At 39.2% G+C, this 72,089-nt stretch overlaps 1 protein-coding gene across 2 annotated transcripts; it reads left to right on the top strand.

Moving 5' to 3' along the window:
- Window positions 1-26,993: 26,993 nt before the first annotated feature.
- PCSK1 (proprotein convertase subtilisin/kexin type 1) lies at window positions 26,994-69,983 on the top strand. 2 transcript variants are annotated; one of them, XM_036848080.1, is made up of 14 exons: window positions 26,994-27,804; window positions 31,266-31,370; window positions 34,710-34,820; window positions 36,795-36,941; window positions 38,247-38,323; window positions 43,935-44,023; window positions 46,686-46,858; window positions 47,875-48,087; window positions 50,942-51,042; window positions 58,703-58,936; window positions 61,832-61,989; window positions 63,370-63,503; window positions 65,054-65,215; window positions 66,883-69,983. In XM_036848080.1, the coding sequence occupies exons 1-14, from the start codon at window positions 27,625-27,627 to the stop codon at window positions 67,258-67,260; spliced, it is 2,262 nt and encodes a 753-aa protein (XP_036703975.1). In that variant the 5' UTR covers window positions 26,994-27,624; the 3' UTR covers window positions 67,261-69,983. The 2 variants fall into 2 exon arrangements, with proteins under 2 accessions (XP_036703975.1, XP_036703976.1); XM_036848081.1 differs by lacking the exon at window positions 31,266-31,370 and having other exon boundaries at window positions 27,411-27,804; window positions 66,883-69,924.
- Window positions 69,984-72,089: the final 2,106 nt, after the last annotated feature.

The raw sequence follows: 72,089 nt of genomic DNA, 5'->3' as shown, positions 1-72,089 counted from the left end.
AAAAGAACTTCCCACTTGTTAATCTCTATAAAAGAGGTTGGAGGTAGCTTCTCCCTACAACTGAGCAGGGGCAGGCCTAGTTCAGGACCTACTGCAGGTTGGGCTGCCTGAGACCCTGCCTATTCTCTTTTGGTTGCACTTCAGTCCGTTTTCCAGGGTGGCTATCTTGCCATATCATTGTACTATTTTTTAACATGTATTATCACCATATGCCTGTATTATTACTTTTAAAATATCATTATTTCAATTGGCTCACTTTTAGCCTAAATTCATTTAGAAAGGACAATTTATATCACTATCACAAATGGAAAGTTAGCATCAGTTGTCATAAATAGAAGCTACTAATAAAATAAATGCTCTGTTGCTTGCCACAACCTCTGAACCAAATGCCTGCTTTCACTTTATTTGTAAAAGAGATTAGCAGGAGCTTTAAAAGCATACTGGCACCAAGCTAAGCCATTCTTCTTGATGATTATTGGAAGGATAGAAAAGGAATACAATATCCCTTTGAGATCAATATTACTTAATTCAGGGGTCAGTGGACCACCTAAAATCATTTCAATTGCCACTGGTGAAACATTTGGGAAATAGGGGAATTTTTCAAAGAAACAATGTCTATTTAGTGTACCAAGGAAGTGGACTGGACATTTCAGTGTTTTGTGTGTCCCATTAGGCTCAGCACAGAGCTGGGAGCAGGAAAGACACCCCATAATTGCCACCTTGACATCTACAACTACAACTGCACCCTGCCTCTGCCAGACATCCACAAAATTGCTTCTTTTGGTTGCAAAGATTTGGGCACAGTAAGATGGCTGAACTCCTGGACAATAAAATCATAGTGCTGAGTCTGTTGACAGTGAATCAATCACCAACACCTCTTTTGTGTTATAACGACGTGAAAGTAGCACTGTAGAATTTTTAAAGGGAATTAACTTTGGATCTAGTTTGCCAATATATGCTTAGGAACTCGCTAGTTTCAGACCTTGGCCAGGTTATGTAATCTCTCTGGCTTTGGTTTCCTTGTCTGTAATATGGGTCTGATAATACTTTTCTCATAGAGATGTTATCAGGACTAATGAGGTAGCACATATATTATGGTTGTCACATAGTAGGGCTGCAGTAATTTGGAGCTATTTTTTAGGATACCACATAGATAGTCTACAATAGCTCCAAGGCCTCTTCTTACATCATAGTTGAGAAAGAAAAAATTATATTTAGAGAATTAGGCAAAGTCAAAAAAGCATTTCTAAGGATACAAATTGGAGAGAAATCTTGAAGAAATTATGCAGGCATTCCAGATCAAAAATCCTGCTCATTAGAACTAAGGAAGGCCGGTTTGCATTGTTTTTTTATTGTCTTGATTCATCTGGATGATTTCCAGAATTCTCTCTTTTGCAGCATGGATACAGCTGTGGACCAACAGATGCATCACTTTGCCCATTGTGTTTCATGGATGTTTTTGCATACTGAAGAATTATTTTTAGATTTAGGTTTTTAGTTGCTGCCAAAGTCTTCTGATTAGATCAACATAGTGCTTTTGATTGAGTCTAGTTACCTGAAAGGTCAATGAATCATACCCCATATACACTGGAAACAATTACACATTCAGACCTCGCTCAGACTGTCACGGTCAATAGAAAAATCACACTTGGATCTCCCCCAACAGTGCTTTATGGTGAGGCCCCAAATACCTCCTGCAGCTGCATTGACACATTATTGTAATATAGCCAGGATAGCCATTTTCTTTTTTATACTGTTCCACTCTTGATTTCATAAAGGAATTCTATTCCCTTAAATAGAATTAAAATTCAGAGTTTCCTTTACTTACAGTCCTCTCTAGAAGAACTCTGTTAAGGTTCACCACACATAGGTAGTGGCAAAATAAAGTTAATATGGAAAATAATTTCGTACACCAATTATAAACCTTACTGCTTCTCCTTAAATACAATTAATAACTGTGCTTGAGTCAATGCGAAACAGGATCAAAACTGGATTTATGCATATACATGGTGAAAAATAACAGATAATTATTCAACTGGCATTTAAAATTTTTTTAAATTGAAATGTAGTTGATTTACAATGTGATATTAGTTTTAGGTGTACAGCATCGTGATTCAAAATTTTTAAAGATTATATTCCATTTAAAGTTATTATAAAACAATGACTATATTTCCCTATGCTGCACAATATAACCTTGTTGCTCATTTATTTAATATATAGTAGTTTGTATCTCTTAATCCCATACCCTTATCTTGCCCCTCACCCCTTCTCTCTCCTCTCTGGTAACCACTAGTTTGTTCTCTATATCTGTGAGTCTGTTTCTGCTTTCTCATATACATTTGTGTTATTTTTTTAGATTCCACATAAATGTTAACATAGAGTATTTGTCTTTCTCTGTCCAACTTATTTCACTAGGTATAATACTTTCTAGGTCCATCCATGTTGTTGCAAAATGGCAGAATTTCATTCTTTTTTATGGTTGAGTAGTATTCCATTTTCTATACATACCACATATTCATTTTGTTTTATACTTTATTTAAATTTATTTTGTAACATTTTGATATTTTGAGTGTAAAAGTCTTGAACATCTTTTATTTAATTTATTTCCAAGTATATTATTTTGGGTGCTATTATAAATTGAGTTTTTTGTTTCATTTTTTTAATTGTTCATTCCCAGTATATAGAAATATAATTGATTTTTGTATCTTCAACTTCAATAAATTCCCTTATTCATTCTAACCAATTTATACATACCTTAGGGTTTTCTTTTCTTTTTTATTTTGAATTTTATTTTATTTATTTTTTATACAGCAGGTTCTTATTAGTTATCTATTTTATACATATTAGTGTATATATGTCAATCCCAATCTCACAATTTATCCCACTACCACCACCCGCCCCCCGCCACTTTCCCCCTTGGCGTCCGTAAGTTTGTTCTCTACATCTGTGTCTCTATTTCTGCCTTGCAAACTGGTTCATCTGTACCATTTTTCTAGAATCCACATATATGCGTTAATATACGATATTTGTTTTTCTCTGTATGACAGACTCTAGGTCCATCCACGTCACTACAAATGACCCAATTTTGTTCCTTTTTATGGATGAGTAATATTCCATTGTATATATGTACCACATCTTCTTTATCCATTCGTGTCGATGTACATTTAGGTTGCTTCCATGACCTGGCTATTGTAAGTAGTGCTGCAAGGAACAATGGGGGTGTGTGTTCTTTTGATTATGGTTTTGTCTGAGTATATGCCCAGTAGTGGGATTGCTGGGTCATATGGTAATTCTATTTTCAGTTTTTTAAGGAACTTCCATACTGTTCTCCGTAGTGGCTGTATCAATTTACATTCCCACCAACAGTGCAAGAGGGTTCCCTTTTCTCCACACTCTCTCCAGCATTTGTTGTTTGTAGATTTTCTGATGATGCCCATTCTAACTGGTATGAGGTGATACCTCATTGTAGTTTTGATTGGCATTTCTCCAATAATTAGTGATGCTGAGTAGCTTTTCATGTGCCTCTTGGCCACCTGTATGTCTTATTTGGAGAGATGTCTATTTAGGTCTTCTGCCCTTTCTTTCATTGGGTTGTTTGTTTTGTTAATATTGAGCTGCATGAGCTGTTTATATAATTTGGAGATTAATCCTTTGTCAGTTGATTCGTTTGCAAATATTTTCTCCCATTCTTAGGGTTGTCTTTTCATCTTGTTTATGGTCTCCTTTGCTGTGCAAAAGCTTTTAAGTTTCATTAGGTCTCATTTGTTTATTTTTGTTTTTATTTCCATTACTCTAGGAGGTGGGTCAAAAAAAATCTTGCTGTGATTTATGTCAAAGAGTGTTCTTCCTAGGTTTTCCTCTAAGAGTTTTATAGTGTCCGGTCTTACATTTAGGTCTTTAATCCATTTTGAGTTTATTTTTGTGTATGGTGTTAGGGAGTATTCTAATTTCATTCTTTAACATGTAGCTGTCCAGTTTTCCCAGCACCACTTATTGAAGAGGCTGTCTTTTCTCCATTGTATATCCTTGCCTCCTTTGTCATAGATTAGTTGACCATAGGTGTGTGGGTTTATCTCTGGGCTTTCTATCCTGTTCCATTGATCCACATTTCTCTTTTTGTGCCAGTACCATATTGTCTTGATTACTGTAGCTTTATAGTATAGTCTGAAGTCAGGGAGTCTGATTCCTCCAGCTCCGTTTTTTTCACTCAAGATTGCTTTGGCTATTTGGGGTCTTTTGTGTCTCCATACAAATTTTAAGATTTTTTTGTTCTAGTTCTGTAAAAAATGCCTTTGGTAGTTTGACAGGGGTTGCATTGAATCTGTAGATTGCTTTGGGTAGTATAGTCATTTTCACAATATTGATTCTTCCAGTCCAAGAAAATGGTATATCTCTCCGTCTGTTTGTATCATCTTTGATTTCTTTCATTAGTGTCATAGTTTTCTGAGTACAGGTCTTTTACCTCCTTAGGTAGGTTTATTCCTAGGTATTTTATTCTTTTTGTTGCAATGGTTAATGGGATTGTTTCCTTAATTTCCCTTTCTGATCTTTCATTGTTAGTGTATAGAAATGCAAGAGATTTTTGTGCATTAATTTTGTATCCTGCAACTTTACCAAATTCATTGATTAGTTCTAGTAGTTTTCTTGTGGCATCTTTAGGATACCACAACTTCTTTATCCATTCACCTGTTTGTTGATGGACACTTGGGTTGCTTCCATATCTTGACTATTTTAAATCATGCTGCTTTGAACATTGGAGTGCATATATATTTTCAAATTATTGTTTTTGGTTTTTTGTATATATACCCAGAAGTGTAATTATTGAATCATATGGCAGTTCTATTTTTAGTTTTCTGAGGAATCTCCATACTGTTTGCTATAGCAGCTGCACCTATTTACATTCTCACCAACACTGTACAAGAGTTCCCTTTTCTCCACATCCTCACCAACATTTGTTATTTGTAGACTTTTTGAGGTTTGACAGGTGTGAGGTGATATTTCACTGTGGTTTTGATTTGCATTTCTCTAATAATAAGCAATGTGGAGCATCTTTTCATGTGCCTGTTAGCTAGCTGTATGTCTTCTTTGGAAAAATGTCTATTCAGGTCATCTGCTCATTTTTCAGTTGGGTTTTTTGATATTGAGTTGTACGAGCTTTTTATATATTTTGGATATTAATCTCTTATTGGTCATGTCATTTGCAAATATTTTCTCCTGTTCAGTAAGTTGTCTTTCCATGCTGTTTTAATTACTGTAGCTTTGTAGTATAGTCTGAAGTCAGGGAGCATGCTACCTCCAGCCATGTTCTTTTTTCTCAAGATTGCTTTGGCAATTCAGGGTCTTTTGTGATTCTATGTATATTTTAGGATTATTTATTCTTGTTCTGTGAAAAATGTCATGGGTATTTTGATAGGGATTGTATTATATCTGTAGATTGCTTTGGGTAGTATGGATATTTTAACAATATTTATTCTTCCAATCCAAGACCATGGGATATCTTTTCATTTCTTTGTGTCATCTTCAATTTCCTTCACCAGTATTTTATAGTTTTCAGAGCATAGGTCTTTCACCTCCTTGGTTAAGTTTTCAGCTGGCATTTTTAAATAGCTGTTTCTGCTATGTTTTGAGATTCAGAAACAATGACTTTGAGGATTTACATTTCATCATACTTTGGAGGCCCATTTTTCTGTGTTCATTCTTTCTTACCTGAAATAAACAGTTGTTTTTTTTTTTCTCTATAGTTGTTGGGGGTCATGGTTGTTCATTGGCTGAAGTCATTCCTTAGCTACTTGTTATTTCTGTGACAGGATTTTTAAAAATACATCAATTTCCTCACTTTCATTTATTCATTCTTTCAACAGACGTTTATTAAGAACTATGTAGTGGTAAGCACTGAGTTAGATTCTTGAGTTATATGTAGGTAATAGGTGGTACGCAAAGATGTATGACTAGGTCCTTGCCGTTCAGGGGTTTGCAATCTAAGCTTATGTAGAATTCATATAAACAGTTAAATATATGCCACAGAAGTAAATGATAGGTGCACTGGAGTACTGCAGGGAAAGAGTAGAAGAATCAGAAGAGAGGACATAGGTCAGATCTTGGAAGAAAGGCAGAATATCAGTAAATGAAGAAGGAGGGCATCCCAGCAGGAGAGAATTTTCTTAATATGAACTCCTTCAGTTTAGTCTGATTCAGCCATCATTTGCTGAGCAACTGCTAAGGATAAGATACCTGGGACTCTGAGAGATAAAAATATGAATATGAAATAATCCCTGCCCATAAGAATGACCAGTCCAGGAGGTCCAGCATCCAAATAACAGATAGAAGTCCCAGAAAGAGAGAATAAGGAATACTGATGGCAAGAAAATGAGTTTCCATATTGTCCTTCAGATTTCCTGACACACATGAGTTTTCAGATTGAAAGATACACTAAATGTCCAGTACAATGGATGAAAATAGATCTGCACTGAGGTACTTCACTGTGAAATTTCAGAACACTGGGATAATTTTAAAAAGAAATGTTAGAGCTCCAGAAATAAAAAAACAAACAACAGGAATCATAATAACTTTGAACTTCTCAACAAAACATTTGGCAGTAGTATGAAATTAGAGTAATATTTACAATATTCCAAGGAAAACATTTTTCCAACATGAAACTATATGTCCAATTAAATTCTTAGTTAAATGTGAGGGTAAATTGAAGGCATTTTCAGACACGTACTACACTTTTTCAGAACTGTATTTTAAAAAGTACTCTATAAACACAAGGGAAAATACCAAGAAGGCAAAAGAGACAGAATCCAGGAAATTGGCTCCAACTCAAGAGGGTGGTGAAGAGAATCCCTGATGATGATGAAAGTGTACAAGATACACCAGGCATGAGAGAAGAATCCTGTCCAGGACAGGCCAGGCGGCTCTGGGAGAATATCCCCAGGAAGATGAGATGGACAGATTAGTTGATGCATCTGAACATAACAAGAGGAGATTTAGACAAATGGTGAGAATTAGAGATGAATTGGTGATAAACACATAGAACACTAAGCAAAGAACACACCTGGCAAAGTGTATAGAAGGGAAAAGTAATCATAGTAGACAATATGCCTCATGGGTGAAAGACTTTACACAGTCTAATCATGTAAACACTGATATGTGTTTAAACAGGATTGTGATATAACTGTATGAAGAGACAAAAGTTACTGCATATGGCTGGAGTGCAAATGTGGTTAAAGAAAACTAGGTGCTTTTAGGCTAGATAATGCTTAAAATGGAAAAAAAATCAAGAAAGAGGAAAGTAAGATAATATAGAGATATGAAATAAAATGAAGGTAAATACTGAAAGCTAAGAAAGCAGAAAGGGTTGTTTTGGAGGAACTGGAAATGGGACAGACTAAGGAGGGCAGAGGACTCCTCATTTCATAATGAGTCAGCAGAAGTAGTTGCTCTAATTATGTGTATAACTTATACAAATAAAATGCCAAATATTTTTAAAGGTACTATTTTTCTTCACCATTTATCAGGAGTCTAGGTCTAGGGAATGGCTGCATTTTAAAATGGCATATGAATCAATTAAGCAGCAACAGAAATGCTTTTGAGGGTCTCTGCTGGCCTACCTTTTTGATCAGTGATACGATCTTTGTGTCCTGTGTCTTAGACCAGATTCCTTCCTCATGTGAACATGACAACCTGGGGAAGCTCTAGATATTTCGAGTTTCTGGGTGATCTTCCGAAGGGACTAAATGCACTAAGAGCTTTGAGAATTTAAGCACTGTTAGAAACACATCCAAATATTCACAGCTTGTTCTGATCTGAAAAGGCAGCAAGCAGCAGAAGGATCTATAGTTCCTAGGATATATGTAAAGATATCATAGTCAATTGAGGGCAGGGAAACTGTTTCCAAGCACAGTGCTTGGTATTTGGTGAAAGCACAATAAACATATGTTGAATGAATGAATGAATGAAATATAGCAAATTCTTTTGGGACGGTTGACAGGATGGTCTGCATATGCCAGAGTAAAACATTTGGTTACTTGTTATCACTTCTTTAAATCCAGCAAGGCAAGGACTCAGATGAAGTTATAAGTCCAAGGGACATAATTAGAAACATTTTATGCACAAATTTCCTGTTCCATTTGGAATTACACCTAGGCCTTTAAGATTAATAGCCCCAGGCTTCCCTGGTGGCGCAATGGTTAAGAGTCCACCTGCCAATACAGGGGACACGGGTTCGAGCCCTGGTCTCGGAAGATCCCACATGCCGCAGAGCAACAAAGCCGTGCCGCCACAACTACTGAGCCTGCACTCTAGAGCCCGTGAGCCACAACTACTGAGCCCACGTGGCACAACTACTGAAGCCTGCACGCCTAGAGCCCACGCTCTGCAAAAAGAGAAGCCACGACAACGAGAAGCCCGCGCACCACACCGAAGAGTGGCCCCCGCTCACCGCAACTAGAGGAAGCCTACGCGTAGCAACAATGACCCAACGCAGCCAAAAATAAATAAATTAATTAATTAATTAAAAAAAAAAAGATTAATAGCCCCCACATCTGTTAATACACTCTCTGTAACACACCCAGCGCCGCAATGGTAGAGCAATAGTTTTCAAAATGATGTTCTTTATATAGGGGCAGTCCTATCCCATGAAAATACAGACAGAAGCCCTGAGTTGCTTCCTGGTCCCTCCTCTCCACTCAGCCAGGAGGGCCCTGCTTTTATCTTTTTTTACAGATGAGAGTTCCATCCAGCAGGACATCTCTACCGCTTAAATGAAACCACTGATGTAGACATGTGCTGTTCTAGCAGAGCAGACGTTCTACTTCTTGCTGCGTATTTTCTGGAGAGATTGGAACAGATATGTGGTCTCATCACACGATGGAGAGCATGTGAGCCAATTTAATTAGAATCTCAAAGAACAGGGCCCCTCAGCTGACATCTGGGTTTTATATACATGTGCACGTGTATGTGCACACATACACCTGATTAGGCACCCAATGGGTAAAATACATCTTTATTTATCTGTAAATAAATGTAATGTCTATCATAAATCCACATCTCTGTCTAAAAGCAGAAAATTTGATCAAATTTTCCCAAGTGGATAGTAAAATTATTGCTCGGCTATTTCAATTTCAAACTCAGACAATTTTAAGGTTCTGCCTTTCTCTATTTTCTCCCCTGAATGATATTTAAATTCTAAAGAGTGCTTGGCAGGGGTGTGCATGTGTGTGTGTGTGCATGTGTGTGTGGTCAATAGGCATTCTTTATTCTCTGCTGGCATCAGCTGCTATCTAAATTGTCTTGCCTATCCTTTGGAAATAGGCGCTTATGCTCCTTACTTCTGCTACTGCCTGAGGCCCTAACATGGGTTCAAGCTTCTTAGAGTCCAATGGTGTTCTCAGCCACTTCCAAGACCCCTTGGGGCTGCACACTTTCAGCTGTCACCATATTACTGGAAGCCTGAAAGAAACTCAGAGAGGTATCTCATGCTTTCTCATGCCTTAACTTTTTAATTTTATTCCTCTCTTGCCACTGTCCTGTGAAACACATACACAAGGCTCTGCCACCCTGAATTCTCAAATGGGAAACAGGCATTACTGCACTCTGTCCAGGTCTGTTATTTAGCCAACATGCACCAGAAATGATCAGTTGGTTTGATTGTGTATCTCTTCTAATTGGTCAATCTTTGTGCTATGTTAAATACTTAGAATGATGACTATACTCTCAAATCTCCGAAATGATAGAAAGCTCAGTCACCTCTTCTCTCTCTTAGATGTTGTTCTGATGGGGACAGGAGCTGAAGTCTCATGCCCATATTCCACTGTTGCTTTTTCTTCAAGGTAACTTTTTCCCCTAGCCTAGATAACCTTTATCTGGTCTCCAGGATAGGGCACTCTGACTCTTTCTGTATTCTCTTTCCATTCTATTGTTTATAGCACAAACTTTATGCCCAATTTCCTTCGGGGCTTGGCCTCTTGCAGCTCAAAAGAAACTGGAATATCTATACCCTTGACTTTATAGATTACCTTCTTTGTAGTGAGGTTGAAATTTTATTTTTAGACATTCAAAAGCTGAGCACTGACTGCTTATTTTCCTTTTGTATTCTTGGTATAAAACCCCACATCTTCTGTGAAGCAGTGCTTGCTACTGACTGAATAGAAGAGGATGTTGGACCCTGGCTAATATCTCAAAATTTTATCCTGCCACACCCGTAAGAGTGATGGGCCTACCCAGTCCTTTCTTTTTTCAAACATGGAAGAAGGCCAAGAAATTAGAGAGAAGCAACTGGTCATGGTACCCTTCAAAGTCATGTTAATGGTAGAGTACTTTGTGATGTAACCCAGGGTCATGAGTAAATGGTTCTTATACCATAATAAAGAGTCAAGTTAACAACAGAAGGATGGGTTTCTTATGTAGACTCAATGAAGGGTTCTGGTAGGGAGGTAATCCTAGGAGTTCTCTGATGTTCTTTTGGACACAAAATTATTTTGCAATTCCAAATAGAATCCCAGCACCCCTTACTCCCCACCCCAATTTCACACAGAACAATGAGAACTGGGTTCATCTTTTCTCAGAACCCAGCATGTTTCTTTTCATTTTACAGAAATTGAATCATATATTATAAACTTTGCTTATTAACTCTACAAAATAGGCTGTGACCAGACCTACTTATGGAGAGCCACTAAATACACATAAGTGGAAGACTCCCACAGTGCAGGTGTAGAATAAAGTAAATCACAAAAGTGTGTCATAATAAGAATCTCTGGACCTAGAACCTGGACATAGCCAGGTAGCACGATTGCTAAGTATTACCTTACATGGTAGAATAAATTGTTTCTGGGGATTGAAATGGCCTGGAAAGCATAAAAGGAAATAAGCCTGACCACTGTTTGCCCTGGGCCTCTCAGACTTGTCAGATTTCTCACCTGCTCAAGCTGCTGACCACTGCCTTATCCCTGGGGGAAGAAGAGGAACACCAGAGGCTATACTTGGTCAGAGGCATCCTTGTCAATATTGTTCTCATACCCTTTTGACGCTGGATACAGCTTGTGAATAGAATTCATTGGAGCCTATGAGTTCTATTTCTGTCATTTTTGAACCCAGTTACAGTCTTCTCAAATCTGGGCCAAAGATACTGTGACCTTGGGCAAATTGCTTAGTCTATCTAAGCCTCAGTTTCCTCATCTATAAAATGGATAATAAAGATAGTTTCCTTATAACATTTTTTTTGGTGAAATTACATGAAAAAAATTCATTAGGGTCCTTAGCAAAGGGTGAGGACAGAGAAAGTACTTTGTTAGCTACTATTATTAATGTTATTAATCTGTCATTTTCCACATGGAAATTGATATATTTCTATGTCAATAACTATTCATTGGCATAATTTTTTAATGATTAGATAATCTTCCATTTTTTGAGAGTCCTACGGTTTATTAACTAGTCAAATATTGGGGGTCATTTAGATTGTGTTTATTTGTTTGGCTATTATCCTTTCAGGTAAAGTTAGCTGATTAAATGCATGTGTCTACATGCACTCCCTCCCCAAACCCCTCAAAAACTACAGGGAAGGGATTTTTTAAGGCATAAACTCATTGTAATGAGAACAGGAGTGGAAGCAATAGCAATAAAATTATGGAAGCAGAAAAGCAAATACTTTGGTGGACCCAAGAAAATTGAATCTTAAGCCAGCAGCAGGGAAAACTAAGAACTAACCCTTTCTACATCTCAGAATTCCCCTAAGGCTTGGGAATTGATGGCACCAAATGGCTCTGGAAGCTGAGATGTAAAGAGATGCTAAAATAAAACGGATTACTCTAAAGCCTGCTTCTGAAGCAACTATACCCCCAGATCCCCTTATCACTACCAGGAATCCACTCTTTTGCCACCCCAGCCAAAGACTAAAGGTTTCTTCCCTACAGAGAGTAAAACAGGGATTTACCAGGACACAAGCACAACTAAAGGTGGAGTTTTCCTATGGAACTAAGTGAGGCATAGTGGATGCTGAGTTCCCCAGGGTTCTTTTCCCTCTGCAGCCACCCCCTCTCCCACCAGACTGGGGGTTGGTGGTTGGAGTCTTCTCTGTGGCACCTGACCAACCCAAGAGGAAAGACTTAAAAGACTCTGGCATCAGTTTTCTCACCTCGACTATCTGCTAGACCACCCTATAGCAAAGTTCTCACTTGTCAGTCCCCTTTGAAAGGATCACAACTTCCAATCATCCTTTCCTTGCCTCACTCTTAAAAAAGGTCTGGCAATCAAGGATCGCCAGATATCTGAGGAATGCCTTTGCTTTGACAGAGCAGAAACAGAAAAAAACAAAAAACAAAAAAACTTAGTGGGCTGCACAGGGGGAGGAAACTTCAAAAAAGCAAAACACTGGCATGACTATTCTCAAAGATATGAGGACATTTTGCAACGATGAGAGAAAAACAAGGACAAATAAAAAGGAACATTCGTAAAACAAAAAGGATCTCTTGGAAATTAACAATATGATGGCAAAAATGAAAATGAAGAACTCAGTGGAAGAGCTGGAATATAAGAAAAATTTTCCAGAAATAGTAGTAAAAAAAAGACTGTAAATGAGAAAGAAAAGATTTTTCTCTTATCTATTATAGACAATGATTTGGTGGAAATCTTTGAAAGAAAGATTTTAAATTATATAAGCCAGCAGATTTTGCAGCATGAGATAAAATCAGAAAAGAATTCAACTTCTAAAAGGTCTTTAAACTTTAAAATATAGAAAACAGGAAAAGTTTATTCCCAAGTGCCAGAACATCTAGGCAAACAGCGAGTACTAGAACTTTATTAGTGATCTTTCTAAATAAAACAAATTTTAGCACCTACAAAGTGAAAAATCTGTTACACGAGGCATATTGGCAAATCATGATCTCAGTGCACCTATTTTCAACGAGAGCTGAAAAGGCCTAAGCCAAAATTGAAGACCAGTGTAAAAAAATAGCCTCTTTACATAAATCTCTCCAGCTAATCTTCACAAGCTCCAGAAAGGGTGAGGTGGGGTGAATAAACTCTCAACTCCTTCTGGCTACTTCCATGACTACTCTGATTCAGCCATGAGAAATTACTGACCAGCAGACTTAACTTGCTTTTTACCTTCATTCTTCATACTGCTAAGATTCACGTGGAATGTCCTTGAAGTTGCATATGTTATTAGGTGATAAGAGTATTTTGACAAGGTCAAGTACACCCTAGCAAAATGAAATGGAGAATTGAGGCAGTTAAGAAGTCCTAAACCTAATATTTCACTTTCCCTAAAATATGCAGGAATTGAGACTAAAACGTTCTTAAAATTCTCTGCTTTATTTTACTTCTAATCTTAATCCGTACCTATGCCTTACAGAGGGAGGCAGAGAGCTACAGTTGTCAAGTAAATCTGATCTGTGTGTATTAATAACCATCCCGTGATTCTCAGTAGAGTTCCTTCCTAGCATGCTCTGGGACACACTAATTCAATCACAATCTCTGGGTGTGGGTCGATGGCATCAGTATTGTTTAAAAGCCACCTAAATGACCCAAATGTGCAGCAAGAACTGACAACCACTGATAATCACATCTATAATTTGGGCTAAAAACACTTTGAAACTCATGCTTTCGATTAGCTATTTATATTTCTTTAAAAGTTGGTAAGCGCTAAATATCTACTTTCTTTGAAGCTGTACAGATATAGTATCCGAATAGGTGACCCTACTTTGTTCGTTTAAGTGGTTTATAGTTGGCACTTGGCTTTCTTTTCTGGTTTCTCAGCAATAAGGTTCAATAAGGTGGGAACTGGGATGGGGAGAGAGGACCAAGAACATATTTCTTGGAATGCCTGGCTGATTTGAAGCAAAAATATCAATATAAATAAGATTCCTATTGGATTGTCTGGATAATAATCCTATACCTAGTTATGCATCTTAATAGGAAAGACTTTAAAACTACTGTCAGGGCATTAAATTTGGTTCTAACGTTAATAAGCTCCGGAAACAAACATGGGCTATTTTACTCTTTGTGAGAGGGCCAGAGCCCTACAGCGATGTGAGAGCAAAATGATCACTTCAACTAAATAATTGTCTTCCTAATTGGCTCCAGGGAAGTTATATATATATATATTTTTCCCTTTGAGTAATTACTCTGTATTTTTCCCCCAGGTTCAGTGGCATTTTCTCTAAAGAGATAATAATATAGCTAGCTTAACAGTGGAAAATAACCTCAGGCAGTCTATTTGAAAGGCTAAAAAAAAAAGAAGAAAGAAATGAGAAGATAGAGAAGACAAGGGGATGAAGAGGGTGATGATCACAATGACAAAAACAAAAAAGGAACAGAAGGAAGAGGAGCAGGAGAAGGAACAGCAGGGTGGGAGTCAACACTGGTTAAGGGCCTTTCAGAGTTTCTTATGACCTCCAAGGGTATTTGTTAAAGTTTGCAGATTCCTATACCCCACACTCTCCAAGAATCAGAATGGGAGGAGGGATGCTTAGCAATTTGCATTTTAAACAAGCACCCCAGGTGAGCTTTATGTAAAATAAACCGTTTGAAAATTACTGGCCTAAAATATGCCTGGTACTAATGCCAGGGATGCTGTCCAATTTAACTCATTTATTTTTCGAGCTCCCAGTCTTGCCAAAGCAGCAAAGGGTAATAATATTTTAAGATAATATAAACCTAGGGACATAGTGTTTCTAGGATTACTCTCAAACCATGGGCAGTTCTCTTTGATTCAAGGCCAAGAAAATGACCAGAGAGGACAGACTAGCAGTCATGACAGGCAGCCTTTACTGAGCACTTACCATGCTGCGCCAAGCCCTGTTCTAAGCGATTTACATGACTGAGTCACCTTCAGTTCTTATAAAGAGTAGTCAGTATTATTTCCCCTACTGCACAGATGAGGAAGCTGAAGTTTCAGTTTAAGTAAGAGAACTCATATCCTCAACTGCTCAAACTATTAAACATCAAAATATTCCATGCAAAGGAAGATAGAAGTACTGCACGCCTGAGTTCTCATTTTAGCTCTATCAGATTAATTATGCAAACTCTGGTGGCCTCACCTGCCTATGACTTAGGTTACTCGTCTGTAAAATGGGATTGGTGGTATTGGTGTAGTGAGAAGCTAGTAGATGTTAACTCCTTATCAAGAGTATAAGGTACCATATAAATGCCAGTTATCATTATACTCCTGTAATCATGGTGCACGTGGGCCAGATCTAAATCTTCCCCCATGAAGTTAGAAAATAGAAATGAAGTAATTTTGTTACTATTCAATCACACAGGTAGAATCATAGGTTGGTTCTAATAGCAGGAGGACAAGGTGGAGGGGTGAAGTAAAGTTTTTAAAAAGGTGCCCCTTTGACTGTTTTCTCTGTGTGCCTCAAAATCTGACCACTACTCCTGATATTGACTGTAGAATACACTGGCTCAAGCTTTCACACAATACATTTTCATCATACTTAACAGATCAAGTCAACATAGTGCCTCATTTTTTTAAAGTGCCATTTTTAGAGACTGTTTAGAGGAGCAACTTTCTAGTTCCTCCCAATACCCTTAACTCAGCGACTGTTTATTCTCCACCATGAAATCAAATGCCAAGCGCTCAAAGAGGAAGGAGCTGGTACCCAAAGTCAAATGTGTGATGTCAGCTGCATGAGCCCAAAGTAAATTACCTCACTCTTCTGCATCTCAGTGGAGTAGAGTTAATCAAATCTGTCTTGCGTCTCTCAACAGGATTATGGGAAAAATCTACCGAGAATATGCAAGACTATGATAGAAAGAAATAAAAGAGGGAGGGGAGCACACTGGAAACCAGTGAGTAGGAACAGAGGAGAGAGTGATACGCGAATTGGGTGCCAGGGCCCGGCAGGTTTAAGCACTGAAATCACACAACCAGTGTGCTTCCACACCCACGCAACCTCCTCCCCATTGAAAAGACACTTTTATAACAAACTGTGGGGGCTTCCTTGGTGGCGCAGTGGTTGAGAATCTGCCTGCTAATGCCAGGGGACACGGGTTCGAGCCCTGGTCCGGGAAGATCCCACATGCCGCGGAGCAACTAGGCCCGTGAGCCACAGCTACTGAGCCTGCGCGTCTGGAGCCTGTGCTCCACAACAAGAGAGGCCGCGGTGGTGAGCGGCCCACACACCGCGATGAAGAGTGGCCCCCGCTTGCCGCAACTGGAGAAAGCCCTCGCACAGAAACGAAGACCCAACACAGCCAAAAATAAATAAATGAATTAAAAAAAATAATAATAAATATCCAAGTACAATTGGTGTCTTTTTTTTTTTTTAAACTATACTCCATGTGAAGAGTATGGAGGGGGATTTTTTTAAAAATTATTTATTTATTTATTTATGGCTGTGTTGGGTCTTCGTTTCTGTTGCGAGGGTTCTCTCTAGTTGCGGCAAGTGGGGGCCACTCTTCATCGCAATGCGCAGGCCTCTCACCATCGCGGCCCCTCCTGTTGCAGAGCACAGGCTCCAGACACGCAGGCTCAGCAACTGTGGCTCACGGGCCTAGTTGCTCCACGGCATGTGGGATCTTCCCAGACCAGGGCCCGAACCCGTGTCCTCTGCACCAGCAGGCAGACTCTCAACCACTGCGCCACCAGGGAAGCCCCAACAATTGGTGTCTTAAAAAATAAAAATTAAAAAAAAAAAGACTGTGGTATATCCAAAGTGCTGTTTTCTCAATAAAAATAACTATCATTTACTTGCGCTAGGTATATTATATAACTGCATCAGGTAAGTTACTATTATAGCCCTTTTTACAAATGAAGAAACGAAAGCACAGAAGGGTCGAAAACATGTCCAAACATCACCAGCTAATAAGTGGCACAACTGGGATTCAAACCCAGGCAGTCTGCTCCAGAGCCTGTTCTTACCTCTGTGCTTATTGCTTTTCAAAACATGTAGAGTTTGGGGCCAGTCTGTCAAATGGTGTCAGTTTTCCAGTCAACTCTCAACTAACCTTGCAAATAAAATTAAAGGCCCTGCTTCTGCTTTCTCGAGCGATAGAGTACCAGGAAGGAGAAACTGGATCACCAGCCACGACACCCCACAAAACACTTTCTCATGCCCATTTTTCCCAGCTTTCCCAGTGCCAAACCCCACATTTCCCCATGTGTAAGTGTGACCCCACCCTAGAATCCTGATTAACCTGGACTGGAGAGTCAGAAAACCATGAGCAGCCTTGAACTGACCCCTTCACCTTGCTAACATACCTTCCACCTCCATCCCCACCAACACACCCACCCACAAGTCCATCTCTTTCCCAAGTTCATGGGCTGGGAATGAACTCTTGCCACCTATTAGTTTCTTCCTGGGATGTAACAACCCAGACCTAGCCAATTACACATTTTCTTAAGCTATTGGACCTGCTGTCCTTTGCCTCTTTCTTGTTGTGAGTAAAGAGCTATGGCTGCAGTGTGGCCAGTTCTGGACAATACAGGAAAGAGTCTTCAGGAGGCTCCAGGGAAAAGGTTGCAGACACAAATACTCAGAGGAGATAGGCAGATACCATAGCTGAACGAGTAAGTCAGGCATAAGAGAAAGTTGTCTTTAAATACTTGATTCCTTCTGCTGTGCTTTGTTTTCCCACTTTCCATACAGTTAAGGATACCTGAACTTTGTCATAAGAAAACAAAAGCGGGGGTAAACGTAATGGCAGAAATTGACACTTTGTCTCAGTGTCTGAGAATGGTGGGAATTCAGACCCATATTTTCTAGTTTTTAAAAGAAGCCAGAAAACCCTATTGCATTAGACATCTCCTGAGACTGAGCGTCAGAAACCAGTTCAGAATTTTAAAGTAATGTGCTATGGACAGATTCTGCTTTCACAGATTTGCTTTCTCTTTCCAGTCAGAGAGCGGTGGTCAAAGAGGCCCAGGAAAGCAGCTGAGAACTGAGTCACCTGTGCTAGGGTGGCAATTTAAGACCCTCCTCCATCCCCCAGCATCAGCTGTAGGATTGGTCATCCTCAGGCTTTCTTTCTAGCAGGGCCAGTGAGGGATAAACAACAATGGACTGAACCTAACTTTTCCTTTGTTTCTCATCGCCCTCCAGTGAATGCTGGAATTAATCTGCTTATTGTTTAAACAAATGTAATCCAGGAAGGATTGCACTGAAGCTGCTGTAAACAGGTAAGGAAAAGCAGGCCTCAAACAATTGTCTCTAACTGTGGTTATAAGAGTGGGCCAACCCTGATCTCAGACATGACAAGCAAGAAATACAATCAGTAAGGCTGAAAAGCAATCTCCTGGAATGTGGAAAAATAAATAACGAGGATCATAAGTACAAGTGTCCGTGGAAGTGAAATTATTTTTATTTTCTCAAAAAAATAAATTTGGATATTATTAATTTACTTTGGTTCTTTTTATCATGACTTCAACAATTATTTTTGCATTGAAACAGTCTTTCTCAAATAGTAACTTTATCGTGGAGGATAACATGGCCAGTGCCACTTTACTCAAGTGATCAGAGATAGCATCACTAGTAATTAGACATGTGGATATCTGTACCTCCTGATACCAGGAATGAAAATGACAGAACATCACTTCCTACTAAAAAATGCATAATTCCAATCTAATCATGAGAAAATTTGAAGAAGTTCTGTAGAATAGTTAATAGTACTGTATCAATGTTAATGTCTTGGTTTAGCTAATTGTACTATAGATACATAAGATGGGAAAGCTGAGTGAAGGGTACATAAGAGTTCTATGTACTGTTTTTGTAACCTTTTGTAAATCTAAACTTTCAAGATGCAGAGTTAGGAAAGATATTATCTTGTTTGTATAACCTTACCCCTAAGTCTTCTTTAAACAATTTTTAAGGATTTAAATTTATCACATGCTATATTTATATTATTTTGTCTAAATTAATTAATTCAACATTGATATTTGCTTTTAAATGTTGAATGATGCTTAAATGCATCAATCACAGGACAGATAATATGCAGAATGGGAAAATATGAATTGTCAATGACTATTCTTTACTTGCTTTCTGCCTACTGAAGGGCATGGTGATTGTTTATGTTTCTAAACACTTTTTCTCCTTTTATTATGGGAACTTCCTTTTGTTTCTAAACACTTTTTCTTCCTTTATTATAGGGACCTCCACTTCACCCTTCCTTTGGGGAATTGCTCTTTCCTTACTGAAAACACTGAAATAGTGATGCGGCTACAAGTCGTAGTAAAGCTAATACCCTCCTCCCACTTTCAAATACAACGTTGGCCACATGGCCTACACCTGGCCAATCACAACACTAAAACTTCCTGGCCACAGTGATTGGCCCAGAGCAAACGTATCACCCAAACCTACCTAGCACCCAGAGTTTTGCTCTGAGACTTTCATGTTGAGGATGGAAAGGAGGTCCTCTTTTTCTCCTTGGTTTATGAACTGGAAAGCTGTGATCCCAGAAGTACCAACAGTTGTGTATTTTACCCTTTGGAAAAGCCTGAGAAACGAGAGCTAAGAAGATGTAGAAGCTGAGAAGTGAGGAGAGAGGGGGTGGTGAGGACACTCGATAATGCTGTTTAAGTCTCTGATTCCAGTCTTCTGGGCCAGTTCTATCTTTCTTTTTTCAAGCTTTAATAACATAAGCCAATGTATTTCCTTTTTCTTGTTTAAGTTAGTTTTAGTTAGGATACAGCTCTTTGTCTTTTGAAACCAAAATAATTTTGATTCATCCAAGATGACTTTTGTTTTGATAGACAAAAATGTTACATGTATCAGATGATTCTGTTTATACCACTACTACTTGGGACTAATTCAAGGGGAGGGGACAGATAATATGGGTAAACTTCAATTAAGAATAAATTTATTCTAAAAGGGATCACCTGAACCAGTGTCAAAGATCACTGAGGAATACCAGAAAGCAGAATAAAGATCAGTACTGAAAGACGAGAGAGTCAAAAATGCTCAGTTCCAAGAATGAAAAAGAAGTAAGTTCTATGAACTAGATCAGTGAACTACCATCAATTTCAGAACAAACTATTAAATTTTTGGTTTTTATTACTCACAAAATAAATTTTGATCACTGACACCCAGCATGACATAGAGTCAGTCCTATAGCCACTATATATCTGGACTTCTGCATATCATGTGACAAAGGTCTTTTTGCTTTCCTTTTAAACAGTCACCGGCAAGATAAATTTGTAACTGATTCTAAAGCATAATGATTATTAAATCAGTTAACTTGCAGGGAAGTTTCTAATGGTTCCATCTTAATTAATTAAAATCTTTTTATTAATAACTTGAATGAAGGTACTAATGGAAAGTTGACTACATTTGTATATAGCATAAAGCTAGGAGCAAATCAATGGATGAAAAAATCAAGATTCCAAAAATCCTGAGAGGCTGAAACTCAACAAGGAAATCACTTAACCCCCTGCCTCTATATACACAGATAACAAAAACATAAAAACTGTGCAAATCAGGGTGGAAATATAATTTAATAGCAGCACATGTGACTACAAATAGAGATTCTAGTAAATTATTTGTTCAATAAGAAAAAAGTAAAGCTAACTAAGTTTTAGGCTATAGTGGCAAAAGGATAGTTTCCAAAAAGAGGTAAAATTCTTGCTCTAATCAACACAGGTTTGGCCAACTATATTACATTTAATTCTGGGTGCCATATTTTTAAAAGTATGTTAAAAAGACCCTGTTCAGACAAGAGTAACCAGGATGCAAAAATCATTAAAAAGATTGGGGATGTTTAACCTAGAGTAGAAAAAACTTAGACAAGACATAATAATCTGTCTTCCAGGTCAGAAGAGCTGTCATAAAGAAAAGAGCTTGAGACCTATCAGTGTGGTACTATAGGGCAAAGTTAGCATGACTAGAGGCAGATAATGAGGGAAGATTTATGTCATTATAAGGAAGGGCTTTGTAACTATTTGAGCCAACCCAAACCAAAGAATGGGCTGTTTTGGGAGACCTTGAATTACCTAACCACTTGAAAGAAATATTCCTTTTCTTAAAAATTTTAATTTTATTGGAGTAGAGCTGACTTACAATGTTGTGTTAGTTTCAGGTGTACAGCAAAGTGATTCAGTTATACATATACATATATTCATTCTTTTTAGATTCTTTTCTCATATAGGTTATCACATAATATTGATTAGAGTTCCCTGTGCTATACAGTAGGCCCTTGTTGGTTATCTGTCTTATACATAGTAGTGTGTGTGTGTTCACCAAAGCTCTTGATTTATCCCTCCCCCCTTCGACGTTTCCACTTTGGTAACCATAAGATTGTTCTCAATATCTGTAGTCTGTTTCTGTTTTGTAAATAAGTTCATTTGGATCTTTATTTTTTTATTAGACTCCACATATGAGTGATATCATATGATATTTGTCTTTCTGTGTCTGACTTACTTCATTTAGTATGATAATCTCTAGGTCCATCCATGTTGCTGCAAATGGCATTATTTCATTCCTTTTTATAGCTGAGTAATATTTCATCATATATGTGTACCACATCCTCTTTATCCACTCAAATCAATAAAATTAGAAATGAAAAAGAAGTTACAACTGACACCACAGAAATACAAAGGATCGTAAGAGACTACTACAAGCAACTATATGCCAAAAAAAGGGACCACCTAGAAGAAATGGACAAATGCTTAGAAAGATACAATCTTCCAAGACTGAACCAGGAAGAAAGAGAAAATATGAACAGACCAACCACAAGTACTGAAACTGAAACAGTGATTAAAATACTTACAACAAACCAAAGTCCAGGACCAGATGGCTTCACAGATGAATTCTATCAAACATTTAGATAAGAGTTAACCCTATCCTTCTGAAACTCTTCCCAAAAATTGCAGAGGAAGGAACACTCTCAAGCTCATTCTATGAGGCCACCATCACCGTGACACCAAAACCAGACAAAGATACCACCAAAAAAAAAAAAAAATTACAGGCTAATATCACTGATGAACATAGACGCAAAAATACTCAACTAAATACTAGCAATCCGAATCCAGCAATACATTAAAAGGATCATACACCATGACCAAGTGGGATTTATCCCAGGGATGCAAGTGTTCTTCAATATACACAAATCAATCAGTGTGATACACCACATTAACAAACTGAAGAATAAACACCATATGATCATCTCAATAGATGCAGAAAAAGCTTCTGACAAAATTCAACACCCATTTATGATAAAAGCTCTCCAGAAGTGGGAATAGAGGGAACTTACCTCAACAAAATAAAGGCCATAAATGGCAAACCCACAGTTAACATCATTCTCAATGGTGAAAAGGACAATTCCTGAGGAGTGTCAAGTATTTAGGGATGTGTTAACTAGATCAGTGCTTCTCAAACTTTAATTGCATGTGAATCAACATGGACTAATTAGAAAAACTGATTCTGATTCAGTAGTTTTGGGGTGGGGGCTGAGAGAGTAAATTTCTAACAAGCTCCAAAGTGATGCCTATCATTTGGTATATGGACCACACTTTGAGAAGCAAGAAACCAGAGAACTGTTAAGGTTACTTTTTGATACTGAGAGTCTATAATTTTCATTAAAAAAAATACACTTCAGGAACAAAGAAAGCAGTTATGTACTGTGTTTTCCATATGAAAATGGCAGTGTTTGAGCGCATAGAGGAAGCAGGAGCATTGCCTGGAAACAGAAGCAGCCATACTCCAAAACTTACTCAGTAAATGCATATTTTTAAGGAACCTGTTCTAAGGTAAGAAAAATTGTTAATAAATACTTGTATATGACTACATTTAATTATCCACTTTCATTAGAAGTGACGAGTCATGTTCAATAATTAGAATAGCACTCATTTCTTCAATTTTAATAATCCAAATCTATATTAAATTCAAGACTTTAAGTGTTTGTCTAGTTCATTCAACAAAAGTCCTTTATAATTATCCATCCACTCCAGAGCCTTTCTGTGTACTGACTTTGCTTTATTATTCTCTTACCTTCATTTCTATAGATTAGGGCTTTCCAGCTGGTAGAATTATAGATGTCCCTCAAGATATTTGGTCTTCTTATCCTTTGGGAAGTTCAGGCAAGTAGCTTGATCCTGGGCTCCTGGGAAGAAGACCCAACCAGGTTGGCAATTAGTCAATCATGATTAGTGAGTGACACCTAGCACTCATTAGTCTGGCCTCAAGACATTGAGCTCAACCAAGCCAAGTGTCTATCACATTGATATCAACTTCAGCAACTTGCTGCAAGCATATCCATTTTTATCTTAGGAGAAGGAGCTGTGGATCTGTTGGAGAAGTTCACGTCTTAAGTGCTTCACTAGCATAGCATGCCCACCAAAATTTGGCCATGGGAGGATAGACAATGAGAAAGAAAGAGGTTTTTGGCAGGTGTATCTTTAGGTGATGACCCCAATATCAGTTTTCCCATACATTAAATACTTTTATCCATTTGTGGCAAAGTAGGTGCATGGTAACATCTCTAAAAGGTACGTGTATTTTTCAATTTAGAAAAATGATTTTGTAATACTTGACAAAGTTTAGGTAAATTCTAAATCTATAGCATCCTCTTATGAAATTCCAATGGTAAATTTGGCAAGGAGCTAAAAGGAAGAGTTGCTACATTTAAAATCAAATGTTGCAAATTGTTTAATGGTTGTAAAACTTGTTTCAAAATTTTTATTCTCTTGTACGAAATTTTTTTTTCATTGACAGCAACCATCAACAATTCAAAAAGCCTTACATGAAAATGTTTTGATTAGAAATGGTATATAGGCTTTCAAGCATAAAACCTGAGATAAAAAGTTATATTGATGATGGGGCTTCCCCGGTGGCGCAGTGGTTGAGGGTCTGCCTGCCAATTCAGGGGACACGGGTTCGAGCCCTGGTCTGGGAGGATCCCACATGCCGTGGAGCAACTGGGCCCGTGAGCCACAACTGCTGAGCCTGCGCGTCTGGAGCCTGTGCTCCGCAACAAGAGAGGCCGCGATAGTGAGCCCGCGCACCACGATGAGGAGTGGCCCCCACTCGCCGCAACTAGAGAAAGCCCTCGCGCAGAGACAAAGACCCAACACAGCCAAAAATAAATAAATAAATAAATTTATTTTTAAAAAAAATTATATTGATGGAAGTATATTCACAGTTCTCAATTTAATGTTATCTATATTCGATTTTAATATATTGCTCCAAATATTGTATTTTATTTTCTTGTCAAAACTGTATCATGTAAAAATATGTAATGAATATCTTTACTAAGTACTAAGTACAGATATTCCCAAATTTCCTCCAGTTTTACCCCAGTGTGTCATACAAATATTGTAATTTTCTATTTGGGGGAACACTGCTATAGGTAGATTTCCCTCTATAATATGTTCCGTTACCAAATATCTTCTAGTATACAGACTAATTAATTATATATTTGTCTTAATATATAGCTACTATTACCCAAAGAAAACAGGTAAGTCTACATAACAATTGGAAAATGTTAAACCTAAGTTATTTCCTCACTCCTTCTCCTATGCCTCTTGAAAAAAAACCTGGAATGTTATACTGGAGGGCTAGCAATGCTCTTTTTCTTGACCTGAATGGTTACATAGTGTTCACGCTGTGATAAATCCTTGAGCACCTGGTTTTGTGCATTTTAGTGTACATAGTTTATTGCACTGTAACAAAAGGGTTAAACGTTTTGTTTTCTAAGACTAAAGAGATACGGTCATCTCTGAACATATTCTTACTTCCTGTTCATAATAGCCTTGCTCTTATTACTTTCCAAGAAAACCTAATAAATGATTAACTGTATCACTGGGCAGTTGGGAGCAGTCATGAAAGGCATGACACTTACTTAATAATTCGTAATAGAAACACAGTCCTCCTTGGTTTCTGAATTATCCTGTTTTCTACATAAATTAATCAGATGAATCAAATGCTGTTAGAACCAACTTAAGGGTGATAATTGGCTCTTCTAATTCATGATATAAAATATGACAGTGATGGGCCTGGAGGTTATTACTATCATCCACATAGCAGGATAAGACTAGCCCTTGATATGACAAAGTTAGGATGAGTTCTACATCTATTTGCACCCTCCAGCCTTGGTAAACACTCATTTCTTCTGCATCCCAGAAACTGTGCCAAATAAGGTCCATCAGATAAGATTCAGAGAATTTCAAAATAAATTACTGACGTATATATATATATATATATATATATATATATATACACATATATATATACATATATATGTGTATATATATATACACATATATATATACATATATATGTGTATATATATACAGTATATCGTTTGGATGGGGATATTATCTTTTTACTGTGAGAATTTAGTTTGCCGTATTAAATCTATCAACCAAATGTTTATTACAGGTGTGTAGGGTACTCCATTTAAGACAAATTCTTCATTATTGAGACATTGGCCTCGCTAACGATTTACTTGAACTGTCAAACTGACAGTAGATATTTAATAATATTTATTAAATAATATTAAATATTTTAAATAAATAATATTAAATATTTAAAAATATTTAATAATGAAGCACCATTATTAAATATTTGCCACAAGTTTCTTTTGCTTTGCTAGCACACAGCATCTGTCTGTTGTGAGAATGAAACACCCTAGAGAGCTTGAGGCCACAACTCAGGCTGAGGCACGAAGAGAAAAGAAGACAGTTCACCCAGCCATCAACATTCACACATGTGAATTCACAGAGTTGACAGAAGAACTATCAATCTGAGCCCATTCTACAGCACCTCATGTGAGAGTTACATTATAGTAATAGACTTAACTGCACCACATGGCTTATTAACGTTGGAATTTGTTTTTGTTAAGAAGCTTTATGTTTAAAGAAATTATCAATCTACTCCACATTTCTGCAAACATGGAGGCAAATGCATTTCTCAGCCTTATCCTCCACCAAGCCTCCATCTCATTTGCTTCCGGTAAAGAGTTATCTCTTGCTTCCTTTCTCCACAAGCTCCTATGCTTTCTTCCACTCTTATCTCTTTTCTTCTTTTAGAATAGGCTGCGCCCCCCGGCGGCTGGGAGCTTAAAAAAAGAAAAAGACCTTTCGCAGGCAAGACTTTGAATCCCCTGCTATTTTACTTTTGGGCTGAGACCCTCGCTTTCCCGCGAACTCCGACGCAAGTAGTCACGATCATCACCTAACCGTACTTCTCCCTTGAGGTCAATTTCTTATTTTTCCATTTTAAAGAGAGGAAAGGCACCAGTCAAAAGAGAAACAGTTTGGTTCTAGGCGGTTGCGGGAGGACGACAGTTTTTGGAGCTCAGAAGGGCAGCTCCAGCAACCAGCGCTTGTGGCGCTGTCCATCCCTCGGTGCTGAATGGAGATCCTGGCATTTCCCGCCAGGTTCAACCCCTCAGGATCAGAAGAGGTTCAGCCACAGTGCACTGTACCCATTTCCCTGTTCTGGGATCGGGGGGGAGGGGGGGTGGCGGGGAGAATCATTTAGACGTCTGCTTATTCTCTTTCCACGGGAAAACACTCTTCCACAAAAAGAAATTGTGCATTTTATGGGAAAGTAATGGCATAGCTTCAGTTCAACCCCAAAGTGAGGAGCTGAAGGAAGAATGGAAAGTTCAGAGCGAATGAAACCTGCTCTTTCTCTCCCTGAGTCAACACAACAGCACTTGGGTCCCTACATTCCCTTGTTTATAAATAAAGGAAATAATTTTCTGTTTTTAAAAATCATGTGAATAAAAATAAATAAAATTTTAAAATCACGAGATTAATCATTTTTTCTGATAAGGACTGTAAAGTGGGTGATAGTGGGTCCTGCAATATCTGGGATAGAATTTTAGATATTGTTTTACTGAGGTTGAGAAACAGAGGAAAGAAGGATGTAAACTTGTTAACTAAGGTGGTTTTGAATGGTTAAAAATACGTTTTTAAAAGTATTGCTTTAGCATTGTCTTCCAGAAGTGCTCATTTTCCCAGGCAATTTAGGTTAGAATCCGGGCAGTAGAAGCTTCCCTTCTTCTCTCTGCCCTCCCAGCCTCTGTCCGATTTGAAAGACTGAAAAGCCCTGTTCTTCACAGCAGGCGCCGATATCCACAGGGCCGTTATAAGAATCCTCCTCCCTCCCTTCTCCTCTTACACAAGATAATCAAGTAAAGATAAAGAAAACGGACAGAAGGGAAGGAAAGTGTGCTGGACTCCAGATCTTTGATTCCTGGTAGTTATATTCAAATGGGGCACTTCTCTTTGAGAAGTGAAGGTGTTTCTCACGGCTACAGAATTTACAATCAGAACGGGAGCAGACTTAACCGATACGAGCAAACGTTTCCTTCCTTTTCTTCTCTGCTGCTTATTTTAGCCGCTTCTCCATCCCGCTGGGAATACCATCCAGATCTTAGTCCAGGTAGATCTGACGTCAAGAGATGGCTTTCGTAGATTTGACGTGTAAACACTGATTTCCATTCCGACTCGGAAGGGCTGGGGCTCCACTCTGCCGGGAGACCAGGAGACCGGGAGACCGAAGCGCTGCACTGAGCGCTCGCCGCCACCCAGCCTCTCCGGCGCGTCTCTCTGTCTTGTCGCAGAACAACCGGGAGCGAGAAGTGGTCCAGAGCCGGAGGGTGGAAGGGGCGATCCTTTCTGGCTTTTCTATCTTGCTTCTCATCCCCCCTCTCCTTCCCACTCGTGTGCGAGCGAGTGGGAGAGCCATGGAGCCAAGAGCCTGGACTCTGCGGTGTACTGCTTTCGCTCTCTTTTGCGCTTGGTGTGCATTGAATAATGTAAAAGCGAAGAGGCAGTTTGTGAATGAATGGGCGGCGGAGATCCCCGGGGGACCGGAGGCAGCCTCAGCGATAGCCGAGGAGCTGGGCTATGACCTTCTGGGTCAGGTAAGAGTTTGCACTTTCAGAAAACTTTCCGGGGCTCGAGGGGGCTGGCGGGACTGGAGCGTAATCTCCCGTGCGGGAGTCCCAGGCTGCACTCTCCGGAGCACAGTGGCGAAGAGCACGAGCTTCTCCAGCTCTCGGCCCCGGCGCGCTTGGAGACGGCTTGCCTTATTTATTGTTTGGGCTGGGCGCAGCCAGGCAGAACCAAGCCGCTGCAGCTGGGTACAGCTTAGTCTTGTTGTTGTCCGCTCTGGAATTGAAATCCGTTCCCGCGCGGTATGGAAGAAAGATCCCTCCACGCTTGTTCACGGAACTTGAGATGCACGCAGGCTCTTACCAACCAGTGCCCAGAGGAGAGGCAGAGCGCTCTGTCCCCTGGGACTCAGCGGGTCTGCGTCAGGAGCTGGTTGTTTCATTCTTTTCAATATGGCAGCATCAGATCCAAGTCCTGATGCAAGGGGTCAAGCAGGCTTGGAGATGTTCGCCGGCAGCCTTCGAGGATACGCCCAGGGCATCGGGAGAGTGTCAGTGGCCGGGACTCGCGACCCGGGGGCTCGGGGGCTATGGAGTGGTAGATGAGGTGGGTGAAAGACATGGGACCAACTCTCCGGGCCTCTACCGGGAGCTCTGGATTCTCAATGGAAACTTGCAAAGTCCGAGCTTCACAACTTTGCTTGGTCAGTTCCCCTGAAGGGTCAAGCTGCCGAAGTGACTGGGGAAAGGATTTCTTTCTTTCTTGTTCCCCAGCCAAATGCGTATTAGCTTTCCAGGGGTTTCATCTTGTGAAAAAAACTGTTGCCCGTCCAAGCAAGGCCTTGGTTAATAGACAGCTGGGGGGTGGGGGGGCGTTAAGGCATTATGTAGGGGGCTCCTTAGCTGTGCGCCGCAGAGGGTGTGAGTTCTAATCTGAGCTTTCCTTTCCCTTGGCTCAGAATCAAGCCCTCATTCCTTGCCTTGTAAGTTGCTGTGCATGGAAACGGGGGGTGGGGGGGGTGGGAGGGAGGAAAGAGTTGTAAAACATTTTGGCGCGTTTTTTCTAGAGGTGGTGGTAGAGATGCAGCTGAAGTCATGGATGAGTAATGGGGTGTGGGCGTTGGCAATTCCATAGATCCAGATGCACTGGGGGATGTGCCTTTCCTTGCCAGAGGCTTCATTCTCCAACTTCATGACCAAACTGTCTGGAATCCCCAGCAGGAAAGTCAATACACATATTGAATTCTCTTCTCCGTGTCCCAGTAGCAGACCCATACTTTTGCTTTTACCCAGTCCTTGTTCTGTGCTAGGCTCCGTGTTAGGGGCTGAGGAATAATAGGAGGAAAATAAACTTTCAAGGAATCAAGAGTCTAGAGACTGGTTTAGAAACAAATGACTGCAATTGCAAGCAATTGGTATAGCAATAGAAGCTGTTCCTGGAGTCTCAATACTTGTTGACTGAAGGATCGAGGATGGAAGGGAATTGGGGAGGGGTGAAAGAAGACAGCCCAAGGAGGAAACACTTGCACAGGTTTAGGAAGAAGAATTAAAGGTTGCCCTGGAGAACATGATGACATTGGAGAAGGCACTCCAGGCATAGAAAACAGCTTGTGGGGAACCAGGGAGATAAAAAGAAAGTGACTTACTTATAAGTCTGGAAACTGCAAGGCATTGTTGGGATCTAAAAAGAGAGTGAGTAGTGGGCGGAACTGTACGGGTGGGTACTGTGGGCATCATGGAAATCTTGTGTGTCCTATGAGGAAAAAAAAAACTGGGAACTTAATCTTTTGGGCAGCTAAATAGCATTGGTAATTGTGTGAAAGGAGATTGGAGGAGAGAGCAAAAAATAACTCCGTCTTGGGGCTTCCCTGGTGGCACAGTGGTTGAGAATCTGCCTGCCAATGCAGGGGACACGGGTTCGAGCCCTGGTCTGGGAAGATCCCACATGCCACGGAGCAACTAGGCCCGTGAGCCACAACTACTGAGCCTGAGCGTCTGGAGCCTGTGCTCCGCAACAAGAGAGGCCGCGATAGTGAGACGCCCGCGCACCGCAATGAAGAGTGGCCCCCGCTTGCCGCAACTAGAGAAAACCCTCGCACAGAAACGAAGACCCAACACAGCCAAAAATAAATAAATCAATTAAAAAAAAAAAAAAAACTCCCTCTTAATTTTCTCACCTTATTAGCCCCAGACATACATCCAAACCCGGACCGTTCATTATGCGGACTGTCTTTCAATATCACAAGTCTCAATTAATAAATAAATAACAATAAATAAGTACTCTTGGTAGGATCTTCGAGGAAGGGGTGGCATAGTCACAAGAGGCTTTAGAAAATAGTGGGAAAACCTATCTATACTTGCATGTGATTTGCATATGCATATTCCCAGTTAAATGGCATTACTAATAAATGTTTTTAAAATAATAATTCTTTGTAAAAGACTGATAGTGCTTTCCTGGCTCTGCTTATTTCTTCCTTTGTTTACACTTAACTTAGCATCACTATCTTGAGCTCCTTAAGGCCTCAAAAGCTAGGATTGGGGGCAGGGGTGACAAGAAGCAAAACCAGTTGATAGCAGAAACAGAGCTAAGCACTGGTGGTCTTTTCTTATGGCTAATATTCTCTCTCCCCAACTCCATGTAAAGCTTATAGCAGATTCACCCCCTGAGGTTCATGCTTGGAGCAGGGCCTAAGCATCTCTATTAAAAAATTCTCTAGGTGATAAGAAACACCAATTTAAAGAATGTAGTTCTTCTGAAATAACCCATTGTCAATTGTTTGGCTCAGTTTAAAAACATACAGGGCATCTAGAGAATTTGGTAGGTTCGAATTAAGTACTATTTTGAATAAAGGGAAACTAGCTTAAAAGAATAATGAACTTCTAAATGGACCAAATGTATTGATAGTCACCCAGAGAAGTTTACACCCTCTAAGGTGGAACACCTGTCCTAAATGTGGCATGCTGGCTTCTTCCTCAAAGCCTTGAACTATTGGAAAGTCAGATGGTCACTACTAGTAGTATAATAATTATCACTATGGATTCAATGGCTATATTTCATAATAACAACAAATTATTCTAGCTGAATGTGGCACTGCCTATATATCGTACCAAAGGGTTTGCCTGCCTTCCACAAATTATTGTTCTCTGACAGAATAAATCTGACAAAATGAATATTTTTTAAGAAATGTCTATCTACACAATAACATCACCTAGAAAAGCAAATGTAGTTCCTCTGAAATATGTGAAGCAGAAGCATCATCAGCTCCCAAGTATGCTGTGAGCCCAAGTGACAATATCATGAAGCTCATCTCACTCAACACACTGAGAGGGAAGGCTTCTATCAGTGTCTTCCTCATGAAGAAAAAAGTGAACTTCAGTACAAGAAATGGATTTAACAAAAGCTGCCTGTCTCCAAGTTAGCTGTGTTTCAACCTAACCTATAGATACTTATTTTGGAAAGAGGATTTTTATTTTAATTTTTTCTCTTATAGATTGGCTCACTTGAAAATCACTACTTATTCAAACATAAAAACCATCCTCGGAGGTCTCGAAGGAGTGCCCTTCGTATCACTAAGAGATTATCTGATGATGATCGTGTAAGTGTTGTGCATTTGTCTTCAAACCAGTAACCTGACTTATCTGCCTTCTTTGTGATTGCTAACAAGAGCAAAAGCAAATGTGATTTTTTAAATTGTGTTCACACAATCTGTAGTGTTTGTTATTATTTCCATAGAGTTATAATTGCACATAATAATAACTGGATTGGATTCAATTGGTTGACTAAATTTTATACGTATAAATATATATAAAGTATATATATATATATATTATATATATATATATATTATATATATATATATATATATATATATATATACACTATATATATAAACACTAGCTCACAAATCCAGTCTAAGAGCATGAAAATGAATATTGAGAATCAAGTGGCAGCACTGATGAACTGTTTGACAGTACAATCAATCAACAGACTTTTATTATATGCCTATTATGTACCAAGCACTTTGATATCTGATGTGATGATGCCAAAGAAATATAATACATAAACCCTGTTCTTAATAACATTTCAGTGTAACTGAAAAAACATTCTGTCATTCTGTCTGGTTTGGTTATGTAGGGAACTAGTGCTTTTGAGGGAGTTTTAAATCCATGTCTTCATGAGGAAAATGTTTCTATAAGTATTGTATAGTCTGATCCAAAGCATTTGATCTCTTTTTATCCTGGTTTGTATACATATTCAATGATTAGGCAACAGCAGGAAATGTCTAGAATGAATATAGGTAAAGTGTGGAGCCAATTTCATGTACGTCTAATGTACCTTTTGATTCTGAAGTCTGTTTTCAAGGTCAGCAAACACACCAATAGAATGTTGATATGAAATAGAAATTTGAAGTATTGGAATCTGCATACACAATGTTGCCTTTTCTCAAGAATGTGCCATACTGGTGAAAACTTATCCTGGCTGGCCTGATATCTGTGTACATGATTTCTGTTGTCTAGGACATTCTAAAGAATTCTGGAAGCTTTGTGAGAGATAAAACACATGCTTTCAACTTCCCATAAAGAAAAGTATAAGTGACAGAAAGGTGCTAGAACTGTTGAAAGTACAGGAATTCGTGAACCCTGTAAAATAATTTGCTATTTTATTTCTTATGCAACTGATAAAATTTAAAAAAGAAGAAGAAGAAATGGAAGACAAATTATGAGAGTAGGAAATGACTGGGCCTGGGTTACCAGTGTTCAAACATGAAAGAAGCAACCAAACCGAGACCAAGAATGCTGTATCAGGACCACAGACAGCAACACCACAGCTCACAAACAACCATTGCTGGCTTTTACCCAGGTTAATGGCTAGAAGTGAGAGACCTAATCAGAGGCCCTGAACATTACTTTAAACGTTTCTTGTCCAGTGAAATCTTCTCTTTTCTGTCCCAAGGCAGATGGCTAATTGTATGTGGGCTTTGAAAGTGGGGCAACTTCTAGCACTCTGGCTAGGCTTAGTCCTTGGGCAAAACAAGAGAGAGATTTCCTTGTCTGCCTAAATGCATGCCTGACATTAATGCACAAGAAAGTCAAACTGACCTTCCTTCTCATCTTAATAGGAGGAAATTGGATAGAGTGGAGCAGACCTGTTACTATTACTCAAGTATCTCACTAAAATGAACAGATGGCCCAGTTCTATTCTTTAGATGTTTCCTTATTAATTGATTTGAGGGAGAAATCTCAGAGCATAATGAAGAAGAGCTAAGAATTTACACTCCAGCATAACTTCATAAAAAAGGAGTCTATATAATCCTATGAAAAGTTATCCCCAGAATAACTTTAGTTCAGGAAAAACCCTAGAACACACTGAAGCTCGCAGTAGGAGGTTAGACTAGATGATTTTTAATTCCCTTTTCAAATCAAAAGGATTATTTACAATTAAGTACATGATACTTATTATATACATAATAGAAGGACACCATTAATTTGCTCTGTTCCACTTGGTCTCCTCTTACAGAGATTAATATGGCATTTGGAGTTAATGACATTAATCATAACACTGTTTCCAACAATTGGATGTTTATCTGATCAGATGACAGAGTGCCTCCTCTTATATTCCATTTTTTAAAAATTGCTTTTGATTTTCATTTTATTGCTCCTTTTTTTGGATAGGGATGATATTCTTTCAAATTAGCACTCTGAAATGCAGCAATAAGCTATCTTTATAAGTCTGTTAATGAAATCTCCAACTGTAAGTGACTCTCTCCCTCAAAGATTAGTACTTGTTCCCTAGCAGCCAGTTCCCAAAGACCAACTCAGAAGACAGGCAGTATATTCCAAGCATTGAGGTATTTTAAGCCAAAACACTTAAGCTTGAAAATACAGGCACTTAAAAAATAAATTATAGTGACTGATTTCCAACTCTCAAGTCCCTCCCAATGTTTATAATAGGTTTGCAGTATATTTTCTAATTGGAAATTCAGGACAGTCTTAGTGGACGGTTTTATCCTTTAGTTGCAAATTATTTTTCAGTTTTTATTTTTGGATCTGACTCATTAGTATTCTCACATTAACAATATCCTATCACACCACGGACTATCACCATGTGTACAGAAGAGAGGATATGTTTTGGGTAGGAAAGAGTCATGTTGCTCAGCAAAATTAGAGCATGGTATTATGTCATAATGAATATAACCACAAGGCAGCCCCTCACCCTCTCAGGGCCTCAAGTATAATAGGATTATGCTATAAATGTGGGGAAGGTAATTTTTGTACTGTCAGGTGTCTTTGCATAATACATGAAACTAAATCAATGGTAAGTGTGCATGTCCAGTAGTGCTCATTCATCACCCTGGATCTGTTTCTCATATTAAATACGCTTAAGCAGAAGGTTGAAGAATAGAGGGGGCAGAATTTCAAATCTGCAAAGACGTAGCGCCTTTCTTGTCTTTTGTCACATTTGCAATTTCTATTTTTGTATATAAAGAAAGAGAAATTAAGCTGTAAGAGCAACATAACAGCAGTCTCTGGGATCTCTTAGCTTGTTGACTCATTCCATGAAAATGGACAAACCTTCTGCCACAGAACCCTGGAACCTCAATATAAAAGTGAGTAATATGGTCCATTTGCTGATGAAAGCAGGCTGAACTTTTACTTCCACTGTAATCACAGTGTAAATAATTTGAGGGAATCATCACTTCACTGACTGCTTCTCCTCCCCCTAAAGGTACATTTTACTGTAATAGAGGAAATGTTCATCTCCGCAGTGGGCAATCCCTTCTTCTCACTGAGCTGCCAGTTTGATCTATAGTCAAACGAAAACACTGTGGAGCTGCCTGAACTCTGATGGAGAGAGTACTAGAGCTAGTTAGAGGGAAGATGATTACACCAGAGGTGGCTATTTGTTGATTTTTTTGCTCTAAAACTCCTTGTAGGTGCTATGGGCTGAACAACAGTATGAAAAAGAGAGAAGTAAACGTTCAGTTCTAAGAGACTCAGCACTAGATCTCTTCAATGATCCGATGTGGAATCAGCAGTGGTACTTGGTAAGTACCTACAGGAGGACTGTGTAGGACCTGGGTTATTTGTTATATCTGCACAATAGATTTTTTTAATGATAGATAATTCAGCAGAGGGCTGTGTTACCTAGAGATTAGGGTTGATGGGACCTTCCATGATCTGGATCTTCTGTTTTACTATGTGAGGATGTCTGAAACACAGATCTTTATCTACTATGAGAGGAAGGGTTTTTGCCTTTTGTCTTCTTAAGTTTATCTGGAATAAGTACAGAAGAATCATGTCTTGCAAGTTAGGGGTTCCAAAACAGTACTCATGGCAAAGAACATATTTGATCAAAGTTACTCTTGAGAACACTTTAAATCACCCAAAGAGTACAATGAACATGATTCAGTATATACAGCCCTGAGAGGCAATTCTTACATGCTTACAGGTGAGAATTTCTGAACTAGGCTAAAGGAAGGAACACAAGGAAAGACAAAAGGCATCTATTTGCAGATGTCTAGACTTGAGAACCAGTTCTACCCTTAAGATAGTTATCAAATCCTTGTTGGAATGTAGCCACTGAGTGGAGAAACTGTAAGTGTTCCTGCTTGCCTGCAGAGTGCTCTCCTCTGTTTTAATGTTAAGCCTCTATCGTAGTAATACATGTTAATAGAAGTGTTTATTGTTGAGAATATTATAAAAGAATATTTTAAAAAAATAAAAATATTTTATTTATTATAAAAGATGAATTTTCATGACAACCATAAGCTAAGGCTTAGACATCCTTGTTGCATAATGGATGGGAAAGGAGATCAATTCCTCTTGAAACTCTCTTAACCTAGGCAATACCTCCTCATTGCAGCAGAAGAGACTCATTAGCTAACACTGGTGCATTTGCTATGTGTCAAATACTATTCTAAATGTTTGACATGAGTTAACTCATCTAGTTCTCACACAACATTTTGTTGTAGGTATAGTAAGTACACCCATTTAACAGATGAAGAGACAGAGACATTGGCAAGTTGAATAACTTGCCAAAATCACGTAATTATAGTGGAGGGGCCATAATTCATGGCTCCAGAGGCCATACTCTTAACAACCACACTCTATGATTGTTCTTCTGACTGACAGAGAGTCCTTCTTCTCCAGCAATCTGTGTGTAGTTCCAGCCGCCTGTGATTCAGCTTCATGCTGGCCTAGGAAATTCTTGTTTTGCCCCACCTCTTTCTGAGGAGCATCAGCCAGGGGCCAGTGCATTCACTGACACTTTTGATTGTTGTTATTTATAAATTTCTTGTTGACCTCTTCACTAAAAAGCTGGCATTCTTCTAGTGCATCTCTCTTGAATGCTTGGGGATGTGCTCATATCCGTGTTCCCTTGCTGTCCAGCTCTTCTTCCTTACAGTCCCACATCCAGTAACTAACAGAAAAATTATCTGAAAAAAATCCCAAATCTTCTCTCACAGATACTTACTCCCTGAATCACTCATACTTGGAAATAGGCAGTTAGATTGCAAGTCTTGGTAAGACCAGAGCCTCCTGGGCATTCCAGGTTCTGCTTTTTCTTTTAGAAAATTTATAAAAACATCCATGAATAGCTGTGAACCAGACAATATAAAGTACATTCAGTGTGGCAGTGGAGGCTCAGGATTCGGGGGGAGATGGAAACATGGGACATCAAATAAAGCTTTGGTAGATGAAAAGCTTGAGCATGCAATTATAAATGAAAGCCACTTAGGGATGAACTTCTTCAAAGCCACACAGCTCAAAGACAAGGGGCACAGGGTGAGTCATCCTTTTGAGTGACTTTCCATTGGAACAACTGGAAAAAGAGCAGCACTCTGATGATTGACTTGGTCCTACCCTTAACTTTGTTTTATTTCACCTAATTGCCCGCTTCTAAAGAATAGAGTGACCCCAGGAAGAAGAAAGATGGGTCTCCAGACTGGAGCTTCAGTTCTTATTTTGCAGCAAACAAACCATGGTTTTACCAATGCTCCTTTGTTTTTCTTTATCAGCAAGATACTAGGATGACTGCAGCCCTGCCCAAGCTGGACCTCCATGTGATACCTGTTTGGCAAAAAGGCATCACAGGCAAAGGAGTTGTTATCACTGTACTGGATGATGGCTTGGAGTGGAATCACACAGACATCTATGCCAACTATGTGAGTCTAAGCCCTCCCATTGCTGCAACTTAGGGAGTTGTCTACACTGACACACAGTTAGGGCTTTGCTTCCCTCAAGCAGGAGGCTACTCTGATGTCAGCCCTGGTAATGACGGGCCACAGTTTTGCCACTTCCCTCACCCTTCTACCAGTGCACATAAACTTTTTTTTTTTTGGTATCACTGGGCATTGAAAGAATTCGCTGGAGCCAAGGATTGTACAAAAGCATGTGTGTTGGGGTAGGGGGAGGCACTTAACATCAGCTAAATTATTAAAAGCCATTCAAACTCTATGCCACACAGTATTTGGGGACATGAAAGTAATCAAATCAAGCCTGACGTCTGAGACCATTTTCACAGTCTTCTTGCTCACATCCCTTATGGGTCAATATCTCTCACATTGTGAAGTTATGTGAATGTGATTCCTTCCATGCAAATCAAAGCACGCACTACACAATACAAAAATGACAAGCTGAGAAAAGTTTACTAAAAATGGGAAATAAGTAAATGAAAGTTATTTACTTAATTGGTTATGAAGTTCTCCATAATATTTTAGGTCTTTAAATCAGTGTTTCATCTTGAATATTACCCCTTGTCTTCCTCTCATCCTTTCTACTCAACCAACATTCCCCAGCTAAAGAGCAAAGGAAACAGGAAGGAAAAGAAGAGATGAAAAAGATTAGGAATTATTAAAAGATATGGAAAATATAGAGAAGTAGCAGTAGTAGTGATACAATTCCTACGTGGAAGATGTTTAAGTGTAGCAATCTGATTGCAAAAGGGGGTGGGACCTGGAAGCTTGTCTTGAATTTCAAGCACAGCCTCTTTAATTAAATTACATGTTTATTTTAACTGAGGAGGCTGAAGGAGATCACTGTAGACCTGAGCCCCAGCCCACAGCCAGCTCTTTGCACCTGTATTCTTAAGAAAGATGAGCGTCAAAGTGTCACTAACTAGTGCTCTAACTTAATTAAGCCATTCAAATTCTCTGGGCCTCAATTTTCTCATTTGGAAAATGAGGTGGTTGAACTAAGTAAATGTTGACTCCTTCTGTTCTAATATCCTATGAGAGTCTATGAGCTATAGATTTGGAAACATTCACTGAGAATTGGATGATGGCTCACTTTTCTGTGTACGTCACCTCTGCCTGGTTTATGGGTATGATAAATGATCAGCAACTGGGCCAGAAACTCTAAAATGCAGACTTTCGAGCTATCAGCCAGGATGAGAAAAGAATAGGGATAGAAGACTCGGAAAGTACTGCGTTTTTTATGATGCTACAGTGTTATTTTTGTTTTCTCTTTAGGATCCAGAGGCTAGCTATGATTTTAACGATAATGACCATGATCCATTTCCCCGATATGATCCCACAAATGAGAACAAGTGAGTAAATGTGGGTTTGGGGGTGGGGGTAAGTGCTTTAAAATGCTTTTATCTTACTTGAGAAAATTACACTATAAATATGATCCACATTTTAGCTCTCAGAAAATGTTCATGTACACCATCCATACCACAATATTTTGTTGCTTTTAAAACAGAAACAAAAGGTTCTATTTATATATATTCCTTTGGGCTTATAGAACCATATTTCAATTAACCTTTCTTCTTACATTATGAAATGTTCCCCTCAAATGTTACTGAATAGTTATGGCTTTAGAAAAAATTGTTTGAGACATAAAGAATAAAAATCTGAGTCCATCCCCCTGCCCCCAATTCCTCTATGAATCATTTATTACTAGCAACATGCTTGGTGTTAGTCATGAAGAGAAATATAGATGACCAAGGTAACAAATCTCCACGACTTCCTATGTTGGCCACAACCATGCTCACTAGTTCCCTCAGAAGAATATAGCAAGACACCAGACGAGAAATATACCATGGGCTTGGCCCTCAAATCCAACACAGTCTCCAGGGCATTGGGCTAATTAGTAGCCTGTTCCAGAGTTTCTGCTGGGTATTCTAAAGCTAACGGGAAGAGAAAAAGGACATCTTCTGATTCCTAAATTAACTCTCCATAGCAGCCACAAGGTGATAAGTGAGACCAAGAGCCAGACCCACCAAAGCAAGAGGCCAAATAAAGACCCAAAGGCAAGAGACATTTTAACCTTTTTTTTCTTAGCTCCAAAGGAACTTCACCCTCTAGGCACACAGCCTCAAGTGTCCATGCCCATATGAAAACTCATCTTTGTGCATAATGATGTCTCTCACAGACTTCAAGGAGACATTCACACTTTCCTCTTCATTTGCTCCATCCAAAAGAAACTTGCACCAAAGCAGATGAAAGCCAAGGCAAAATGAGTGCTGCTACAAGTGGGGATGGAAAGAGCAAGTGGTGAAAAGCTCTTTGTGGATGCCACGTAAAGTGCTTCCCTTTTCTTTCTTCCTCTCTCAGATTATTAACCAATTAGGGTCAATAGAGTTCTCTCTCTCTCTCGCTCTCAGTTTCCCTCTCCCCTTCTCCCTTATTTTCTCAGAATTCCCATGTGGCTGGTGCAGTAATGTTGACCTAAAGTTGTTACTTTGGATTGTCCTCCAGAAGGCCAACAAATCCCAGGAAGGGAGGCTGGGGCTCAGGGATTTGGCCTCAACTTCCAAGTGTATATTTCTTCCTTGAGGGGAAGGGGAGGCTTGAGGAGGGTTCTTTAAGTACCATTTACTTCTTTTAGGGTTTATCTCTTAAAGGGGTTAACAGCAAACAGCCCTTGAGGTTAGAACATTCCAGTAACAATACAAAAGGAACCATGAGAGGGCACCCTTGGAGGAAAGTGGGATGTCTCAGGAACTTAGAGCAGGACACCCCAGACAAATGTTCAGCCGTATTTCTGAGTGAGGGCAGTGCAGGACCAGGAGGAACACCTGTTCTTTTAGAGCATGACCTTGTAATGTTAGCCTGCCTGGTAGTGATGGCTTTGCCAATTACCAGGAGGGAGGATGACCTTGAGGAAATCACTCATCTCACTCTGCCTCTATTTTTTATTTCATCTCCTAAAATGGTGACAAGGTATCTGTTCCCTACCCTCCTAAAAGAAGCTTCCTAAGGAAAGGGGCAATAAGTGCTCGGAAGAAAAGGACACTCTTCCTAGAATGAAGTAAAAATGACAACTCTCATTCCATCCCCTTGATCAAGACTAAGAGGGAAATCTGCTCCCGACCACACGGGCACAGCTGAGGAGACTGCTAGCTGAAGATGTCAGCCTCCTTCTTAGGCAGTGTCCGGCCCAGGATCCAAAGAGAGTGATAACTTGTGTGGTAGATGCATGATAGGTGAATACCTGGTGAAATGACATTCTCTAGAGTTTTGTACTCATGAGAAGGGGAATTCAGATGTCCCTCTTCCCTCCCCCCAAAAAAAGGGACTCTCAACTTATGGTACTGATAATAGCCACATTTCCCCCAATTCACAGAGTTCCAAAGGCCCCAAGGAAGCAACACATATAATTGTATGTATTTTGTGTCTGAAAACTCTGAGCTTCCAGAGCATAGCAGACCGTGGACCTTGCACATAGCAGAGTTAGTGTAGCATGGCCAAACAAGAGAGCACAGACTTTGCAGCTAGATTTAGATCAAATCTTAGATCTTCCACTTAATATTTGAGTGATCTTGAGCAAATTATTTAACTTCTTTGTGACTAGTTTTATCATCTACTAAAGAGGTAATAATAGTACCTACTTCACTGGGTTCTTAGGGGGATTAAATAAGTTTATATATGTAATTGGCTTGGATAGTGCCTTGTATACAGAAAAAGTTAAATGTGTGCTATGATGATGATAATGATCAAGGCTTTTCATTTAGCAACTAAGGTAGACCTCCTTTCACTGAGAAAAAAAGCATGACAAGAATAGAATCATCTGATAAGAGCAGAAGCAGAGACAATTTTCTAAGCCAATTCAGAATCTGCTATTTGAAAATTACACAATAAGCAGCTATCTCTCAGGGTACTCTTGACTATCAACCAAAAAGCTAGCATCCCCATCATTTATCAAAAGGTATAATAAAAAGTAGAGTTACCCTTCTAGCATATTGTCAGAAATAAATCCCTTAGGTTTACAAAATGAATGGCCCCATTTTGTCTTGGCCTTTATAGCAGTTAGAGACCTATTATCTCCCAATTCCAAGGGCATTATCTCTCCAAACTATCTGTGTTGCTGCTGTTCTTTATTACTATGTAAATGAGGTTAATAAAAGCTGCATTTGAATTCTCCTCTGCAAATCAAATGAGGAATCACTAAATAACAAAATCTTAAAAGTGCAGGTAACTCTTACTACTAATCTGGCATGAATTTGTGGTCAGTATTTCAACACCAATTACAGATTATTCTTCTATTTTATAACATGTGTGGCAAGGATATTTTAACTAGTACAATAGTAGTCTTTAAATTATCTTCTGGAATAATTTTTTAAAAATCAATTTGTTTAAATGCCAGTTATAACCATTGTTCTAAGATAATAGAGTGTTCTTTTATCTCAGAGCCTGATTTAAGGAAAGAAAACTGCAGGTCTAGGAAGAATGATATAGAACCACTTTGATAAAGTCTTTTTTTCTCAAGGTGTGGAGGTGAGAAGTGAGGATAAGAGGAGGCAAAGATATCAACCCCTATTTGTACCATGATCCTGCACCTTTTAAGAAAATAGTACTATGTAAAGAGAGATAAACACTATATGAAGAGAGATAAATAATAGGTAGTGTCATATTGCATCATTTTTAGGACAGAGGTACAATGCTGGAGATGTTTGCCAACAGGTTGATTCTGTAGGCTCTACCTGGAGACTTTGCTATCATGGACGCTGTCTTCCATCTTGTGTAAATGGAAATACAGGTGGTGGTGACTTCTGGTAGCATATTTCCCCGATGATGGCAAATGAATTTTCCCTTCCACAAAAGGAAAGAAGGCTAATCCACAGGCATAAGGTGCCTTCTATGTGTTCAACATGCATGCATTTCTCAGAGAATGGGTGTGTTGGTCAGGAGAGCTTCAGTTGCAAGTGAGAGAATCCTAACACAAAGACTAAGTAAAATGGAGATATTAAAATATTTTTACCCAAGAGATGTTCAGCTTCAGGCATTGCAAGATCCAGAAACTCAAATAGTATGCCATCAGGACACCAATTACTCTGTATCCATCTCCTAGTGCTGCTCACCTCTACTTAGCTTCATTCTCAATAGAACACTGCCTGGTAGCAAGATCCACATGGCTCACGTGGAACTTAAAGAAAGAATATAATTCTTTCCCCCAGAATCTGCATCAATTCTTGAAATGCTCTCTGGGAGGACAAGCCTCATGATAGGGAATCACAAGAAGTGAGCGAGGGCCACTTCCCAAAAGGGGGAAATGCTAGAAGACCAAAAAGAAGTGGGTGTCTGCTACATTAGGGAAGGCCGTGAATTAAAGATAATTACATTGTTCTGACTTAGGACTCCTATCCAGTATTAACATAAAGGAGGAACATCATTTAGTGGAAGGAGAACAGGAAATCATCTTTGGTATTTTAGGAAAAAAAGATAAGAGAAACAGGCTTATTTTACTTTATTTTTTTTCTTAGGAATTATTTTTTCTTTAATTCATAATACAAGTATTAAATAAATCAAGTATCAATATTTAGATTTTTTTAACTTTTTTTGGTGGTTTGAGAGATGGCAATTTTTAAAAATTAATTAATTAATGTATTTATTTTTGGCTGCATTGGATCTTTGTTGCTGCGCGGGGGCTTTCTCAAGTTGCAGCCAGCAGGGGCTACTCTTCATTGCAGGGTGCAGGCTCCTCATTGCGGCGGTTTCTCTTGTTGCAGAGCACAGGCTCTAGGCATGTGGACTCAGTAGTTGTGGCGGCTCACGGGCTCTAGAGTGCAGGCTCAGTAGTCATGGTGCACGGGCTTAGTTGCTCTGTGGCATGTGGGATCTTCCCAGACCAGGGATTGAAACAGGCTTATTTTAAATGACCCAGTCAATTTAGGATTTTTATATTTCATGCTGGGCTAAATTAATTGATGTCTAGTACAGTAGTGTTCAAAGGGAGCTGGCTGACAGAGTTGCTCAGAGCTAACCCTTCCTCTTTTTCCCTCTATGTCAGCATATCTGGTCAGTGGCTCCTCCAAAGCACCAATAGCCTTCATGCTGCTCCCAGGAGCTTCCACAATGGAATAAAGTCATGAAGTAAACAAATTCACATTAAAGTTTCTCTCAACTTATTGACCCTCCTGAGGTCAGGGAAGTGATGGGAAAAGACAATCACTATCCCCAGAATTTCAGAACTGATACTTTAATGGTGGACTTTGGTCTGTTTTAGAGATGGATTTTTTTTTTTTTTTTTTTTTTCCCAAACACTCTGAAATCATAAATTACCCTCATTGTCCCTAGTTGCAAAACTAGTCTTGTTCAGGTTTCTGGTCCTAGTCAGAGTTGCAGGAGCACCCTGGTTTTCCAAATAGCCTGTAGCATCTTGTTAAAATTTCAAAATCCTCTTGGTACCAGGAAACCTTCAGATGTTTTAGTCTGGTATATGGTTAGAGGAGGAGAGGAGGGCTTGAGGGGGCTCTGTTTTACATTCCTACTAGGACTTGTACAGGTTAAACTAATCCAAGGAAGTCACTAGTGAGGGGAAGTGAGGAGTCACTTTAACACCAAAATTCTGGTGCAGAAACCATTTCTTTGAGATGGTATCGATAGCTAACACTTCCTGGGTTCTTACTATATACCAGCCACTTTTCTAAGTGTTCTGCATACAATATTTCATGGGATACCACAATTCTTTGAGGACCAGTAACTTACCCAAGGTCACATCACTAGTTTGTGGCAGAAGCTAGAACTTGAACTCATATACTTGGGCTCCAGTACGTGTTCCCTTCATCTGATACCTACACTTCATCTAATACTGATGGGAAGAAAACCAGCAACAAGCCTGACAAAAAGTTAACATATCCATGTACCATGGATTCATATGCAACACCAATGACTGTCCTCATTTACATTTTATAAATCCTATTTTCTAATCCTCAGACATGGGACCAGATGTGCAGGAGAAATTGCCATGCAAGCAAATAATCACAAGTGTGGGGTCGGAGTTGCATACAATTCCAAAGTTGGAGGTAAAGCAAAGGGTTGTTCCTGTAGTTTTGCAATTTAATTTGAGTCTTGCATTACCTGGTGTAAATGGGGTGGTGCGGGGGGACTTTTCAACAACCAGAGGAAGAAATGAACTCCATTTCATGTAGCAAAATTTGCTACATGACTTGAATGTGATTTGTAAGCAAATCAATGGATCTGGATTCTTAGAAAATGATAGCTGAATATAGCCCATACATCTTTGTTGGGGGGAAAAGGAAATGTTGAATAGCTTTTGAAGCAAATCTAATTTTCTCTGTGTTCTGATTTAGAAGAGTTTGTTATTGAGTGCTTGCTAAGAGAACAGAAGGAGGAGGTAAATTTAGGCAAAGATTTTCCCTGCCTCTCAATTCTGTAGTCCTTTAGTTCATAACAAAGAACAGTTAAAAACAATAAAAAGAATACATACTTCTTATAGTAAGAAGCCAAAGGTTATCTGTGGTAGCAAAAATTTAGAATCTCTGGTTGTTTCAGTCAGTGTCTTTATAGGTAAGTATATGGTAAGTTCCATCAGGGCAACTTAATAAAGGAACTATTTACAAGAGTTAAAAGAAACCAACAAGGGACTAACTGATGTAAGCAGATGTTACCACCTGTAGACTTAATGAAGCATGGGGAGGGAGTAGTCACGGAAACTGGAGAGAGAAAGCTGTGACCACATGAGACAGCCACTGTGGCCATGAGTACAACAATGGAGCTGCTTCTAAGCAGGGGGGATCCAGGAATGAGTACCTCACTCTCCCCTCACCCCCAAACCTCCTGCTGCTGTTTCAGTTGGCTGAAACCAATGGGAAGACAAAAGAACCCACTGCTGTCATCCACGTTCCCGTGAAGAAGGGTGCAGAGTGGATCTGCAGGGGCTCACAGAGAATAAAACACTTGTCTCTCCTCTTCACACTAGCCCTGCCTCAGGCTCTCATGGTTATACTATGAACTTTGCATTTAGTTTGTTTTCTAAAACCACAACAAAAAAGATTCATTGTAGAACATGGCAATGACAGTAAAACTCCTTTAAGCTCTACCTGAGTATACCTTGAATTTGGCTTTGTATTCCTTTTCAGAAATCAAATAAATATACATCCTAGCATATAGAATGCATCTCTCACTATTACAGCACACTCCTAGATTTTAAGGGTCATTCTTGATTCCTTTATACCAGCATTGTCAAAATGCCATGTTAATTTAAAGAAAATGGAGGCAGAAGCACAAATTACATAATCACCTAGAAAAAGAATACACTTTTTAAGTAATGATGAACTAAGTAGCTATAGTCTGTGAGAGAATCATCTCATCCCTTCATTTTATAGAGGAGGAATCAGAAGCAAGATTCTCAAGGAAACCAAAACACACCTACTGTATGTCCGTCATTTACCTTCCAAGACATTATCCACATCCTAGAAGTTAACAGGATGGATTTGAGTGTCAGATTTCTGGGATTCAAGTCCCAGCTTCCCAGTTGCAAGTTGTGTGGCCTTGGGCAAGTCCCTGTCCCTCTCTGGCCTCAGTCTCTCTCCCTGTAAAATGGGGAGAATTACAGCACCCACCTCAAATGGTTGTCATAAGGATAAATGAGTTCATATGTTTAAGGCCTGTACAATGGTAGCTGCATATAGTATATCCTCAAGGCACACGAGCTGTTATCATCCGCATTTTACAGCTGAAGAAACTGAGGCACATAGAAGTTAAGAGGCTTGCCCAAGATCACAGAGCTAGTAAATAGCAGAGCTGGGATTTTTTTCCCAAATGCATTTTAAACAATTTTTAAAAAATAAATATAACTTCTACTAGTCATGTCAACTACATGTTCTTTTACCCAAGCTCCATAGTAAATAATAGTGTGAAAATCTAAAGCTGTGCACTCCATTGCATCATTAGCCTGAAGCCAGGAATAACCAGGTAGCTGCCTGTATCTGTCTAAACTGCTTTTGCCTTCCTGGCTCTTGAATACATGAGTCTGATGATGGGTGACAGCCTGTTGGAAAGCATAAAGAGCCACTGCATCTGCCTTCTCCTGATGAAAACTGATTCCCCCTCAGGAGTGAAATCCATGGCAATGATTTCATCCTTGAGATTATTTAGAAGAAAAGGAAGCATGCTCCTTGAAAATGTTTCTTAGCAAACACATAAAAGAATGGCCTCTGGGTTATTTTTAATCAGTGCTTAGAAACAAGAGTTCTTTCCCTATTTGTGAGTTTCCTATTGTAAGTAGATCTTTTCAAGCTGCACAGTTTCCCGTACAGAGTCCTTTGTAAGGCACTGACTGGGCCACAGCCATTCGTGGTATAGTCATGAGCAGGCATGTTGAGAGAGAGCTGTTTGATGCCTCTTTCTGAAAGCTATCCTGTCATTTTCAGGTTATCAGGGCAGCAGAGGGAGGGGAGACATTTTGTAAGCGACAACAACCATGGCCACAGCACAGCACATAGAGTTATCTCTAAAGGGCAGATAAGGAAGCTTATGGAGGCGGTGACTTGATCTTCCTGCTGTGCTTTTAGCAGCTCGGTCACAGGCATTTAGGACGTACACTCGTAACCTGTTTTTGACTCTTTTGGGAGTCCTTTTAAAAAAATGAATATTAAGAGCATCGTGCCATTCTACATGTACACACTGACATCAACATATGTATTTGTCTGTTTCGCTATTCAGGGATAAGAATGCTCGATGGCATTGTAACGGATGCTATTGAAGCCAGCTCAATTGGATTTAATCCTGGACATGTGGATATTTACAGTGCGAGCTGGGGCCCTAATGATGATGGGAAAACTGTGGAGGGGCCTGGCCGACTAGCCCAGAAGGCTTTTGAATATGGTGTCAAACAGGTGAGATGCTTAACACAGACCCACTTGAAATGAAACCTGACCATTTGAATATGAGGAGAAGGGAAGAACACTTAGTTTATATGCAAAGAAATGGTTGTGAACTTCTTGTTATTGTTTATGATTTGAAGTGCATTTAGAGAGCCAAATCATTCTTCAGAGGGATGGAAGTTAAGGGTTAAGAAAGTTTTCCCCATTTGGGTCTGACATTCAACAGATATTCATTAGCTTTAGAATATTTACTTTCAAAAATACTCTGGATATGTCCTTTCTCATTTTCCTGCTGCTTTTGGATTTCTACACGAGGTAAACTACTACCCAGACTTCTTTCAAATACTCTGAAAATGCATCCTTAAATATAGCAATGTGTCACCTCCCTCTCTGCACGTGCCTGATGAATACTTGTGCCTTGGTTGTGTTGCTCTGTCACTGGGGTTTAGTGCATTCTCGCCAGGATTCTAAGGCCTCGTTCTGCACAGGAGGAAACAAAAGTAGAAATTTTGGAGAGCACAAATTGGAAAATCATAGAAAGGGTAGCCTTGACGAGTTCCATTCAATTGAAGAGTCCCTTTTAATGCAGCTGCAAAGCAGATCTGAATAATGCCTGATTTTGTCATTCTATCAGTCAGCCAGAAGATTCAAGCAGAAAGAAAGAGAGGAAGTTCAAAGATTCAAGCGTAGTGACATAAGCCAAGGGAACAGTGAAAAAATTCGAGTGAGTGCTGAAGGCCAGATTATGAATCCACATAACAAAGAAAAAAAAGAACAGTCCTCACTCAGCGCCGTCCCAGAGAGGGCCCGGATGAAGGACTGGCAAACCAGAGCTCAGTGGCTTATAACACACAGTCTCGTGAGAGTTCCAGCACCGATGCTGGAGGACCTGGAGTTGAAACAGACTCCAGATTACTGTTTCTGAGAACTTCATGCATGCATCTATATATTTGCTGGGGATTTTACTGGGATGTGACAGTGACCCCAGTGATGATAATAGACGTGATATGTTTTGGCTTTTCCTTTAGGGGAGACAAGGAAAGGGCTCTATCTTCGTCTGGGCTTCTGGGAATGGGGGGCGTCAGGGAGATAACTGTGACTGTGACGGGTACACCGACAGTATCTACACCATCTCCATCAGCAGTGCCTCGCAGCAAGGCCTATCCCCCTGGTACGCTGAGAAGTGCTCCTCCACGCTGGCCACCTCGTACAGCAGCGGCGATTACACCGACCAGCGAATCGTAGGTTGCTTTTGTCTAACTCTCTCTGCTTAAGTAGGAGAACGCGGCTTGCCTTCAGAAGGATCCTTTGGTCAAACTGATTTGCTTAAGCTTCACGTCTCAGTTGGGGAGACTCACACTTTGCTCACTTGAAGGGTGGGTATATATCGGGAAGCTTTCTCTCCCAGGGATAATGATGCTTCTGCCAAAATGATGTCGCCTCTCAGTCATTTTTAAACTCAGCCCTGAGAAGCCACCAATCTGTCATTACATATGGCCGAGACTCCAAATGTCTGTTCAGCTTGTGTGATGCCTCCCTGAAAACAGCCTTAAAGGAGATTTTAGGGTTGTTGGAGCTTTATCACCCTTGTACTTGTTGATCCTTTAATAGCAGGGAAAATGTCTGACTTGCCCTTTAGCAGATGATAAAAATACAGAGCATACACCAGCTATGTCTCCTAAGGATGGACGACCTACAGGAAAATAACAGTCTAAATTTCCCCTGAGGTGAACTTCTCAGCATCCGAATAAGCAGCTTAGGAAGGTTATATGCTCAGAGAACATCTCCAGCCTGCGCGCTTGGCTGTGCCTTCACTTCCATGAGTCAGACTACCAAGGGCAATTATTGGATTTCCCTTCAAGGGCATGATGAGGAAGGCCCATTCGGGGGCTTTGAGAACAAAGAGAGGCACTTCTTTTTTAATAAATTTATTTTATTTATTTATTTATTTTACTTATTTATTTTTGGCTGCGTTGGGTCTTCGTTGCTGCGCGCGGGTTTTCTCTAGTTGCGGCGAGTGGGGGCTACTCTTCACCGCGGTGCGAGAACTTCTCATTGCGGTGGCTTCTCTTGTTGAAGAGCATGGGCTCTAGGCGCACGGACTTCAGTAGTTGTGGCTCGCGGGCTCTATAGCACAGGCTCATTAGTTGTGGCACATGAACTTAGTTGCTCCGCGGCATGTGGGATTTTCCTGGACCAGGGCTCGAACCCGTGTCCCCTGCATTGGCAGGCAGATTCTTAACAACTGTGCCACCAGGGAAGCCCGAGGCACTTCTTTTAATTTAAAAATTGAAAGCCTCAAACTTAACTCCTGACACAGAAAGAACCAACCAGCTAAAGTATGTAGATCTTAATCTCAATTAAAAAACAGGTCACGATCCAATTAGATTGTGGGTAACCTGCCTAATAATTAGCCTTTGGAATGTGTGTAAAATTCATATTAATGGCATCTCAACAAAATTGTCAGAACTACGATCTTCATGCAGGATCACTCTTCTGGAACTGCCTGTTTCTGCAACCTACTCTAGTTTAGACAGTAGAACTATGGTCTCAACTTAGAAGCCCTGGCCTACCTCTCATGCCCATATCTTCAATTACTCAAAGAGATAATAACATTCTACCTAGGGGTTCTTTACAGCAGGTATATCTTATACCCTGCTGTAAAGGAGCCTACCAGACATGTGCCCCACTTGCATTCACAGCCCCTGGCTCTTGATGGCCCTGTGGGTGTTCCGAGTGGCTTTTCAAAAAATGGCCTGTGGTCCATTTCAGAGTCACCACTTCATAGACGGTCCCTCATCTGAGCCACTCTGCTGTGAAGCAGGAGGAAGAATTTCCATCTTTGTAAAGATCCCTCCTTAGGTAAATGAGCCATAGAAGAGACAGCTGGTGGATTCTATTTGAGACGGCTGCACTAACATAGCCTTTGTCTTACGCAAACCTCTTCCTCAGCACAGTCATCTCTGGGGCTTACTTGCGTCAACAGGTAAAAAGGGCAACCTTGCTTCCGCAGCCCCCAGAGGAACAGGGCCACCAGAACTTGAGATATTCAGCGACTCCAAGTGGGAAGCCAAAGGAGGTGATAATAGAACAAACTGTTTTTTTGCACCTCCCTCCCACACACTGAAATCTCTAGCTAAAAATCATAGTGTGAGAGCCTGGGTGGGTGTCTTGTTAGCAATCCTTTGGCCCAAGTACTTGTTCAACCAACAACACTGTGGTCCTCAAGGCAGACTAATCGGAAGTCTCTTTGGTTTCTTCCCTTCATCTCAGCAACCTCTTCACTAAGCTAAAATTAGCCTGGGTAATTCCTTATGTGCAATCACATTGTGTGAACATGCTTTCACAGACAGGATCTCATTTCAGCCTCAGAATATAAGTCAAGAAATATCAACCTCATTTGACAGATGGGGAAACCAAGTGACTTGCCCATGGGACACATCTACTGAGTGGCAGGTTTAGAATTTGAGCCCAGATCTAAGTCCAGCCCACTTTCATTTGAAAAAAACTCGCCATGTTCATCAAAGTACAAATGTGACACTAACTCATGGCCATCAGATTACATCAACAGTGAGTGCAAGCTACACACTAAACACGTTTTGTGCAAATAGTTCAAGTGGCCCAAATCAGGATGGCTTTACCTCCTCATGCTGAAGAGGCAGTCAAATGTCAATCTGAAGGCAAAAGGGAATTGTGCATGAGGCAAAATTTCTAAATATGCCAGGCCAAACACAATGGACCTGATGATTAATGGGCCAGCATGATTCACAGTGATTTTGAAACAGTCCCTTTTTTACAGACAGCATTTCATTTGGGAATCTCAGAAGAGGAAAAAAAATTCGTAGTGGGAGGACTTCATCCCCAGAAAAGGCACTCTGATGCCAGAATTATAGACAAGTTGCATATAGAGGAGAGTGAGCTAAAATATCAGCAGATGGCAAACATCCGCCTGTAGTTTAGAGGAGGAAGTAGGGAATCGAATCAGCTGGGCTTCCTGATCCTAACAGATGCAGCCCTCGGTGGGGTTAACCCCGGGGACAGGATCACACTCCTCACATGTTCTCCCATGTTTCTTTCTTTCCTGGTGCCCCTCAGACGAGTGCTGACCTGCACAACGACTGCACAGAGACCCACACAGGCACCTCTGCATCAGCGCCCCTGGCTGCTGGCATCTTCGCTCTGGCCCTGGAAGCAAAGTAAGGCCCAGAAAGCGTCTAATCACCCGTAAAAAGCTGTTTCTCTTTCTTTTTCATAGCATATATTTTTTTCTGAATATATGGTTACAGTGGAAAACTACAAAAAATAACAAAAAATAAGCTCTCTTCCTGTCAACATCTCAATGTAGATTTAACACACACACTTATCTTGCAAAATTGGAATCTTAATTCACACACTATTTTGTAATTGTTTTAATCCACCTATATTAAGAGCACTTTCTCATATCTAAAGCTATCTTCCTTGACTTTTAAAAACTCATGCTCTCCTCCCACTCAGTCCTCTCCAGTCCTCCTACCACTCAGCTATAAGGCCTTCTCACTTCTGTTTATTCCCACCAAGAAAGACTTTGTCCAGATAATTTCTTGTGGGTAGTGTTAGGAATAATAAGTTTAAAAAACATCCTTTTTTTTTAGATTATATAAGCCCCACCTTAGAGCTGATATAACACATCAGGGGACATGAGAATTAAAAACAGGACTCTTATCTTTTTGTAGTATACCATTATATAAATGCAAATTTTATTAAGGCCATTTCATGCTCAAACACCCTTGTCCACAGATATTAGTTATCATTTCTGATAATTTCCTTAAGATAAACACTTATGATTGGAATTTTTGGGTCAAAGGGCATGCATGTTTTAATGATTTTGATACATATTGACAAGTTACTGTCTATAAAGACGGTACCATTTTGTATTCCCACCAGCAGTATATGTGTGAGAGTGCCAGTTTCCTAAACCCTTATCAAACCTAGTTTTATTATCTTTTAAAATGTTTGCTACTTTGATAGGTGAAAATGGCATCTCATCTCTATATGCTTTTATTTCATTACTAATGAAGCTCAATATTTTATATTCTTTTGCCATTTATCATCTGTGATTGTTTATGACCTTGATTTTGTTTTATGGCCTTAGTTAGAAAAGCTACTAATGCTTGGTTAGTTTGACATTTACCTTTTAATTTTATTTACATGTAATTTTTAATGTAATGAAGTTAATATGTATACAGTTATCTTTGTCAGTCTCTTTAAGGTTTTTTTCCTTTTTATGCTCGGAAAAATCTTTACAACTCCAAATTATATACACATTTATTTATATGTCTTTTATTATGGTTCCTTTACCATATTTATGTTCTAAATCCCCCTGGAATTTATTTTAGTGTATGTTACCAAAAAAGAGATTTAGCAACATTTTTCCCTTCATAATAGTTATTCAATAGTCTAATACTTCATACAGAGGAAAAAATGTTCTGATGTTGTGTGGTGAGAAATCTTTAAATGTTAAGTCAGGTGCTATGGTTGCATGATAGAGGAAGTGTTAAAACTTGTAAATTACTATTATCCTTCCTAAAAAGGAAGTTATCTTAGAAGAACATCCATATTCTCTACAGAGAGGACAAAGCAGTTCCTTCATGTCATGTTCAGTAGATGAGGTGAGGTTCACAGTAGTGGAAGAACAGAACTCCTTGGCCCGGGCCATAGCTGGAAAAGCCCTGCAGTTCCTGAGGAGAGTCCAGCATCGTTCCAGGAGCCCTGGAGCCATCTGTGGAGTTGTGGTTTAGTCCCTGGTACCTCAGCTATGAAACGGCCACAGCGGCTAAGAAAGATAGGCCTAGTAAGGCTTGTATCAAGAGTCTACCTACTTGGAGGGGCTGGAAAGATACTGATAAAGGAAGAGCAAATCCAGATGCCCAGTCAGAAACAGGGAAATCTGAAGCTCTTGAATCCAACGGAAAAGCTATGTTCAGAATCTGAGTCCAGTTGTAACAGGAAGGGGATGGACAGAGGGCAAAGTCTAAAGACACAAGCTATGACTGGCATCAGCAGACCCAAACCAAATTTGAGGAAAGATAATCTAAGCAGTGAAAAGTGCAAGGAACACCTGGCTTCAAGTTCTAGGCGTATCACTAGCTATGTGACCTTAGGCAAATTAAGAGGGCTCAATTTATCATCTGTAGAATGGAGGGGTCAGATCAGATCATTTTTTTCAAACCTTTTCCCTTTATAAAATCCTCCAGTTTGAAACTGAAGGTATCAGCATATATAGATCATCTAACATGAATTGCTGAGGTTGGTGGTAAGAGGACCAGAGTGAAAGAAATAAGGTCCTATAAAGGCAAGTAGTTACACACAGGTAGTGAAACAAGATCATGATATTTATGATTTTAGGATACAAGCTTTTAGCTCCAGGGAGCTTTTAAAAGAAAACCATCCTTAAAATCTTGTCTTCCCTACCCAACACCTATCAGATGCATGCAAATGTAACTAGCCAGACCTAGCCCATCCTTGTCTAGTGACCAGAATAGTAGAAATACCCATCTAGCTGAACAGATGTAATGTTATTTTGACTAAGAACTTAAATTTTAAAAGTGTAATCTCTAACTTCTAAAATTTCAAACCTTCTATTTCTGTATAAGGAGAAAGTGATCTAAGAATGATCTAGCCTCATTAATCTCAGTTAATTCCTAATGGACTATTTATAAAGCAGGGGCTCCATGGATTGTTATGAAATACATGGGGTCCATGAACTTCTTTGAAACTAGATGCAGAAATGTTTGAGAGTGCGTGTCTGGCATTTTGGGGGGAATGGTTTGTAGGTTCCATCAGATTCTCACACTGCTCATGATTTAAGAGACATTAAGAGTCTATGATCTCCCTGGTGCATGTAATAAGAATTTAATTCTTTTCATTTTGATTCAATCATCAGTAAGATGGCCATAATCTATCTTAACATTTATAAACTTCCTGCCAAAGTACATATAGATTATTGGGATGTCTGTTCTCAGATGGGCAGTTTTCTTAGCTCCATTCAACCGTCTATACCAAAATGACTATTTCAGAAAATCTGAATGCCAGAATTTCTAGAAGAGTCCCTAGACAATCAAGATTGGAAGAATCATTTAACCATGTGCTTCTCCTCAAGGAACAACTATGGAGACTGAAGAACAACTCTGGGCTAAATTTATCAAGAATAATAACATTCAGTATTTATCAGGCTCTTACCATGGCCAGACACTGTGCTAACCTCTTTATATACAATACCAACTCTAATCCTTACAACAGTCTTGTGACACAGAAATTATTAATTGCATTTTACTAAGGAAGACACTGAGACTTAGAGAGGTTGAGAAATGTAACCAAGATCCCACAAAAGATTCAAACTTAGGTCTGTCTGACCCCAAAGCCTGTACTACCAGCAGCTACAGGACACTGCCTCCTATAGTCCTGTGAGGGAGGGGAAATACCATCCCCTCAAAGAAAGAGGAGTTAAGAAGATTGAGACTGATAAAGAAACATCTTAACTCATGTTTATGAATTCTGAATAAAAGGCTCCTGTCATGCAGACTACTTACTATGCTGCATTAAATATGGGAGTCTGGGGAATGGGAAGAGGAGAGGGAAGGAGAAAGAATGATTTCTGGCTCAAAGAATACTTTCTGGATCAAATGTATAGAGGAATATTTTCCTTCCCTAGAAGAGTGTTTCTCAAACACCAGCATACAGTCATCACCTTGGATGTTTATTTAGTTTGCAGATTCCCGGGTCCAATTGCCAGCGACTCAGATTCAGAAGTTTCTGATATTCCAGGCAATGTTTATGCTGGTAGTTACCTTAGCCAAAATTTGAGAAACAGCTGCTATGAAGGGTTACCTTACAACTGTATTTTCCTACAACCTCATTGGGCTGTGACTGTGAAGAGGCCCATTAGGATACTTAATAGGCATATCCTGGAAAAAAAAAAAAAAAATATATATATATAATACACACACACACACACACACACACACTAAGAGAGACAGGAATTCCTTGGATAAATGCCTGTGGTACTATTATACTTAAGAAAGATGGCAGACAGTAACCTGTCTTTTGAGGGGAGAGCAAAGAATCAGAATAATTTTTAATAAAGAGCAAGAAGTGAAACATTGAATCCCTTCACACCTTTGGCGGTATTAAACAAACAGATGAACCAATCTTCTGTTTTCATTAAAGGTTAGAGGATGGGAAACGTACTTTCAAAGTTGCATGAAACCTTTGGATAAATCACATCAAAGAAATCCTTGACTCAGTGGATTGTGAAATGTTGGAAAGTCTCTAGGTTAGAAAATCTTCAACATTTAGGCTTATCTAATTGTGATTAGAGGCTAAACCACGTAGCCTTTAAGATTTTTCACCTTAGAATTTTGTCTCCAGATTACTTTACCTACACTCTTCTAATTAGAAGCAATGCTTAATTTCAGTGTTTAATTCCAAAGCCCTTATTTTCTATAAACACATCCTTGATTAGCAACCCAATGTAGTTTTAAAAAATTTAATTATTCTGGATGCCATTGAGGACTGAGAAGCTAATTAACAGAGGAAGACTGTCAGGAATGAGATGCACTATTGTTAGAAGCTCCTTTTCATTTATGAAATGCAATCACTCAAATGAAAAATAGGCTTAATTTTCCTAATTGCATGACAATGAAGCCTCTGAATATTTTGCAAAGAATAGGTAAAAGAAAATTAAAAAACAATAAAATCTGCAACTAAATAAAAAACAAATTCTCTAACTAATGTAGAAAATCAGCTTTGTGTTTGATTATCATGATTATCAAGACCGTGCCTCCTTACTACATATCCTCATCCCAACCTATACACACACACACACACACACACACACACACACACACACACACACACACACACACACACACACACCTGCCCACACTGAGAGTCCAAGTGGGAAATTGGTGTGTTGCCCAGAGACCCCCTTGATAAGAGGCTTTTACCTAAAACTCTCTTTAAAAGACTGGAAGCAAGAATTTCAATAAAGTGCCATATGGGCCAGAACTAGTTTCCACATTCAGAAAATAAGCCGTTTCTGCTCAGCTAGTTAATTATTCCTCAGTGTGGGATGGCCAATGTGGAAACAAGATCTACAATGAAGTATATATGATATTGGGCAGATTGGAGTTCTGAATAATACGGAATTTTCAAGATTGTCATACTCAACAACTCATCTTATAGATGAGTCCACTCAGGCCCAGGGAGATGAAGTGGTTTGCTTAAGGTCACACAGGTCTTTGGCAGTAGAATATAATTTAATGTGCCTTCTATTACTCCCTATTCTGACCCCTAATTGTCTTAATTAGTTATATGCTTGTATTCTTTCTTCCAACTTTATTTTAGGTATAACATAAAACTGCCTAGACAGTTTTTTTCAAATATACATACAAAATCATGCCCTACCCTCAGATATTTTGATTCAGTAGGTTTAGGCCTTTATCAGTCACTCTCTGTGTTGTTTGTCAGGAGCTCAGCTGAGCAGAGAGAAAGCATATTGAACTGCCAGGGGTCAGAGTAGCTTTAAAGCAACAGACCAAAAATGAAAGAGTTAAGCCTTTCATCACTTACTGTGATGGTAAAGGCCAGAGTCTAAAACCAGACAAAACACTGACTCTCCCTATTCCATTTTCCCCCATGGAAAGGTGCACCAGCTGATGGTCAGCTGAAAGCATGGACATGGGGGTTGTCTCACTGTTGAGGAAGCCCCAACAGAAGGCTCTGGTAGTTTTATGGACTCTGGGGTGGGGTGGGGTGAGGGGGAAGGCTCGGAGTGGAGAAGTACTGGGTACTGAGTCAGAGTGGGGAGAAGTATCTTCAAGGTTCCTTCTCCTCCCCGCATTAGGAGGCCTTGGCTGAGGCGCCTGAAGAAGAGCTTTGCCCAAGGCCTCAGATAAGGAGACCTAGGAATGAAGGCGCAGGGCCTAGGAATGTAAATATGGGAAGAGCTTGATGGGGGAGGAAGGCCTGAGTCCTTGACTGCAGCTCCCTTCAGAGATGGTGATGCACGGGCTGTGCACTCAGGCTGGTGTGGAGAGAGGACAGCTTCCCCCTGAGGCCCACCAGATAGAGCCTTTGCAATGCTTATGATGAGGACGAGGCTTTTAGCCAGCAACCGACTCCTCAGTGTTTAGGAATGTGTATTGCCTCTTGCTTGTCACCAGGGGATTGTTAAACCAGTCCATTATGGGCTCTGGGGAGAAGATAGCAAGTTGAGCCAGATTCCCCTGATGGTTGTTTCACAACCTAGTGGTAAGATAGAAACCTTGAAGACTCAACACTTAGGCATTTATTATTTAATAAATAATGCTTGATTGGCTTGATAGAAACAATGCAGGTCTCAAAGCTAAGGAAAAGCTTGAGATCATGAAAGACTCTAATGACTAATAGCAGTAAGTTTTAAAATTGTATCTAAGGCTAGTTAACACTTAGACACATTCAATCATCCAACCAACCGATATTTACCCAGCATATATACCCTGCGCCTGGCATTCTTCTGAGTGCTTGGTACACATCAGAGAACAAGATGGATAAAAATCTCAGCCCTTCTCCCAGCTGATTCTAGCAGGGGAGACAGACATTAATAATACGCAAAGCAAATGAGTTGCTCAGTATGTTAGAAGATGATAAGCACTATAAAAGAAAAATAAAGTATAGCAAGATAAGAGAGCTCAGGAGTATTTGGGGAGAATTGAAATCTTAAATAGGGTGATCAGGGAAGGTTTCATATTCATTATAACAGACCTGACAATCCCATGCATCTCTGATTTATCTTTATATTGCTGCTAAATTAATTTTGCCAAGACTCCTCATTATACCATTTCCTTGCTCAAAAACCCTCGATGGCTCCCCCTTGCCCAAACGATAAAGTATAAGCTCCTTTTCCTGGCATTCAAGGTCCTCACCATCCGGCTCAGTACTCCTGCTCACCTCTTCCTTGCTCCAGTAAACCAGACCGTTCACTGTACTCTGGCCACATCCTATCCTTCCCCCGTCAGAGGTTTTGACCCATTGCCTCATCCCCTGTTCTCTCTCTTTCCACTTTTTGACATTCTACCCACCCTTTAAAGATCAACTCAAATATTTCCTCCTAGAAAAGGCTTCCTAGATCTTTCCATCCCAAAAGAATTCTTTCTCTTCAAAGTTCTACAATACATTATGCTATGAATACAGCATTCAACAGATATATTATAGTTATTGAAAGACTTAGTTTCTTTACTTGATTGTACACTTCTTAAAAACATGAACTACCTCCTTGAATATCCCCACACTATTCAGCATGGTGCCTTGTAAGAATGATCTCAAGTAGCTAAGAACTTCTTGACACTTTTGCTATATAAAGAAAAGAGATAAAAAAATATTTAAGAGTAGGTAGCCAGCCCATGTCTAAATCTGAATCTTCCTAAGAAGGAAGTCAAAAGCTCAACTGTGGGTTCATAATGCTGAAAATACTAAGGCTGTTAATGAACAGCAGAAGATTGGAGGGCACAAAGGAAGTGCTGTCATTTTTAATTTTTGCTCCAGTTAAATGTAAGTACATAGGAATCAGGGGCCACGTTCTACCTTTCTACAATGCTGAAAACCAATTTTACTCATGCTAAGATCTTAACTTACGGGGTATGAGGAGAAGTTTTCAAGACTGTATTTTTAATTATGAATGAAAGACATACCAATAGTGATACGCACAAAAATTACATAAGTACAGTTGCAAAAGATACCTCATCATCTCTGGATGGAGATGATTGTTTTTAGCACTTGCTTTTGCAAGGAAACTTCTTTTTGTCCCTGAAAGATTTCTTTGGGTCACTTCCTCTCCAGTCCAAATCTCACCTGGCGAGATATGCAGCACTTGGTTGTCTGGACCTCTGAGTATGACCCACTGGCCAATAACCCTGGATGGAAAAAGAATGGAGCAGGCTTGATGGTGAATAGTCGATTTGGATTCGGGTTGCTAAATGCCAAAGCTCTGGTGGATTTAGCTGATCCCAGGACCTGGAGCAGTGTGCCTGAGAAGAAGGAGTGTGTTGTAAAAGACAATGACTTTGAGCCCAGGTAAGTGTCTCTAGGAATTTTAAACAAATGTGTGCCCATGGCACTATTTGAGTATGACGTTTGTCACTCTGCCTAATTTTTCTCACCTACCCTTCTGAAGTAGATGGAGATGGCATTTGTCAGTGTTCCCTGTGTGTCCATGAGGAATCACAGAGATCAAAGATTTGCAAATCATGTTAACATATTTGTATTTTCCTCTCATAGCCTACCAACCAGATAGCAGTAAGTTAACGTGCACCATTGTTTTATATATCACTAAGAAAAATCATTGCCAGTTAAACTATTACCAACCATCAGTTCTTTAATATTCATTCCAAATTCAAAGATGTTAAAATTTTTTCTAACGCATCTTAGAAATGATGAAATGCAGTACTTGCCAACCAGTGTTACCCCAAACCTACTTCCAAAAGAACCTCGCTTCATGCCACAGTGCTTTGTGATTCATGACTTCCCTTCTGTGAAGGATCTTTTATCATATGGCTTTCAATTAGACTACACCTCTCCCACTACATCTAGCTACGGAAGCAGAATCTCATATCAAGGCAACTGCAATTATACTGAAGACCCACTCACACAAAATACCCAAGGGTGGGAGGCTTGGAGGGCCTGCATTAGGGAGAGAAAATCATTTCTTAAGAGGGTATATTTCAGTATTGGACCACTTTTTGATGGGTATAAGGCAAATCTGCTTGAATTCAATGCCATGGCAAATAGCATTGTATTTAAGTATCTGTGTCTTCCTTAACATTTTGTTCCCTTTTTTCCCATTTTATTTTATTGTGTTAAGAACTCTTAACATGAGATCTACCCTCTTAAATTTTAAGTGTACAATACATAATTGTTAACTATAGGTACAATGTACAACTGATCTCTAGAACTTATTTATCTTGCTTAACTTAAACTTTATGCCCAGTGATTAGGAACTCTCCATTTCCCCCACAAGCCTCAGGCAACCAACATTCCACTCTTTGATTCTATGAATTTGACTATTTTAGATACCTCATATAAGTAGAATCATGCAATATTTATCTACCTGTGACTGGTTTATTCACTCAGCACAATATCCTCAAGTTGTATCCATATTGTCACATAAAGCAGAATTTCCTTCTTTTTTAAAGCTAATATTCCATTGTATGTATGGAATATTACATATTCTTTATCCATTCATCTGTTGATGAATATCTAGGTTGTTTCCACATCTTGACTACTGTGAATAATACTACAATGAACATGGGAGTGCTAATATCTCTTTGAGATCCTGATTTCAATTCTTTTGATAAATATCCATAAGTGAGACTGCTGGATCATATGGCAGTTTTATTTTTTTTAGGTAACTTCATACTGTTTTCCATAGTGGCTGCACCATTTTGCACTCCCACCAATTGTGCAAGGGCTCCAATTTCTCCACATGCTCACCAACACTTGTCTTTTTTTTTTTTAGTAATAGTCATCTGACTCTTGACAGGTGTTTTGATGTGGGTTTTGATTTGCATTTCCCTGACGATTAATGATGGTAAACTTTTTTTTTTTTTCACATACCTGTTGGTCATTTGTATGTCCTCTTTGGAGAAATGTTGATTTAGGTCCTTAGCTCATTTTTGAATCAGGTTGTTGGTTTTTTTGCTATTGAGTTGTAGGAGTTCTTATATATTTTAGAGATTAACCCTTTATCAGATATTGTCTACCATTCTGCAGGTTGCCATTTCAGTTTGTTTCCTTTGCTGTGCAGAGGCTTTTTAGTTTGATGTAGTCCTACTCATTTATTTTGTGTGTGTATGCTGCCTGTGCTTTTAATGTCATATCCATTAAATCACTGCCAAGACCAATGTCATGAAGCTTTTTCCCTATATTTTTTCAAGGAGTTTTACAGTTTCAGGTCTAATGGGTGGGTTTATTTCTGGGATCTCTATTCTGTTCTATTGGCTTGTATTTCTGTCTTTATGCCAGTACTATACTTTTTTTCTTTTGAAGTATAGTTGATGTACAATATTATATAAGTTACAGATGTAAAATATAGTGATTTACAATTTTTAAAGTTTATACTCCATTTATAATTATTATAAAATATTGGTTATATTCCCTGTGTTGTACAATATACCCTTATAGCTTATTTTATACCTAAGAGTTTATACCTCTCAAGCCTCTACCCCTGTATTGCCCCTCCACTTCCCTCTCCACACTGGCAACCACTAGTTTGTTCTCTATATCTGTGAGTCTGTTTCTTTTTTGTTATATTTACTAGTTTGTTGTGTATTTTAGATTCCACATATAAGTGATATCATACAGTATTTGTCTTTCTCTGACTTATTTCACTTAGCATAGTACTTACCAAGTCCAGCCATGTTGTTGCAAATGGCAAAATTTCATTTTTTTTTATGGCTGGTTAGTATTCCATGGTATGTGTGTGTGTGTGTATCACATCGTCTCTATCCATTTATCTGTTGATGGACACTTAAGCTGCTTCCATATCTTGGCAATTGTAAATAATGGTACTATGAACACTGGGGTGCATGTATCTTTTTGAATTAGTGTTTTTTTAATTTTTTCTTCAGTACCATACTGTTTTGATTGCTGTAGCTTTGTATTATATTTTGAAATTAGGAAGTGTGATTCCTCCAGCTTTGATCTTCTTTCTTGGGGTTGATTTGGCTATTTATAGTCTTTTGTGGTTCCATATAAATTGTAGAATTGTTTTTTTCTATTTCCAGAAAACCTTATCATTTTCTTGTGCATTAAAATTACTTTATACCTAATCCTGAATTGGGTTCTACTCATAATAGAGAGAGACAACAAGCCTAGCTGAGTATCTCCTCAAGAGTGTGGTGTACATATTTCCATAAAATGCAAGGAAGAAGAGGTACACTTTGTTCAGTGATGATTCTTTAATGTATTTAGAGCCCTGAAAGCTAATGGAGAAGTTATCATAGAAATTCCAACAAGAGCTTGTGAAGGACAAGAAAATGCTATCAAGTCACTGGAACATGTGCAATTTGAAGCAACAATTGAATATTCCCGCAGAGGAGACCTTCATGTCACCCTCACTTCTGCTGCTGGTAAATTTCAAAAAAAAAAATCAATTTCTTCTAAATTATGTGTTTAAATTTTTCAGTATAAATTAAATGATTTCAAATCAATGATTGATTTGTGTTTATATATAGACCTAAGTCTTCCCATAGATACTTCCAAGTCTTAAAAAATATGTTTGTTTGGTTTTTTTTTTTTTTGCATCAGACCTCTGCTCTGCTCATTCAAACTGATCCTTAGATAAGCAAAGAGTGAGGCCTATTCAAATAATACCAATTAATAAACCCTTCTGAGTTATGCATTTTCAAACTGTGCTCATTATCCCAGGTCACTGATCTATCATTCATTTCTCTCAGGTAACACATTAGTGAAAGTTACTCTAATAATTAAGCTGACAGATACATCAGTCTCATCCAAGGAATTAAGTGGAAAAACTGAGAATTCTGATCCATGAAAGAGAGTGAGGAGACTAACAAATTTTCCACAATTATATGATTAAGGCATATGATATGATATACGGACACTTGTCCTTTCCTGAAAGGTTACTAAGTCAGACAAGATCATAGATGGTAAAGAGCTTGTGAAACATAAACCACGATCCAACCAGGAGAACCTGTCCTAATCCTTTTTCATGTTTTAGTAGGATTCAACTGACTAAATTTAATTCCCATAAGTGATGTATGAGAAAGATGAACTATCTCTATAATGCCCTTCCAGGATATGAACTTCCTAGAGGTTTGGAGTAAGTTCTGTTAATTCTGGAATTATGCTTCCTTAATATCTTGGAATTGGCCTGAAATATTGGCAGAATGCTTTTTCATTAATGGCCCTATAGTTCATTTGACACTTTCTCTTAAAAATATTATTTATTGATCTATAGAGAACTTGGATTTGAAAATTTAGAGTAACTACTCTTACTAGTAAACTACTCTTACTAGTAGCTTTTATATGACAAGAGATTAAATTATATATGGCTTTATTTTATTATGTCTATGCTACATTATAGACTCAGGCACCTATTAAATTTTCAAAAATTCCTCTTAAATTTCAAAATGATAGTTCCATTAATATGTATGTTAGGTCTTTGATGCTCTTCTTTAATGTAGTTCATAAACATAGTTCTCTGAGTTCTCCTTATTCAGATAAACCTTACTCAATATATTCATCCATTATTTATTTTTCTACAATACTTATTGACAACTTATTATATGTCAGGCAATGCACTAAGTAGTGTGAATAAAAACTTTTTTATTTCCTGAGAATGTCTCCATCCTGGTATTATACTCAAAGAGAAAATTAAGAGGGCTAGTTTTTCCCGGCTTCCATTTTCAGTTATCAAATGCTAAAGTGTGTCTTACTATCAGATCTGTTAGGACACTTGTTAATTCGTGATTCTTGCATGAAAACAGGAACCAGCACCGTACTGTTGGCTGAAAGAGAGCGGGATACATCTCCTAATGGCTTTAAGAATTGGGACTTCATGTCTGTTCACACATGGGGAGAGAATCCCATAGGCACTTGGACTTTGGGAATTACAGACATTGTAAGTATGAATGAAAGGATACAGAACCACAAGCTCACTTTTAAATACTCTGAAGCACTTCTAAAGTTAGTGCATAAGAAAGGACCCAAAGGAAATTTGATCACTCCTTATAGAGGTAAGGAGAAAGTTTAGTGTTTCAAGCTTTGCCCACTTGGCTATATAGAAAATAAATTTTAAAAAATCAGGCACCAGCCATATAAGAAGGAAGAAAAGATATTTTGATACACAATGTGGCAGACTGTGGGGCAAATCTAAGTATACCCATGTCAGAACACAGCCAGCCACATGACCTACTCAGCCACCAGAATCAGCTGTATTCACAACCATAGTTAAATGCTACACCAACTTTGCTATGACGCTCTGCTGGGGTCATATGACAGAACTCCTACCAATATTTACTGCAGTGGCTATTTAAAAGTAGCTTACTTGTTAGATAACATATCTTATTTAATATGACTTTTTTGGTTTTGTTTCAGTTATGAAACAAAAGCATTTCTCAGTTTTCTTTCTGTTTGCTAACACTCTGATTTTCATCTATAATTGTAACACACAGTCCCAAAAATAAACTGTCTGAGCAAAAAGCCAAATACAGTTGAATTATTTATTTTTATATCATTTCTCCAGCATTTTCTATAGGTGAGCATATAAATGAATGGTTTTTCGGGTCCAAGTTATTCTGAGATAGCAGTGTTATAAGTACCAGTAGCACCAGATTCAATGTCTAGATAACTTTAAAAATAAATGATTTTACATTCCTGGAGATGTTAATTAAATTAATAAAAATTCTACAGTCATTGTTACTTTTTTCCTCTGAGAATAGCTTTCACCTAAAGACTGCTAAAATTGTGATTTAGCAATGGAAGTTGTAAAAATTTCTGCTCTCGTAGGGAGAACAAGAAAACATTCTTAGTTTATGGTCCTGTTCCTAACCTTGGCCTCCATTCTTTAACTCAGTTTCACCATAAGGAAACTAAGAAAATCTGTTTACCAAGATGGGACTATTTTATACCAAGTCTGCAAAATCTGACTCTACAATTTTAGATGTTTTTTAAAGATATTTTAGATTTTTTTAAAAGATATTTTAGATTTCAGCATTATTTTTAACATAATTGTTAGGCCTGTGAAAATTATTACTCTTCCCATAAATATACAGTTCTTAAGGACTGATTAATGCTGAAGGCTATTTTAGATTACTCTGCAGACATTTTTTTTTCCCAATGGAATGTTTCTACAAGTTGATAATTGATAAATATAATTCTCATTATATAAGATACAGTCAACTTTTCAAGGACACACCCAATATAGAAAAGAAGGTTCACGTAGAGAGTTCTCCTTTTTTAACTGAAGGCAATTAATCAGTTTTTAAATCTTTGAACCCGTCAACTATCTATTTTCATAGCAAGAGTGAGTCCAGTGATTTATGTCTTTGTACCCAGAGCTCTACACATGAAATGCACAGAATTTTAAAATTAAACTATAAAATTTAGCTATTTTGAAGGAGTTTATATTGCTCAGAACATACACTAAAATTATGTATGCTTATTCATTAGTCTGGAAGAATGCAAAATGAAGGAAGAATCGTGAACTGGAAGCTAATTCTGCATGGGACCTCTTCTCAACCAGAACACATGAAACAGCCCCGAGTGTACACGTCCTACAACACCGTTCAGAATGACCGAAGAGGGGTGGAGAAGATGGTGGACTCGGGGGAGGTCTGTGTGGCTCTGTTCTTACTGGCATGTTCTTTTGTGAACTGTAGTAGACAATGTAGTAGGTGAAGCTGCCCCTAACTTTTAGGCAGGAAGCGAATCAAACATGGGTTGGGAGGAAAGGGAGTAGGAGTAAACTGTTTATTTTCCACAGGAAATTGTTTCATTTATTCTTTTATCCAAAAGTTAGTAATTAAAATTAATGAATTCAAAATTATTCAGTTCTCTAACATGAATTTTCTCCACTTATAACAATATCAAATTTTAAAGAGAGCTGTCTTTTTGTATGATCACATATAGCTAACATTTGTATTGCACCTAGTTTGTAAGCATTTTTCACATTGTCTCATTTAACTTATAATCCTTGTAACCTAGAGAGGATAGACCTCAATATGTCCATTTTACAGAAAGAAGACCAAGGCTCAAGTGACCAAATCATGCAGGCTTCTCTTTACTAATTCCTTAACTGACACTTCTTGGCAACTCCAAGGGGAGCTATAGAATCACAGTTTCTCTCAGAAAATTGCCAAGGAAAGCTAAAGTCAGTCAATTACATTCCTAGGTCTCAGCCTACTGAGGCTGCTGGCTTCTCCCTTATCAGATGGTGGGCAGAAAGCACATTTTCTTTATCTCTGTATCCCTCAGGCCTCTAGCACAGTGCCTCAGATGTAGTAGGTAGGTTATCAGAATTTCCAGAATGTCCTTCCCTGAATAGGTCTGGCTCTGTGACAGGTGTTTTGGAAGGTACAAAGATATTATTTATTCAAGAAATTTATAAACTAGCTGTGAGAAGGCCTCAGCTCATATTATGGCCCCATTTATATTCTGCAGAATAGCTTTCCTCTGGGACTCCACCTTGGAGGCCTGCTCTTCCCAATTCTGGAGGCAGGTGGACCTTGTGGGTATTTCTTCCTCCAAGATTCCTTAAAGGGTATTAACAGGACCCTTTGTCTGTTAAAATATTGAAATGCTTCCACAACAGTTGACAAAGAGCCGCTTCTCTGATTTCTCCAGTTCCCCCCTTCCCCGCCCACCACCCCAGTCTCTTCCCAGGTCCCTTCTGACAACTCAGAGGCTGAAAGGGCAGCTCCTGACAGAGCCAGAGGCCTCTAGAAAGCTATTCCCACACGACAGCACTGTTGGTGCCTCTGTACGAGTTATTACCTATTTTATTATCAGCTCCTTCCCAAAATATGGGTGGGAGGAAAGAGAGTGGGAGTGCTAAACTGCTTCTTTTCCATAGGATGAAACCCTACTATCTTTTAAAATTTATTTTTTCACCCAGAATTCAGACATTAAAATTAATGAATTCAATATTGTTAAATTCCCTAACATGAATTCTACTACAGCAGGCTGACAAGTGAAGGAGACCGATAGGTATGAGCGCTTACATACATCATCTCGTTCAGTCTTCAAAACCACCAGAAATGGAGGGATTCTAATTGCCATTTTACAGGAGAAGTTCACGGAGATTAAAAAGGTGCCAAAGGTGCCTCAGTAAATGAGAAAATGAGGATTGAACTCCGAGTTAGTGCGAATCCAAGCCTTGTGTTCTCTCGGCTCCCCAGACTGCCTCTCGAGGGGCAGGCAGTGGGTGTGTGCTGCAGCTGCCTTGCCTGCTCCTAAATAATGAGCCTTCTCCCCTTTGCCGGTGGCTTTCTGTGTTTCAGGCGCAGCCCACACAAGAGAACCTGAATGAGAACCCTCTGGCATCCAAAAGCCCCAGCAGCAGCGGTGTGGGGGGCAGAAGGGATGAGCTGGCAGAGGGAGCCCCTTCTGAGGCCATGCTACAACTCCTACAAAGCGCTTTCAGCAAAAACCCACCCCCAAAGCAATCACCAAAGAAGTCTCCAAGTGCAAAGCTCAACATCCCTTACGAAAATTTCTATGAAGCCCTGGAAAGGCTGAACAAACCTTCCCAGCTTAAAGACTCTGAGGATAGTCTGTATAATGACTACGTTGATGTTTTCTATAACACGAAGCCTTACAAGCACAGGGATGACCGGCTGCTGCAAGCTCTGGTGGACATTCTGAGGAAGGAAAATTAAAATGAGTGGTGGTCCTAAGTTGGAAATAGTCATGCTTCTTCCTTCCCGTTAGATATTGCCTGTGTCTGAAGTGGTTGTTTTGTCATTGATTCTTCTGCTTGTAATATCCTTTGCGGTACTTTTTCTTTTTCTCCCCAGCCTGGATAGTTGAAAGCTATGAGCTCAAGCAGTAAATCCAACTTCCTGAATTGATTATAGCTCTTTCAAAACACATCTTCCCTGCCTGCACAAGTCAAATCTTTTGTTCTTTCTGGAGCCACGGTTCACACGTGGTCCTCATACCACATGAGAATGCCTCCTCAGGCCTCCCATTTCATGTCTGAAAAGAAAAAGCATAACCTGGGCAACAGGTAATTTGAAAAAGTAATCTGCAAAAAATGAGAGGAAGGAAGACTATTCTTAACAGCTTGTCCTCTGTCTTTGCCATGTGGTGATTCAAATTGTAATGCTAAAGAAGGGTTTGGAAAGTCTCTAATGAAGGAGTTCACAATCAGACTCACACCCTGGGTCTTTCTACTCCAAAGTACTGCTCGTTCAGGAAGTGGCCATTAGATCATTCTGGGGAAAGGCTGGGTTATTTAGATCCAGAAACAGGCCTCAAACCCTGCATTTTCTGGTTTGAGCAGTTTTAGGGCATTTTTCTTTTCTTGGTGTGCCATGGAGAGGCCTCCATGGATCTAAAGGTGACTGTGACTCATGCTGTGAGCTCTGGCCTTCCTCTCTTCCTCATTACCTTCTCCTTTCTCAGCCACAAACTAAATACTGAGAGAGCTACTGATACCACTTTCTTAGAACAAACTTATACTTGGGACTTGGCAAATTCCTAATCGTAATTTTTTTAATAGTCATAATAGGAAACCACTCATAACATGGAAAACCAATAACAGGAAAATATTCATAATAAGGAGAGCCAATGGGAGGCTTCATTTGTTTTTTAAATTATGTTCATTAGAGCAGATTTTTCTAGATCTTTGAAACTGAGTGTTCATTCCTTGACACTAAAGGCCCTTCTCCAGTCTTAAAGATGATAGTATCCAAATTCTCACCAAATTGTCTCCAAGCTTCAACTCAGAGGACACAAGCTGGCAGCCCAAAGGCTAGATTTTGTTTGGCATGTTAAATGTTTTAAATATGTGAGTGATTATTGAAAATATGAGATTTCACATAAAACCTACTTCTCAGACCCATCTTCCCTCATCGCAACAGTTGGTTGGAGCTGAGTAGCAGCTGCCCAGCTAGACTTGAACACATGCCCCCATGATACCCTGTTCCGTGCTGCTTATCACGGGCACCTTACCGGTCAGCATTCAATAGGCATTTGATTTTACCCTTTCCTGCACTAATGAACATGTACAAAGTGTAAATGCATTAGGAAAAAAATATCCCCAACTTCTTTCAGGTAGGACCTGTATGATAATCAATAATTATAAGAATCTGTCATGATCTAATTTATAGGCCAAAAAAAAAAAAAATGGTATTTGAGACCCCTGAAAATACCTCTGAAATCTTGTTTGACTTATATGTTTAATCTCACCTTACCCAGATGCTCATTTATACTAATTCATTAACCGCCAATCCCCTCACTTCCCACTCCCTATATGCTCACAAAGGTTCCAGTCACCTACAATACTGGCATTCTCCCACTGAGTTTGCTGTTTGCAATTCTTCCATGAAGTCTGAACTTCATAAGGCCACACATGCACTGGACCAGGAAGAGAACTACATTGAACTAGATCAGGAAAAGAACCCTAGAGTCTGTCACTTGCTTTAAAGTGTGTTTGGTAAGACAAACTTTCACCCCCAATTCTACCATTTGAATTTGTGCCGAATGAGGGTATTTCCAGAGCAATACCCATGATGCATCTAGGATGTTCTCCTGAAAGAATTGCAGTATCACTCTGTCCTTGGAAGTATCACATGTTGTTTGATACATAGTGTTAGATAGAATTTTGAAAATTTCTGCACATCAAAAAGTATTAAATAAAGCTGAAAAGTACCAGAGAGTTATTGGATCAATTTTCAACTAAAAAAATAAAGCTAAGGCCCAGAGAGGCCAATAAACGGTAAAAAATGAAAACTCATCCTATCCCCATTCCTAACCTAGTGCTAATTGTATGAAGCTTTCTTTTTCATTCTTCTGACAGTATCTTTTCCTGGTTAAAACCCCAACCAACCATTGGATTGTAGCCAAAGGTTCAATCAAGAGAAGCTTTAATGTTTAAATAAAGTCATGTTTGAATGTTTCCAACCTGGAACATATTGTTCAGACATAAAATATTTTTGTCAGTCTTTCTTAGTGCCTGTGTGGATTTTTGTGACAATGTAGAAAAGGAAACTTATATAATATTTCCCTCAGAATTTTAAACTATATTTTCTTTACAGGTATTTATAATGCTTTACCAAATGCTTTTATCAAACAGAATTTTAAAAGGCATAATAAATTATATCAAAAACCAAAATTTTCCTGAGAATAAGAGAGTTTCATCCAATAAAATATTTTTGAAAGGCATGTTCCTCTGTCAGTGAAAAAAAAAGTGTAATATATATGTGTTGTGGTATTAAAAATGACATTTGTCTAATAGCCTAATACAATGTGTAGCTGAGTTTAACATGTATGGTCTTCGCATTTTTAAAGGAACTCCCACATTATATACTTGATGTATTAACTAGAATATGTACAATATGCTTATAAATCAAAAGAATAAATGGTTTCTCACAAAGTCAAAAAAAAAAAAGCTTATGTTTCCAACAAAAACAGGACCTCCTTCTCTTACTTATTATATTTCCCAAATGAACTGTAAAAAGGAAAAGGTGAAGGTTTACATTAAGAAGTTAAACGGGCTTTCTTTCTTTTTTTATTAATTATTCTTCTTGTTTATTTTTTGGCTTCACCACAGGGCATGTGGGATCTTAGTTCCCCGACCAGGGATTGAACCCGAGCCCCCTGCAGTAGAAGCATAGAGTCTCAACCACTAGACCACCAGGGAAGTCCCTAAATGGGCTTTCTTGAAGGTAATTTAAGAATCTGCTTAAATAGGTATATTTCATTTTCCTTTATAGCCCCGTCTTTCACTGTGTGAGTTGTATGATTGAGCGTTAACTAAAGTGTTGAGGGAAAAACAGAAAACAAAAAACCCGAACTACAGGGACTGCATGTGAGAGAAGTCATTTGCAACAGTTCACTAATCATGACATTGTTTATAGGCCAGATTACAGCAACTAAGCATTAACTCCTTCCCAGAGGGCCCCTCATTAGAAGCCCACAATTCCTAATTCTGATCTCCTATTCTCAGGCCCATTTTTCTCTCCTGCTTCAAACCTTCATTCCAGGAATTTCCACCCACCGTTTCAGAATCTGACCTCTTCCTACTGGGGGGTGGGGGGGGGGAAGTGTTGGTTTTCCCCCAGACCCCATTCCTTCCCCCTAAGTAATAAATACTCAGTAAAACTAAAATAATTTTTCAAGAATTCCAGAGGATTGTTCAACTGGCTTTTGTCCTCCATATCCAGCCATCTTCAAAGTCTTCCCACCAGGAGGGTTGAAGATATATCTCTGTTTTCTTTTGAATGCCCATTTGGTAACTATTGGACTAACCATGTGCAGGTTGTGAGTACAAACACAAATACACACACATGACTCAAGGACAGACATTAATTCTTAAATATAAATTTAAACCCATAAGGAGGAAGAGTAATGTTTTCCTAACTGCCTCATAATTTTACAAGGCTATAGAGCACTAATACACACGATGATGATGATTATTCACTCTACTTTTTCTGCCCCAGTGGACAGAGTGTACTTTCCTGGCCTGTGGATGCTAAGCTTGATCTGCTTTGGTCAAGGAAATATTAGTGAATGTGGTGCAAATAAGGGCCCTAAATCTGCTCGCAGTTTGGCTTGGCGCTGACTTTTCAGTGCTTCAGTGCTATGAGAAGAGTACGTTCCTGGGAGCTATTGCCCCTTCAGCCTGTTTCCAGAACAGATGTATATGGAGCAGATCCACATTCTGGAACAAAACCCAGCCATCTCACAGCATGAACCAGAGCTGTCCAGATGAGTACAGCCTAAATAAACTGAACTTGTCACCTTGGCAAGTTGAATTGAGAATAAATGCTTGTTGTAAGCAATCGAGTCTTCAGGTGGTTGATTACACAGCCTTACTATATCAACAAAACTAATAAAAGTTCCATTTGTTCATTCCACTACCAATACCATCCCTTTCAAATTGTGCCTTCTTGAGCCTAGAGTACAAAAGAAGTGCCAGTATTAAACCATACACCTTTTAATGCTGATCCAATAGATAAACAAAGACCCTGCCCAAGCTTAGCTCCACCTGGAAGCAGAGCCTCAGATAATGAACAACTGCATACAGGTAGTCATTTAGGAGGTAATAGCCAAGAGCAAAAATGACTCTCACATAACTCTCAAGGAGCATGGAGTAACATTGATCAGCACAAGACTTCCCAAAGACTAGAATGGATGTTTCAGCTGACAGTGGCATTGGTAGAAGGTAGCTCAGAGCAGACACTTATGCTCCCCTCTCTCCCCTGTCCCTACCCCATCCAAAGCCTCCATGGTCCACCAGCCGTTCTCAGAAGCAACCCCAGGGTAAGGGAAGAAAACTTGATTGGCTGAGATCAAGTTGACACCACTTATTAGAAAGCCAACTTTCAACATAAACAAAGTTCTGTTACAAAAAAAATGAAGTAACTTTTGCTCACTTGGGTTTTGGCTTGCAATTTGTACATCTGTACAATTTGTGTTGCTTGTATATTGCTACATGTAGATATTAGGTAAGCACTAATCTATCATCAATGTATGGACAAAG

Source organism: Balaenoptera musculus, chromosome 3, assembly GCF_009873245.2.
Source record: "Balaenoptera musculus isolate JJ_BM4_2016_0621 chromosome 3, mBalMus1.pri.v3, whole genome shotgun sequence".
NCBI lineage: Eukaryota > Metazoa > Chordata > Mammalia > Artiodactyla > Balaenopteridae > Balaenoptera > Balaenoptera musculus.
Note: the sequence above shows the minus strand (reverse complement) of the source record. Positions and strands in the feature narration are given on the sequence as shown.

Bases quoted from the DNA above. Each gene is read 5' to 3' on its own strand.
- PCSK1 (XM_036848080.1), top strand. From the start codon at position 27,625: ATGGAGCCAAGAGCCTGGACTCTGCGGTGTACTGCTTTCGCTCTCTTT. The intron at 31,371-34,709 runs GTAAGTGTTGTG...AACTCCTTGTAG, and splicing joins GATTATCTGATGATGATCGT to GTGCTATGGGCTGAACAACA. The intron at 44,024-46,685 runs GTAAAGCAAAGG...TTCGCTATTCAG, and splicing joins ATACAATTCCAAAGTTGGAG to GGATAAGAATGCTCGATGGC.